This window comes from Henckelia pumila, chromosome 3 (assembly GCF_033568475.1).
Source record: "Henckelia pumila isolate YLH828 chromosome 3, ASM3356847v2, whole genome shotgun sequence".
In the NCBI taxonomy this organism is placed as follows: domain Eukaryota; kingdom Viridiplantae; phylum Streptophyta; class Magnoliopsida; order Lamiales; family Gesneriaceae; genus Henckelia; species Henckelia pumila.
The window spans coordinates 112,968,788-113,040,876 of NC_133122.1; the positions used below are offsets into that span (position 1 = coordinate 112,968,788).

The 72,089-nt window shown below is 39.4% G+C and overlaps 1 protein-coding gene across 1 annotated transcript; it reads left to right on the top strand.

The window, feature by feature from the left end:
* Window positions 1–8,122: 8,122 nt before the first annotated feature.
* Window positions 8,123–52,909, top strand: LOC140889316 (uncharacterized). Its single transcript, XM_073297034.1, has 6 exons — window positions 8,123–8,568; window positions 8,662–9,079; window positions 9,230–9,495; window positions 10,332–10,335; window positions 10,584–10,766; window positions 52,904–52,909. The coding sequence occupies exons 1-6, from the start codon at window positions 8,123–8,125 to the stop codon at window positions 52,907–52,909; spliced, it is 1,323 nt and encodes a 440-aa protein (XP_073153135.1).
* Window positions 52,910–72,089: the final 19,180 nt, after the last annotated feature.

The following is a 72,089-nucleotide window of genomic DNA, read 5'->3' on the forward strand; positions in this document are numbered from 1 at the left end:
AACCACTATCGTTGCACAACTTGGAGAGATCATCTCTCATCTCAACCGTGGTGATGTCAAAAAGGGGAAAGTATCCAGAAAATCAGTTGACACCGTACGACAAAGGAAAGATGTCTCACAACAAAAGAAATAATGATATCAGGTATATTTATTTCCACAACGTAGGTGTAATAGGATTTTATTGCGATTTGTCAAATGATTTCTTGTAACATGCTTTGTATAAATGCAATTCATTTGCAATGAATTCATCCTATAAACTTTCTTCATAAATGATTTTTTGGCGCCTAGGTTTTGTCATCACCAAAAAGGGGGAAATTGTTGAATCCTAACTTTTGGTGATAACAAAACAATACTTCGTTGTTTTAGTTCAGCCGCCGCTTTCGTGTAAAACAGGAGCTCTAAAGAAGTCTACTGACAGCTGACCAAGAGATTTCTACTGGAATGAACGGTATCAGTTGATCTTAGCACGTCAACCGTTATCTATCAACCGAGCTAAGAACATCAACCGACATATGCTTAACTGATCTGGGTTATCAAAGCAAGGATATCTACTGAATTTACAAGTGGATGGGATGTACGGGATGTCTATCGTACTCAAGAAGCCTCGAATTCCCAGTTTCTCGAAAGGTTGACAAGACAACTTGAATGAAAAGGACGAAGCATTTAAGGAGCCGTTTGATAAAGTAAGAAAAGCCATAAATAGCATTTAATGTGAACGACACATTGAATAGACAATTTAAGGCGCTCCTAGTACAGATATTCAAAAGTTATTATCGCATATCGCAAATCAAAGACTGATATCTGACACTCTAGACATTTTCCTACTGTTGTCAAAAGGAAGGAGACGTTGAACAAAGCCTCTATAAATATCAGAGTCTACTCAGATAAACAACACGCTTACAAAGATTTGCATACTTGAGCACTTGAAAAACACTTCTTGAATACATGACCGATCTCTCAACCCTTAGCTAAAAAGCTTATCCGATCTACGAAGAGATCTTTTCAAGGGTTACTCAAACCAACCATTGTTTGAAGAACACTATCTGTTATAAGGATTTGAGATTCTAAGCCTTCAAGAAGCTTAGAGCACCACCATCATCAACTGAAGAAAAGTTTGATAAGAACTTAGAATCTTATCTGGGTGAATCTAGGAGTTCCATCTTGGGCATTTGATAATTCCTAACTTGGATCGGGTGTATTGCATGTCGTTGTAATAAACAAAGTCTTCTAGTGTATCCTTCCCATGAGGAAGAAGGGGTGACATAGGAGATTGAGCTTCGAACATCCATAAACATATCATTGCTTAGTTACGCCACTGCATTACACGATTCCATCATTATCATCTAGTATTGAAAGATTTGTTTCCGCAATATTTTCAGTAGCTCTTATATCTCTAGAAATTTAAAGGAAAATCGGTTGAGAGAACTAACATTTGCTCAACCATATTGCATTTAGAGTCAAATATTTTTAGAGTGTGTATTCATCCCCCCCCCCTCTACACACACACGATTCCCAACAAAGTATTTAAGATCTGGTATCATGATTAAGAAATATATCTAGTTTTGAGATATGATGTTACAAGTGACAGTCCAATCTTTAGAGATTTGACTTAGGATTTGAGTATCAAATTTAAAATAATTCCAGTTATGTTGACCAGTGTTTTGGAGCAGTGGGATGTCACTGCGAGGAAATGATCATGTTTCTTGTGCTTGTTGCAAACAGTGATGATCTAGAATCAGTGATATCTATTGAGATATATGATAAACATATTATTGATTATGGAATCTAGTAGGATTTCATCATGATATGTCGATATTTTTCTATGTTTATTTGGATTAATTTGTGATGATAGGTGCATTTTGATTGATTAAATTCATTTTATAGTTCCTAATCATTGTTTGTGATTTGATATAGGAAAAGAGAAGAAATGGTGCTAAAGAATGGAAGGAAAGAGCCGAGATAAGAGAAGAAGTGCGAGGCAGAAAAATTCCCGATCGATCGGTAACTTTATACGGATCGAGCGAGAGGAAGAAAATGTTGGACAGAAGAGTTCCCGATCGATCGGTAACTTTTTACCGATCGAGCAGGAGAAAAGATGGAAAAATGATGCGGATCAGACTTATAAGTCTCGATCGGTAGTTTTTTACCGATCGAGCGAGACGAAAATTCGGCGAATTATATTTTAAAAAGGAAACTTTCTTGGGAAGGACTCTATACTTTAAATATCATCTAGAACCCAAATTTAATCATCTTTGGACGGCTGATGTAAAACCCTGAAAATATTTAATTTTAATCCGAGAATATTTAATTTGAGAATTTTGGAGTTTGGATTTAAATTCTAATATTCTTAAATTATTTAGGATTAAAATTGAATTAAAAGAATTGCTCGAAGACTGTTTTGCAATTTCTGAAGTTTCAAGGGCCAAATTGCAAATTCTTGAATTGTAGTGGGACACTTGGCTTTTAATTGTGTAGGAACGTGTTTATACATGTTTTATCATCAAATATCTTGAGAATTCAGCAGCATCAATCGAGACTTCAGCTCTAAGCCATTTTTTTTTCATTCATCAAATGTTGATATCTCACGATCCATTAAACCGAATGCAATTCCGAGTATAGTTCCGCGATCCTCGAAAGAAGAGCTTCGATTTGATGTAAGTTTTCTTAGGAACCAGCATGTTTTGAAATTATATAATTGGGAGGAAATCGGAAATGATTATGTATTATTATTTCTGAAGTTATCTATATTGCATAATCGAATTCCGATCAAAGATTGGATACCGTTTGAATTTGATACGAATTTCCAGCCAATATTTCGAAATTCTTACCTTAGGAATTGCTGATATTTGTGTGGTATAATCTGATATGAAGTGTATATGTGTTGGATATAATTATTAGATTTGATAGTTAAGAGTTTCGGTTACCGGTTATGCTACCGTCACGCCGTCGGTTTGAAAATGATCAAGATTGAATCCATTTGTGTGAGTTGAGATTGTATAGAGTTTGAATGTTAATCTTGAGCTTCCTAAGTTCTGGTTTTCAGAATTGTAGTTGAAAAGACTAAGTACCTCTAATAAATTATTTAATTTAATAAATTTAATACAGAATTTTTTGAAAAATTTTGCCATGACTTGTTTATAACTATTAAAAAGCCAACTAGTCACAAACAGCAGATCAAACAAAAAAAAACAGACACCTGATAAAATCTGAATCAGATACCCACGAAATAAAAGTAAGTTAACCCTGCTCAAACGTGGTACATCGAGTGAATAAGTTTACATGCCAAAGGATCATAAGCAGGGAAGACTCATCCTGCGAGTAACTGAAAATGTTAAAAATGCTAAGATTAATTATTACAAATGATCGGAGTTTTGCGTAACTAAAAGCAGCGACGGTCAAGGGCCTGCACCACCGGCGACCTAGCCCTGGGGATCCTGCCCCTCAATCTTAGTGTAATACTCCTCACCTGAAAAAAATAAGTGTGGTGAGTCTAAAGGAATCAGCAAGAATATGGGGGGAATAACGAGTACTACATAAATACAAGCACATGCAGATTTAAAATAGTTGATACTAAAAGTACTATTATGCCCTTAACTTTAAATGAAAGATTTCTGACAATAATGTGTTCATGTCATAACGTATGCATGGCTAAGTCAAATATAATCAACGTAAAAGAATAAATATACTGAAACATAAACATATAAGTTTTTGGTGAACTTAGATCCTTGAATTGTGACCCGGAGATTTCGATCATGATCATTGCTGCAGTGCACTATGCTGCAAGGAAGTCAGGATATCTCACAACCCGCCTTGCCCTATGGGTGGTAAGAGAAGCCAAGATTTCTCCCTGCCCCACGCATTGCACATGAATAGTTGGTAAGGGAAGCTAAACATCTCCAACCCCACACATTACACATGAATAGTTGGTAAGGGAAGCTAAACGTCTCCAGCCCCACACATTACACATGAATAAATGTAGTCACAATCATCTCACTTCGTTCAAAATATTTTCTTTCCTTCTTGAATATGGGAGTTAGCATGCATATGTAAATATGATGTACATGTAAATGTTAATCAATAATCATGTATATGACTCACACATGGATGATCGGAATGGTGATTTAGGAAGCAATACCAAGGATGTGGATCTAAACCATAATTTTAGCGCTTAGGCCACTGGAGCGGTTCGCCCTAAAAACTTATAATTTGCTCAACACTTATTCAAAAGAAATTCCGCTTGAAAGCACGACTCCATGACACTTAGAACTAAGTAGATAAATCATACTCGGAGTTTATTTCCTAAACAACCATTTTACAAAAAATCCATTTCCGGACAGCCCCCTCCTATAACTTCAAAATTCTGCACACCTTCCTTTATATGTCTAGAACTAGACCGAATATTAACCGAATCAATTCTTGCTTGAACCGAAATATTCCCAACATCCTAGAACATTCTTAAACCCGAACCCTTAACCCAAAACCCGATTTTAAACCCTGGTTCAAAACAGCTTCCGGACAGCCCACTCAACTTCAAAATTCTGTTGTAGTTACAATTTCAAACTCAACCCATGAATTTTGCTATATTTCTACCAATCTCCCAAGACTCTAATCCTAGGACCAAGGCCCATGTTCAACCTCATTTCCAGCCCTTGCAACTCAACTTGAATCGTCTTAAATTCAGCTCAAAGGCAGCACCTAACAACTTATCAAAAACCGCCCCTTACCTCTCGAATTTCGAATGCCTCCTCCAAACCAATACTAAGCACAACTCCATGTCCTCCTAAAAGCTACCACTTGAACTACATATCAACCGCGGTAGCTCCTCAATCACCATCCAAATGATAACAACACAATAAAAGAAAACATCACAGTTTCGTACCGATCATGCTAGCAAACTTCAAAAATTTTGAAACCTCAAAGCATAATAATCTGAAAATTTTCGAAGAAGCATGTCTTCAATGCATTCACAATCCAATCTCAAATATATTTCAAACTCATCGAATAACATGGTTTCTCAAGCACAAATGCGGAAAAAAAAATCTTGGCTAAATGGGAGAAATCGAACAGGGCATAAAAACATATACATTTCGAAAGTTTCATGGTATGCAACACATAATACATAATAAACTACATGGGAAAACAATAAATCCATATCCTTGCCTAATGCTAAAAAATCGAAGAACAAGAGCTCCTAAGAGCTATGGCCGATTGCAAGTATGGAGAAGAAGAGCTGGAAGAAGCTAAAATCGAGCTTGAGAATCGTCACCAACTATCCTAGGATCGATTTACTTGCAGAGGAAAAGAATATGGAAGCTCTTGTGAAGAAGGCTGGCGGATCGAAGAAGAAGGAGAAGAGAAGGGATTTCTCCCCTGTTCGTGTGGTGTGTGTGTGTGTGTTTTGGGTTTTGGGAGTGGGTGAGTTTGTGTTTAGGATTAGATATTTGAGTCCAAGTGTTAGAATATGTAACCCTAGAAAAAATAAGAGAGTAGGAATTCCATGAAAAAATGAAACATACTTTTAAAAAGTGCTAAACCCCACTAACAATTAGGACTAGAAATTAAATAGCACTAAATAAAAAAAATACAAGCTTAAATATCCTAATTAAAAATATTAAATTTGATTTTACTAATCGGGAAATAAAAATACTAATTTTCGCAAAAGTTAAAAATAATTAATTCTAATGCGCGGGAAAAATATAATATTTAGCCAATTATCACTGAAAAATAAAATAATAAAAATCATAAATATTTAAGACTGATTTAGGCATGAAACTGAAATTAATAAATTCTAGGCGTCACAGTAATGAATTTGACGAGCTCGACATTGCAGCCTTCGAACCGAAGAAGAAGTTAAGCAAGGTTTGAAGTTATTCCTTTGAAGATTGAATAAGGATGTTGAGCAGATTTTTTATATGTGTTCTTGATGATATATTTTCAGATTTGAAGCATTCAAGAACTGAGAAATAAGAAGGTATAAGATGACATCGATAGAAAGGGATTGGATACTCGAGATAGAGGATTCTCGAGTTGTCCCGTGAAATCACATACTTGTTTACTTATACGTTCTTGTTTTTAGAATTTGATTTGTTGATCCATCACAGTTAGTAGATCTTTAAATTATAACTGAATTTATATTGATATCTTATCGGATAGAAATTATCGAAAATTGATCCATCCAAGATCAGATATGATTCTTGAGGCCTGGAGTAGCTATAAATCTCCGTACCAAGATTAGATACGAGTCTTGAGGCCTGGAGTGGCTTTAAATCTCAATACCAAGATTTTATTCGAATCTTGAGGCCTGAACGGATTTAAATCTCAATGAACGAAGTTCATTTACTAATTATGCAATTTATTCTTTATATCTTGAAGTTGATATATGTTGATCTTGCATGTATATGTCTTTTATACTGAGAATCCTATTCTCACCGGATGTTTCCGGCTATTGTCTTGTTTTGTATGTGTGCATGACAACAGATGAGGCAGGAGCTATTCAAAGACAACATTGATAGCTCGAGAGAGAGTCTTAGCATGTGGTGACTCGGGTTTACCAGAAGTTGTATGTTCATAGAGGTTGGAAACATGCTAGAATCCAAAGAGTGTTTGAACTTGTTGAAGAATACTTGTGTATAGCTTAGTTCTTTCCTGTTTGAAATGATGATGTGAATGTAAGAATACATAAGATCATGACTGAGACTTGATGTAGATGTGGAAACGCATGTTTAGATTGATATTTGTGTATGTTAACTTCATTTGTATGCATTTGGAGTTGTTATAGATTAAAATACACCAGAAATCATCTATTTGATAGCAAAAGCAGATTTTCGGGAGTTCAGACAGAACTCAGCTCGCTCGAGCGCCAGTTGGGCTCGCTCAAGGGTTGAACCCGATCCCTTCTCGCTCGAGCGCACCATGTGCTCGCTCGAGCAAGCCATGTTTAAAAAAAATTGTCTTGATTTGATTATCTTTTAATTCTTATGTTATAGGTTAATTGTTCCATAAAATGAGTTAGCACCCGAGGTCCCCACAGCTGAAGAGAGGAGAATAGGTCTTGGCGGCTTGGTTATCATCTCTTGTTCTTAGATTTAATTTATTTCTTCAATTTTCGTAGGAATTCATAAATTTTAGTGGCTAAGTTTTAATTCTTGGTTGACAAAGACAAACCCTTGAAGTTTTATTTATCTTGTGAGATTTTGATTGTCTTTGTTTAATTTTTATTTGAGTATCAAGAGTTGTTTGGAATTAATTGATATGCTTTTGTGTTTAATTATTAGCTTGATCACCTAATAATTTTCTCATACAATCTAGAGCTAAATTATATATCAAATCCGTAATTGTTTGATTCTAATAATTTTTGAATCAACTATGATTAATATGTTCTGCTTGTGAATTTGTTAATTCGTAGGAACAACAATTGACTAGACTAAATACAACCGCTTGTGTTTGTATTGTTTAGCTTTATCAATTTCAGTAGTTTGAATGCTACCTTGGGTTTAAACCTTAGTCGCTTGTATTTAGGTTAATTCATTGGTAAGGGTTAATTTAGAACGCTTGTGTCTAATTAACTAAAATTAATGTGAGATATGAATTAAATTTCCAATAATGAATATTCAATGAAAATTAATTATTTTTAGAGAATCGATGATCGAGTGAATAACTTCAAGGGTATAGTCGAATGATACCAAAGCTTGTAAATTTATAGATTTCTCATACTCTTAATCTTGCATGCTAGTGGTAAAACACTTTTATTTATTTTCAGTAATTTTAAGAACACAAATAAATTTCACCTTTCTCGTAGGAATGATCCCTACTCTCGCTACTACATGTATAATTATTTAATCTGAGTTAGGTTAATTTGGGCGTGATACGACTAAGTGCTACCAAATTTTGGCGTCGTTGCTGGGTAAGGCGTTTAATTTATTTGTGTTTTTGTTTTTATTTTATTTATATTCTTTTCCCCCAGTGCTTCTCTGGTTTGTTCATGCTTGCAGGTGAATCTTCAAAAGAAGAAGAATTTTTCTACGATCCGGAGATAGAGAGAACGCTCCATAGAAGAAATAAGTAGGCTCGAATAAGATCTAAAGAAGAAAAATACGTTCCCTTTGAAGATCCTAGAGAAGAGATGGCTGCAAACGCAAATCTTAGCTTGAGACAGCTTGGAACCCCCGATCTGAATCTGCAGCCCTTATGCGTTACTTTCCCTAGTTTAGAAGCTAATGCTACTTTTGAGCTAAAATCTAGTATAATACACTTGTTGCCTTCTTTTCATGGTCTTGCAGGTGAGGATCCCCACAAACATCTGATGGAGTTCCATGTGGTATGCATAAGCATGAAACCACAGGGAGTAACAGAGGAGCAGATTCAATTGAGTGCTTTTTCTTTTTCCTTGAAGAATGCTGCAAAGGATTTGCTATATTATCTACCTCCTGGATCTATCACAACCTGGACGGAGATGAAGAGAATCATTCTGGAAAATTATTTCCCAGCTTTGAGAGCGGCGAATATCATAAAGGAAATCCACCGCATCATGCAACATATGGGGGAATCACTTCATGAGTATTGGGAGCGGTTCAAGAAGCTTTGTGCTAGTTGTCCGCAACATCAGATAAGTGAAAACCTTTTGATTCAATATTGTTATGAAGGTTTGTTGCCTCATGATAGGAGCATGGTGGATGCGGCCAGTGTAGGAGTTTTTGTGGACAAAATACCACGAGATGCTAGGAACTTAATCAAGAACATGGCTGCAAATTCTCAACAATTTGTCACCAACAGAATTGATCCAGCACCCAGAAGAAATAACAAGGTAAATGTTTCTTCCCTTGAACCACAACTGATTGGTCTGACGTCTCTTGTGCATCAACTTGCTGTAGGGAATGGACAAAATGTGAAAAAGTGTGGAATTTGTGATGCGATGGGGCATTCAACTGAGATGTGCCCCACTCTTCAAGGGGAAACAGTCGAACAAGTCAATGCAACGGGAGGATTTCCGGGTCCACCACAGCGAAATTATGATCCTTATTTGAACACGTACAATCCAGGTTGGATAGATCATCCACATCTCAGATATGGAAATACTCTGGTAAACCATCCCCCACCTCAAGTGCAACCGAATACTCAAGGCTACAGACCACCATATCCTCCACAATAGCAGCGTCCTCAAATTCCAGCACCTGGTGAGTTTCTAGAAAATATAGTTAAGGATCTTGCAACTAATACTCTGAATTTTCAGCAAGAAACGAGAGCAAGTATCCAAAACTTGAACACTCAGGTGGGGCAGTTGGAAACCGCAATAAAAAAGTTGGAAGCACAACATTCTAAAATTTTACCATCTCAGACAGTGCCAAATCCAAAAGAAAATGTAAGTGCGATCACTTTGAGGAGTCAAAAGGAGTTGAAGGTTCGTGAAAAAATAGTGCAAGCACCAGTAAAGAACGAAGATGACAAGGAATCCAAGGTGGAGGAGGATGAGATCATTCAAAAAGACACACCAAAAGGGTAAGTTTCCTCCACTTTCTGAGTATAAACATGTACCCCCGTTTCCCCTTGCATTGAAGAAGTCTAGGAAGGATGAAGGTATTAAGGAGCTGTATGATACTTTTCGTATATTTGAGGTAAATATTCCTTTGTTAGATGCTATTAAGCAATTACCTCGCTATGCTAAATTTTTGAAAGAATTATGTACTACAAAAATAAGACAAAAATTGAAGGGATGCCAGAAAATAAAAGTAGGAGAACAGTTCTCTGCTGTGATTCAGAGGAATATACCCAAAAAATTCAAGGATCCAGGTATGTTTTCAATTCCTTGTAAGATAGAAGATGTTCAGATTGATGCATCCTTGTTAGATTTAGGAGCATCGATTAATGTCATGTCATATTCTACGTATGCTTCCTTAAAACTCGAGCCCTTGAAAGAAACTGTGATTGTAATTCAAATGGCTGATAGGTCTACTATTTATCCTAGGGGTATGATTGAGGATGTTTTTGTGAGAGTTGATAATTTGGTTTTTTCTGCTGACTTTTATGTGCTTGACATGAAAAATAATGATCTGAATAGTCCAATTTTTCTAGGAAGACCATTTCTAAAAACTTCAAAGTCTATCTTCGATGTTAATAATGGTACTCTCACTATGGAATTTGATGGGGAGATTGTTAAGTTTAATATTTTTGATACCCTGAAATTTCCTAGTGGTGAAAGTGTTGTTAATACTCTTGATATCAATGATCACTTGTCACAAGAAAACAAAAAATTTGGAAATTAGGATAAGTTGAAGAAGGTTATTGCAAGACCTGCTGAGAATTCTAATGCTAAAATTTTTCTTTCTGATTTGCAGGCATGTAAAAAACTTCAAAGTCTATCTTCGATGTTAATAATGGTACTCTCGCTATGGAATTTGATGGGGAGATTGTTAAGTTTAATATTTTTGATACCCTGAAATTTCCTAGTGGTGAAAGTGTTGTTAATACTCTTGATATCAATGATCACTTGTCATAAGAAAACAAAAAAGTTGGAAATGAGGTTGAAGAAGGTTATTGCAAGACCTGCTGAGAATTCTAATGCTAAAATTTTTCTTTCTGATTTGCAGGCATGTAAAATTGAGTCAAAAATTCCTCCAGATCTAGCAAAAGGAATACCAATGGGAAATGGAAGAAATCATCCAGAGATGGGGATATCAAAGAAATCGAAGGAGAGAAAGCATGGACCGAAATTGACTGTGCAAATTCTCAAGTGGGTGAAGGTGGACAAGGGAACTAGATATGAACGACTGGTAGTGCTTAGTCGTATCGCGCCCAAATTAACCCAACTCAACTCAAACAAATAAATATGTAGTAGCGAGAGTAGGGATCATTCCCACGAGGAAGGTGCAATTTATTGTGTTCTTAAAAATACTGAAATTAAATGAAAAGGAAGGTTTTGAATTTGAATTTAAATACCACTAATTAAAGCAATTTAAAATAAATTGTATTGACTAGAATGCAAGAATTAAGATTATAGCAAAGCAATCAATTAAAAACAAGCACTGGTAGAGGTCGACTACACCCTTGAAGTTATTCACTCGATCATCGATACTCTAAAAATAATTAATTCTCATTGAATATTCACCATTGGAAATTTAATTCCTATCTCACCTTATTTTTAGTTAATTAGACACAAGAGTTCTAAATTAACCCTTACCAATAAATCAATCAAGATACAAGCGATCAAGATTTAAATCTACGATAGCATTCATACTAGTGCGATTGATGAACCATGACAACACAAACACAAGCGGTTGTATTTAATCTAGTCAAGAGATGTTCTTAAGAATTAACAAATTCACAAGCGGAAATTATTAATCGCAGTTGCTTCACAAATTAGAGGGATCAAACAATTACGGATTTGATATCTAATTTAGCTTTAGATTGTATGAGAAAATTATTAGATAGTCAGCCAATAATTAAACACACAAGCATATCAATAAATTCCAAACAACTCTTGATACTCAAATAAAAATCAAACAATGAAAATCAAAATCTCACGAAATAAATAAACTTCAAAGGTTTTGTCTTCCTCTACCAAGAATTAAAACTTAGAAGAATTGAAGAAGAAACTGAATCTAAGAACAAGGAAGATAAAACCTAGCCGCCAGATGTCTTCTCATGTCTTCAGCCGTCCAAAGATGATTCCAAACTCTGATGTTTTATCTTCTATTTATATGGCTTGAAAATCCCACAAAATAAATCCCGAAAAGTCAAGGATTTTTATTCCCAAAATTTCCTAATTCTGAGTATGCGCGATGCCTCGCTCGAGCGGCAAAAAGTCTCCACTCGAGCAAGCAACTTTCTGCCAAATATATTTTCTTCCCGCAGCATAGGTCTCGCTCAATCGGTAAAAAATTACGGTTCGAGCGAGAAAGTTTATGTCCAGCGCGCAATGATTTTTAAAAATTCATAACTGGAGTTCTAGCTGTCAGATCGAGTTGAAATTTGGATAGCAGCTTCAAAACATCTTGAATTTATTTTGAACGGTAGATATTGGATTTAAATATCTATAGCATCAAAACTAAGTTTTTGATCATTGCTGCTCCGTAATTCATTCTTGCAGCTCTTCTCCTACTCCAAATTCTTCCTTTTTCTGCGCTTTTCTTTCATCCTTTGCTCCATTTATTCTCTTTACCTTCATCAAATCACATACAATGATTAGGAACTATAAAATGAATTTAATCAATCAAAACGCACCTAATCTTGACAATTTAATCTAAGTAAACGTAGGAAAATGTCGACATATCAACCACCATGAGCAACTGAAGCATACAGTCGGGCCGACGACACTAAATAGAGGCACTTCTTAGGAGGCAACCCATGGGGAGTATTTCTTTAAAATTTTAATTTTAATTTTTGTTTTGCATTTTTTACTTACATTATGGACAATGTAAGATTTTAAGTATGGAGAAGAGGACTTAGCCAGTCAGTTAGAGGAATTAGCCAATTTTTGAGGAAAAAATTATTTTTTATGAGCTCATAGTTAGTGATGAATATGACTATTGAAATTCACTAGCCTATGAGGATATCTAATTGATGACATGCATGCTTTTGAAAATAGATGATTTTCTAACCTTGGAACACTTCGATCTCCAAAGCAAATTAGACATTGATATGGTAGTTGAATATTTTTAAGCACACATGAGTCATGGCTTGTGAATTGTATATGACATAGTGAAGGTCGTGTGAGCCTTATGATAGTCTTAGGAAGTCGCTAGCTTATTGATAAGTGGATTGTGTATGCATTATTTTCTGTCATTTTTATGGTTATTTTGCATTTATTTATTTTATTTCATGTGTTTTATTAGTATTTTATTTATTGTGCATGCATTCTACTCTCCTAGTTGATTTTTGTAGGTTAATGGAGCTTTTAGAAGGAAACTGAGATAAAGACTCGCGCGCAGGCGGACCACCATGTCACACGTGCGCCATAGTAAGTTCCATACCACGAAGATTCAGTTCGCGCGCGGGCGAACCTATTTCTCGCGCGAGCTCCAAAGGAAATTTCAGCAACGTTGAATCTAGTTTGCGCGCGAGCGAGCTCCTATCTCGCATGTGTGCGAGAGGATGTTCCAGACTCTGACTTGAAGACTTGCGCGCGCGAGTTTGGGAAGCTGTTTATTCGTGAATTCCTAGGTTGAAAAGGAATCTAATTGGCTCGGACTCTATAAATAGAAGTATTATCATCTTTTTGGGGACTTTTGGACTTTTTGGATGCGAAAGCTGAAGGCGACTATTGAACAATCTTCAAGCTTTTCTTCTAATCTTGTATTTTCTAGTTTATGGTTTTTATACTTTATTTGATTAATTATTTATATTAGTGAGTATTAGTTTTTCTTCGATCAAGGCCACATGATTGGGCCAGACAATTTATGTAAAAAACTTGATTTGTTTATTCGAGAATTTTAAGACTTGATTTTATTTTATTGATTATCGAATTTATATTTGTCTTGTGAATTTCCTGGCCAGTTATTTGATTGCATGTTAATTGATCCCAATTCGACAGAGGAGGTTTCGATTTTGATCACTTCGATAATTAACATATTGTAAAACCAACAAGAAATAGAATTTAGTTTCATTATGCGGTTTGGGTGTAAACTGAATTTTCACAGTTCGTCGTGCATTCAAATTTGATTAGAATTACGAAAGATTAATCCGTCAATTTTTTAATAGCTTTGATTGTGCTAGAATAGTCCTCTGAATAATCTAGGAAAATTCCCGTAAATTAAGATTAAGTCTGAGTCTTAAATCAACTGCTTGTTACATGAATTGTCTGGTACCTAAGTGTGTCCTTGATCGAATTCTTTCCAATTTGAAGTTTAATATAAAAATTTCTGCTGCGTCTTTATTGAGTTAAAATTTAATTGCAATTTAATTTCTTAGTTAAATTCTAAATAAGTAGAAATAATCATATTCCGGTATTCATAATTATACAATCCCTGTGGGTACGATATCTGATTCTAATCTCTTTACTATTACTTAACCTGGTACGCTTGCCAGTAGAATTTATTCACACCGATTTAAGCGGTCACTTATCAACCTCCCTTTTGAGCTTAATCGAAAAAGAAAAAAAAAAGAAAATAAAGGAGTTAGTAAGGTGAGGGGAGGCATTGGAATGAGGATTGAAATTCTAGTCCTACAAATTCCAAGAGCTGAATATGGAGGAGAATGTATAGAGTTGAGGACAACCGGGTGCAATTACCCGGACATGTGAAAAGAATAAAAAATTTCTCAATAGTTCAACTTGATTTGTTGGTGTGCAACTTGAGCTGTTGTGGGGTTTTGCATTGAATGGATCTGTGGAGTGTGCATGACACTTTTTAATGACCATACACACACACACATTCGGGGCTATATCTCTAGTTGAAATGTCTGGATATTTTAATTTGTTCCCTTGTTAGCATTTTAACGTCTTTCTTGATCATGCATTGAGTTAATTACTGAGGCACACATGTGTAAATCATGGTTATTTTTCATTATGAGATATGAGCTCGAACTTATTTTTGCTTTTGTGTTGCTCGAGGGCGAGCAAAGGTTTAAGTATGGGGGAGTTTGATATGTCGATATTTTCATATGTTTACTTGCATTAAATTGTGATGAGTAGGTGCATTTTGATTGATTAAATTCATTTTATAGTTCCTAATCATTGTATGTGATTTGATATAGGAAAAGAGAAGAAATGGATATAAATAATATAAGGAAAGAGCCGAGATAAGATAAGAAGTGCGAGGCAGAAAAATTCCCGATCGATCGGTAACTTTGTACCGATCGAGCGAGAGGAAGAAAATGTTGGACAGAAGAGTTCCCGATCGATCGGTAACTTTTTACCGATCGAGCGGGAGAAGAGATGGAAAAATGATGCGGATCAAACTTATGTGCGCTCGATCGGTAATTTCTTACCGATCGAGCGAGACAAAAATTCGGCGAATTATATTTTAAAAATGAAACTTTTTTGGGAAGAACTCTATACTTTAAATATCATCTAGAACCCGAATTTAATCATCTTTGGATGGCTGAAGAGTGGAGAATGGGTCTTGGCAGCTAGGTTTTCATCTCTTGTACTTAAATTTAATTTATTTCTTCAATTTTTCTTAGGAATTCATGAATTTTAGTGGCTAAATTTTAATTCTTGGTTGAGGAAGACTAACCCTTGAAGTTTTATTTATCTTTTGAGATTTTGAATGTCATCGTTTAATTTTTATTTGAGTATCAAGAGTTGTTTGGAATTGCTTGATATGCTTGTGTGTTTAATTATTGGCTTGATCACCTAATAATTTTCTTATACAATCTAGAGCTAAATTAGATATCAAATCCGTAATTGTTTGATCCCTCTAATTTGTGAAGCAACTATGATTAATATGTTCCGTTTGTGAATTTGTTAATTCTTAGGTACAACGATTGACTAGACTAAATACAACCGCTTGTGTTTGTATTGTTTAGCTTTATCAATTTCACTAGTTTGAATGCTACCTTGGATTTAAACATTAATATCTTGTATTTGGGTTAATTCATTGGTAAGGGTAAATTTAGAATGATTGTTTCTAATTAACTAAAATTAAGGTGAGATAGGAATTAAATTTTCAATGATGAATATTCAATGAAAATTAATTATTTTTAGAGAATCGATGATCGAGTGAATAACTTCAAGTGTGTAGTCGACCGATACCAAGGTTTGTTAATTTATTGATTTCTCATACTCTTAATCTTGCATGATAGTGGTCAAATTAATTTAATTTGCTTTAATTTATTAGTAGTTTAATTCAAAATAAAAAACCCCCCCTTTTATTTATTTTCAGTAATTTTAAGAACACAAATAAATTTCACATTCCTCGTGGGAATGATCTCTACTCTCGCTACTACATGTTTAATTAGTTAATTTGAGTTGGGTTAATATGGGCGTGATACGACTAAGTGCTACCACATCAAGTGTTTTAGAAATAAGGAAACTGAACAGCCGAGACCTATATATATATCTGGTCTGGTAGGGTGGTTGTTATTATTTCTCCAGGTTGTCTATTGGATGTGTTAGATCATCATATGATTGGATATAAAATTGTTACAAGCAGAGTTAAGAATTTGTAATTATCAAATGACGTTGCTTGTGAATTACGATATCTGGAATCAGTTAGTCAGGATTCAGTGAGAATCTGAAAATTTCAAGAAATCAAGAATTGTGGACAACGACGTTGTCACATGTGTAATGTTAGTCCTTAGTACAAGGATTTGGGTACTCGGTACCGGTAAAGAGAAATGAAACATTTTGTATTAGAATGTTTTATGATGTTAAGTGAGTCAGTAGATTTAGACTGAACATCGACAATCGAGAAATTCGTATCATGGGTATCGATTCTTGAGTGGAAATAGGAATTATCATAATGAATTTGTGAACCAATTGTCAGTATTCTCGAGGAATTATGATACAATTATGGTTGTGATGTACTAACTCACCAAGACAACATATTACTTTTGTGTAATTGAGATGTCACTTTTGACAGTAGTGATTGATTACACATTCGAGAGATCGTGAATTTTCATGGCTTATCTGTAAGCATTTCCAGAGGTGAAAAGTTTAGAATTTGTTCCCAGATTCGGGGGAGTTTCTTGCATGTATTAAGGAATATTGTCACTGAAATAGAGTCGATCATATGGAGGCTGATGATCAGTTTGGATAAAATATCTTTATTTTGATTTTTTGACCAGCTTGGCGGAATCAGGTTTCAATGAGTAGGTAGTAATTAACAAGTTATCATAGTAATAATGGTGAGATACAGATAAGTGCATTTTTTGTGCATTACTTCGTGTTATTTTTAAGTCTATTTTGTGTGCATTCATATTGTTTTATGTGTGTTTTTATGTATTTTATTGCATTTGTGTGCATTTCACACTCCGGGTTTTATTTGTAGAAAAGAAAAGAAAAGAAAGAAGAGAAGAGAAGCTTGAAGCACCATGAAGAAAACAAGTAGAGCAACAACTCTATACAGCAACTCTAGGAGAGAGAAATGAAGAAGAAATAAAGGTAGCGCTATTGCGCTTTGGAGCAGTGCATGAAGGAGAAGGAAACAAAGAAAGCGCTATTGCGCTCGGAAGTTATTCAAGATGCGCTTTTACGCTTGGAATTGCATAGCTGCGCTTGAGGAGCAATGAAAAAGTCTCTTCTGTGCTTGAAGGCCATAGAGTAAGCGCTGTTGCGCTTAAGAGATGCACAGTTGCGCTTTGAAGAAATAAAACCAGCGCAATTGAGCTTTCAAGTAGAGCATCTGTGCATGCGACCTGGATGAAGAAAATCTCAGGCAGAAATCATGTAACGCCCTGAAATTATCTTAATTGAGATTATTATTGATATTCTGAGATTATGAAATTCGAGGGTTGAATTGATATTTGATCAAGGATTGATTTTCAATTTTTGAAGAATTCAAGGGCTAAAGTGCCATTCCCTATTTTGACTTAGTATTATTATTTGTATGGTTGAGTAGGCGTGTAGGTGGCATTCTCTTCTTCATTTCTTCTTCTCCCTTGGCCGATTCCACCATTGAAGCTTCCTCCAAGCTTTTAGTTTTTTGATTCGCTCGATCCGTTCGATAGAATTTCGATCTTAAGATATATTTGCGATCACAGCTGCAAGTGCTTCGTTCTATCATAAGTTTTATTTCGATCCAACATGTTTTGATTTTGCGACGTTTTTAGAATCTGATTTCGATTGGATATGTTGTTGTTGAGCTAGCATAGATGATTTATTCTAAGTCGGATAGGAAAAGAACAACGTTCGGATTTGTTATGATTTTTACAGTGAAATTCGAAAATGGGGGTTTGATATTTTGTTGATATTGAATTTATTTTTATGAATTGTTGATGATATGCGTTTAATTGGAAGATTGTGAGGTTATGGTTGATTTTTCGGTTGGCCGTTTGTTAGCCGTTATTCCGCCGGTTCAAGTTTTGATACCGATTAGTTTGAATTGATTGAGCCGTGTTTTGATTGTGTTTGTTTGAATGATATTGAATTATTATGCATCTCCGTACAGATTAGGTTGAAGGTTGTTGAGCTCGGAGTTGGTAGAATTCGAATCGTCAACGAATTTATCGTGAATTGGTAACAAGTCTACCTTGTTGATTTGAATTGAGTTAGGATGGATTTTTATTATATCTCTTGTTATTGTAGCTTGTCCTTGTTGGAACCGTTGAATCGAGAAAAGTTATAAGCTGACATCGAAGTAGAAAGGGATAAACACTCGAATCCGAATTGATTCTCGAGTTCCATAAATCACACACTTGCATGATTATTTGATATTGATTGAATATGTGCTCTTACATGATTTTTACTGTCTTAATTAGTTAAATTCATTACGATTCATATTTGCATTCATACTGTGCCTGAATGATTGATTTAATTTAAAAGGGCCGAGTCGCCCAGTCTTGAATTAAACTTTTGAGAACTGTATTTGAGTGGCCTGGGATGTTGAGTCATACCTATTGTCTGAATACTCATTATAGTTGCATCAAAGTCTAGAGAATTGAGGTACGTGACACCACCCCGATTGGGAGGATAGGTGAGTTGTCATGATATCTTGTTCTCGGGATCCCAAAAGAAGAAACCAGATTCTTTGATTATCCAATTCGATAATCTTGTTTTAAATACATGCATTTCATATTTATTTATTGTCGAAGAATATTCTTGTTATATCATGATTTTGATATACTATTTGATATTGCATGTTATGTTGTTTTATTGGGAATATTATTCTCACCGGAGTTATCCGGCTGTTGTCTTGTTTTTGTATATGTACTTGGCAACAGCTGAGGCAGGATCAAGTCAGAGGCAGCATGGCTAGATCGGGTTGAGATTGATAGAAGTGGGGACATGGTTTCAGAAGTCGACTTTGTATTCGAACTTGTTTGTTGATAAGTGCATTTTGTATGCATTATTTCGTGATATTTTTATGTCTATTTTGTGAGCATTCATACTGTTTTATGTGTTTTATTGCATTTATGTACATTTCATTCTCCGGGTTTTATTTGTAAGAAAAATAGAAATCAAAAGAGTTTTTAGGGCAAAAGAAAAGAAAAGAAAAAAAAAGAAATATAAAAAAAAAGAGATTGAAGCGCTAAAGAGTAGAGCTGTTAACGAAGAGCTCTAACGAACCGCTCTAAAAGAAGTGTTATCGCTCTAACGAAGGGCCCTAGAAAATGCTATCGCGCTAAGGGAAAAGCGCTTCAAACAAGCGCTGATTAATAGCGCTATCGCGCTAAAGAAGTTCAAACAAGAGCTAAGAATAAGCGCTATCGCGCTAAATAATATGTGCGTCAGCGCATAGGCTTGTGCGATAGTTAAATCGGGGTAGAAAAGCACTCGCTCGAGCGCAAGTTATGCTCGCTCGAGCAAGAAAGACGTGATCAGAAATCCTCGAGGCATAGTAGTGCTCACTCGAGCGCACTTTATTGCCGCTCGAGCGAGACGCACGTACAGAATTTGTAATTTTGGAAGCTCTTGCTCGGGATGGATATTATATTATGGGATTCTTGGACATTTAAATACGGGATTTTCCAGCAGATTGAGGGGTTCGGAATGCAGAGAACGTGCACAACACAGAGAGGCGGCTACATGCTTGGGAGAGAAGATTTCTCTTTTCTTTCTTCCTTTTTCTTCTTCTTTTTATTTTTGAATTATTGTTTCCAATTATTGAGTATATTTCTTCAACCAAGACGGTTTGATTGGGCCGGACAAATTCATGTAGAAAACATGGATATTTATTTGGGATTTTTCAGACTTGATTTTATTTTATTGATTGTTAGATTCATATTTGTCTTGTGGATAGCCTAATCAACTGTTTGCTTGCATGTTAATCGGTTCCAAGTCGACAAAGGAGGGATTGATTTTGATCACTTTAACAATCAACACATGATAAAACCGACTAGAAATAGAATTCGATTTCAATGTGCGGTTTTAGATGAAAACTGAATTTTAACAAATATTTAATGCACTCAAATTTGATTAGAATTACAAAAAATTAATCCGTCGATATTTGAGTAGGTTTGATTGTTCTAGAAATATACCTTTGAACAAGTTAGGAGAATTACCGTAATCTAAGATTAAATCTGAGTCCTGAATCGGCTACATGTTACATGATTTGTTCGGTATCTATTACTTGACCAAGTATACTTGCTAGTAAATACCGAATTAAGCGGTAAAGTTTTTGGCGCCAAAAACTTGATCACTTAATTCGGTATTATAAATAATTACTGGCAAGCGTACCAGGTCAAGTTATAGTAAGTGGACAATGAGTCCAAGTATCAATCTCATAGAGACTGTAGTCAATTATTAAGATTTAATTATTTAGCTTAATATAGGCAGAATAATAAATAAGAGTGCTAAGAATTAAATAAAAATTTGATTATTAAAAATAATAATAATTTAAAATAGGCTAAGAATAAATTCAATTAAATTGAGACAACCAACACACACGTAGGTACCGAACAAATTCTGCAAACACATGGAAAATCTAAGATCCTGATTTAATTTTAAATCACGGCGAATTCTCCTAATTTATTTAATAGTCTATTTATAGAACATTTAAACATATTCAAATATTGACGGATTAATCTTTCATAATTCAAATCAAATTAAAATGCATTGGGAATTATGATAATTCAGTGTTCATCTAAATCCGCATACTCCAACCTAATACTTTTTCTAGTCGGTTTAACCATATGTAAATTATTGGAGCGATCAAAATCAATTCCTAACCTTTCGACTCGGAATCAATTAACATGCAAGTAAATAATTGATCAGGTATTCACAAGAACAAAATATAAATCCAGCAATCAATAATTTGAAGAAAGATCCAAAAATCTAAACATCCAAATATTCAACATAAAATTGTTTGGTCCAATCTCGTGGTATTGGTTGAATAAAAACTACTCAAATAATGAAAATATAATTCAAACAAAAGTTTAATAATAAAAAAAAAATAAGAACTAGAATGGAGCATTCTTCAAATCTTCAATCTCCGACACCCTAGCCGCCTCCTTGAATTCTTGCGTGTAAAGTCCCCTTCTCAAGTCTTTTTAATCTTCTATTTATATGTCTTTAAAAGCCCATAAATAAAACCCAGCAAGTTAAGAATTTTAATTTCCAAAAAATATATTTTTTATAATTCTGCGACATGCACGGACCATGGACATGGGTTCGTGCCCACCTCCGGGTGCTCTTTGCCTCAAATTATTTATTTCTCGTGACATGTCCGGACCTTGTGCCAACTCCGTGCATGGGTCCGTTCATACATATGTTTCAACGCGCAGTTTTCTTGTAAAAATCATATTTCGAATTCTAGCCGTCGGATCGAGCCAAAATTTGGATATATGCTTTAAAACATTTTAAAATTGATTTTGAATAGTGAAGATCGTATTTGGATTTCTTTTGCATTAAAAATAGATTTTTGATCATTGCTGCTCCGTAATTCATTCTTGTGGCACTTCTCTTGCTCCAAAAATCATTATTTCTTCAATATTTCTACAAAAATCAACTCGGAGAGTGAAATACACACACATGAAATAAATCATGAATAAAACTTATAAAACAATATGAATGCATGTAAAATAAATATAAAAAACAACACCAAAATATGCACACAAAATGTACCTTTCAACTCCACCATACTTAAATCTTGCTCGCCCTCGAGCAAGACATACAATGCAACAAACAACAAAGTAGAAAAAATTCATGGGAATTTTTCTCAGATAAGTCACATGCCAACTTAAAATACCCTCGACTCTCCACAATACACTATCGGTTTAGTGTGAACGTGTGTGTGTGAACTTTCATTCCAGTTTCATGCAACTTTTAAAGAATTCGTTTTAAGACTGCTTAGCGACCTATTAACACATCAGTACAAAGGTCACTCGCATGCATCCATTCCTCCCAATTACCTCTAAAAAACACAACTTCTTTGAGATAAATTATTACGCACTGCCGGATTTTGCACCTGACATTTTTAAATCCCAATAATTACCCGCAAACTTAGCTATAACTTTGATAGGATTCGGATTTCAATCCCCTCGTCTATAGCCCGGATGGAGCATCAACCCCATTTCACCCGCAAACTTAGTCAAGAACAAGGTAATTAGGATTTCAATTCCTCATCATTGACCCGGATAGAGATGAATTTTTCAAATATTTTATCAATTTTTAATTTTTTAAAAATTTTGGTGCGCCCAAGATCATAAGTTCAATTGTCAGAAGATCTTTAGAATTCACAGGATACAATTGAGATCACTAAACACCTAGTTTCGTGCAATGGTGATGCGATCATGGATGGCTCGCATGCTGATAAAGTGACTAAGGATCCGTTGGAGATGCCACGAGGACCGGTTACAAGAGGCCGAGCTCAGAAGTTCAAGGAAGCACTTCAATCCTTGATGTTGAAGTCGCAAGAGGGCGTTGGATTTCTCGATATTCAATTCGGAGGTAGTTATCACCTTATTGAGGTCAAAGGAGGTCAAGAAAGTGAAGAAATTGAAGACCTTGTTCGCAGCCCAGGCGCGCCCGCGCCCCAGACTCTCGCGCCCGCACCCTTATTTTGCGAAGAAGAAGCGCGCCCGCGCCCCTTGATCGTGCGCCCGCGCCTTACAATTGAAGAAGAATTGTGCGAGCTCTCGGCGCGCCCATGCCTTACAATTGGCGCGCCCGCGCCTTGCCCTATGCAACAAAGGCGCGCCCGCCCCGATTATTTTACATGCACCGAAGGTGTTTTGTGTGTGTGTTCGGGATTTTTAATATTTTGGCATTATTTTGATTTATTTTGCATTATCTTTCAATATTTTGGGTTGTAATATAAATACTACAACATTCATTATTTTAAGAACAATTAAGATTTTCAGATTATTGAATTATTCAATACAAAATTCTCTCTAGAATTTTATCAAAGCTTTTGCTTTACCCAAAATCAAACTTATCAAAGTTTCATAGCTTTGTGGCGTTTGTCAATCGATTTTCAATTGGGTTGTCAAAGACAGGTTCCTTTGAAGGTCTAATTGAATTTTTGATTGTTTTCTATCGTGAATTCTCTGTTGCTAGTTACAGGTTCAACTAGAGGTGGAGATTCCAAAATTCTGTTACTTGTTTCAAAGTCGGGACAAAACCTTTGAATTCTTTGTTATCAAATTGAGGTGCGATTCATTGAAATCGTGTTGCCTTTCATACAGAAGATTCATATCATTTGGTATCAAAGCAAAGGTTTTGATTCAAGTAAGTCTATCCTTCTTTAATCTATATTCTTTCTTCGTTCTTCGTTCTTCGTTCATCTTTCCTTGTTCTTCGTTCTTCATCTCTCTCATCTCAAATTTTTGTGTCTTTCTTTCAAACTTGTCACCCAAGTCTCGTGTCTTGTGCTAAAAGTTATAAATTCAAAAAAAAAGAGAAAAATCAAAAAAAAAAAATCGGTCAAAAAAAAAATTTTGAAGGACCAAAAAAAAAAAAAAAAAAAGCTTCAAAAAAAAAAATTATAAGAAGCAAGATAACTTGTGGACAATTTTCGTTCTTGTTCATCCTTAGGTGCAAGTCAAAATTCGAGCATCCATAAATTTCTTCTTCTTGTTTTTGTCAATCTTTGAGAGTCGATCTTCGAGCGTCTAAAAGCTGTGAATTTGAGAGTTTGATTCACTTTTACACAAAGCTAAAGCCTACTTAAATTTTTGAGTGGAAAGAAAAAGAGTGTTTGAGTGATTCATTTGGAGTGAACTGTGAGAACTTGTGTGAGGAATTTTATCACTAACCTTTTCTTGCAGGTACCATGAATCCTAATAAAGATGCTAGTGAAAGTGTGAACCAAGGAATTTCCAAGGTTCAAATGGATGCATTGATGGGGCAGTTTACTAGGGTGATGAGGTCGGAGTTGGAACCTCTTCATGAGCGGATGAGTAGATTGGAGGAGAGTAGTGGTAGTGGAAAAAAAAATAAATATAGGAAGGGGAATAATTTTGAAGAAGATGAGGAGAGTTTTGATGAGAATTGGGATGGGGAGAGGAGAGTACATGGGGGTAGACATAGGCGAGAAGCAGTACGAGGAAAATATGCAGAGGGGAGTAAGGAGGATGGAAATATTAGTAGCATTAAGATGAAAATTCCAGCGTTTCATGGGAAATCTGACCCAGAGGCGTATTTGGAGTGGGAGAAGCGCGTGGAGTTTGTGTTTGATTGCCATCACTATTCTGATCTTAAGAAAGTGAGGTTGGCAGTGGTTGAGTTTGTAGACTATGCGTTAATCTGGTGGGATCAATTAGTGACCACTAGAAGAAGGTGTGGGGAGCCTCCTATTGAGACGTGGGAGGAGATGAAGCGTGTCATGAAGAAGCGGTTTGTGCCTAACTATTATTATCGTGACATGTACAGGAGATTACAAACTCTGAAGCAAGGTCCAAGGAGTGTGGAGGATTACTACAAGGAGTTGGAAACCACGATGATCCGGACCAACATTGAGGAGGATAATGAGGCTACAATGGCCAGATTTTTGTGTGGATTGAATAGAGAAATCCAAGATCAAGTGGAGCTTCGCCATTTTTTTGATTTGGATGAGATGGTGCAGATGGCCATGAAGGTGGAGCAGCAGCTCAAGAGGAGAGGAGCTGGTCGACTTCCTACAGGTGGAGGATCGTCGACTTTTTGGCGTCCAAACGTTGCAAAACGGGAGGACAACAAGCCGGTGTCCAAACCAAAATTTGACACCAAATTGGAGGCACCAAAACAAGTGAGTAAAGGTACACCTGAAACTACTAATACTCGTTCTAGGGATATTAAATGTTTTAGATGTCAAGGACTTGGTCATATTGCCAGTCAGTGTCCTAATAAAAAAATTATGATTATGAATGCTGGTGGTGAGATTGAGTCGGAGAGTGAGGAAGAAAATTATGATAATATGCCTGTGTTGGAGGATCCTGATGAGGAGGGATATGATGCGGTGGTTGGAGAATTGTTAGTGACTAGGAGAGTGTTGAATGTGCAACAAAAGGAGGAGGAAGAGACTCAAAGGGAAAATTTATTCCATACTAGATGCTTTGTGAATAACAAAGTATGTAGTGTTATTATTGATAGTGGGAGTTGCACTAATGTGGCGAGTTATGAGCTGGTGGAAAAGTTGAGTTTGCCTGTTATAAAGCATCCTCAACCTTATAAATTGCAGTGGTTTAATGATAGTTCTGAAGTGAGAGTAACTAGGCGAGTTGTGGTACCTTTCTCAATTGGTAAGTATGTAGATGAAGTGTTATGTGATGTGGTGCCTATGCAAGCTTGTTATATTTTGTTGGGTAGGCCGTGGCAATTCGATAGGAAGGTGATACATGACGGTTTTAAAAATCGTTATTCTTTTACCTTGAAAAAGGAGCCTATTGTATTGTTACCGATGTCTCCAAAGCAAGTGTTGGAGGACCATTTGAAAAAGAAAAAGAAAGAAGAGGCCGGAAAAAAGAGTGAACAAAAAAGTGAGATGGCCTTAGAAAAAAAATGAGGAAAAAAAAAAGATGAAAAAAAAATTGAAAGAAAAGAGGCCGATAAAAAAATTTACATGGCCCAAAAGAGTGAGTTGCGAGAGATTCTACATGAGCATACTCCACTTGTGTTGATTTTCTATAAGGAGTTTCTCCTTAACACAAGTGATATAGCCGGAAATCTTCCGAGCAATGTTATTTCTTTTTTTCAGGAATTTGAAGATTTATTTCCGGAGGATTTGCCTCAAGGATTACCACCTTTGAGGGGAATTGAGCATCAAATTGATTTTGTGCCCGGAAGTGCATTGCCGAATCGTCCAGCCTATAGGAGTAATCCGGAGGAAACAAAAGAGCTACAAAGGCAGGTAAGTGAACTTCTTGATAATGGGTTTGTACGTGAGTCTACGTCTCCTTGTGCTGTACCTGTTTTGTTAGTGCCTAAGAAAGACGGTTCATGGAGAATGTGTGTTGATTGTAGAGCCATTAACAATATTACCATCAAGTATAGGCATCCCATTCCTAGACTAGATGATATGTTGGATGAATTGCATGGTTCTAGCATATTTAGTAAAATTGATTTGAAAAGTGGTTATCATCAAATTAGGATGAGAGAAGGCGATGAGTGGAAAACTGCTTTTAAAACCAAGTATGGCTTGTATGAGTGGTTAGTTATGCCCTTTGGATTAACTAATGCACCTAACACTTTTATGAGATTAATGAATCATGTCTTGCGTGCTTATATTGGAAAATTTGTTGTGGTATACTTTGATGATATCTTGGTGTATAGCAAAAATTTGAATGAGCATGTTGAACACTTGGGAATTGTGTTAATCACACTAAAGGCTGAAAATTTGTATGCTAATTTGAAAAAGTGTGTGTTTTGTACAAAAGAACTTGTGTTTCTTGGTTTTGTTATGAGTGCTCAAGGAGTCAAGGTTGATGAGGAAAAGGTAAGTGCAATTAGAGATTGGCCAACGCCTACTTCTATTGGTCAAGTTCGAAGTTTTCATGGTCTTGCAAGTTTCTATAGGAGATTTGTGAAATATTTCAGCGCTTTGGCGGCACCTATGACTGCGGTGATCTGTTGGAGAACGCGGCGATCAGATCAATTAGGATTGATACCCGGTGCAGCGGAAGTTTAAAATGTTTGTATGGAACGATTTCATAATAGGTATCAACCTTACGATTAAATTGTGTGTGTGTAAAAATTAAATAACGATTATAAATTTTTACCTCAATCTCGAATCGAGATTTTGGACACCAACAGATTGCTCTGCTCTTGTTGTATATCCCTGGAACTGATGGACGAACTGTTCTTCAATCAGGTCCACGAACGGAAATTTAATCCCTCTGATAGATTGCACTAGAAAATCTATCAGAAGTTTCTACGAAGAGATTAACGAATTTGATCCGTTAAACCAGACTACAATTCAAAATTCACAGACTGGATTTTGTAAGAGTGGGTGCCCAGTGAGCCAACTGTGTGGCTATGGGCTTTGATGACTCTTTGTATAAACAATCTTTTGTTTAATATTATTTACACTTTTATTAATGGCAATGACTTTATATTACTTCATATTGTTATATTGTGATATACTATTGTTGTTTTGATAAAGACCTTGAATATACTATAGTGTATGTAAGATGTGGTAGAACATGGGGATGTCTATCATGAAATACATCTTATAGTCACTGTATATTCTAAAACCGTTCCTAGTCGATTGAGCCGTCCGATAATAAGGATAAGGATCGCTCGAGTTTGAGACTAGCATTTGCGATGCGGAGTACCACGTTTCATTGGTAGGGAACATGGAGATGTTCGAAGCATGCAAATGGATATTCATAGGATGAATAATCGAACTACCCTATCCGGACTTTCCAAGTGGTTATCACTTATCGAGTGGATAAAAGTCCGCGGTTTTTGGTTGTACACCATTAGTCCTTACGACTTGAAACATCATGGAGACTCTATATGCTAGTGCTGTGCTTTGACTCGTTTACCGACTCTATGGGGGTCATCAGGTGTCGAGATTGGGTACAGTTACGACACATATAGGAGTCAATGCATTGTTGTCAAGGATTCACCACATACTTGCGAGTGTGGATATCCTATGCGATCTGAGGAGATATTAGTGTGACAAATCTCTGGCCAGAGTACTTGATGTGATTTAAGAAATGGTTTCTTAGTAGCACATGCGATGTCACTAATTTGATCTTCAAGATGTATTGCATAGTTATCGAATCTTGAGCGACTCTCGATATACCAATGGTTGTTGATTTGATCGGGATATATGGATGAAGGGACCGTACTGTACGCTAACCAAAATCTACTGGTTCTTGTAGGCACTATCAGTGATACCTAGGGAATCATGGGGCGATGTTGCTAGGCGCTTTACCTTGATTCGTTGGGCAAGTCGGAAAGTGTTGTTCCGAGTCACAAGGAGTTGTGAGCCCACGGTTAGTTGTATCCCTGAACCATTGAGGGTCACACAGTGTAATGGAGTTTTAATCCCCGTTGAGATAGTTAAATTTAAAGAGTTAAATTTAATGAACTAAGGAGTTGGACTTCTTAAATAAGAGTTAGGGAGTAGGATTTCCTAAAATGACATAGGGATGGACATTTTTGGAAACCACTGAATTCGGATTCAGGAAAATTTATTTTGACTTTAAAATGTGCAGAAATGGTTTCTGTGCACATTGGTGAAATTGGTTCATCGATCGGAGTCACGATGAATTTTATATTAATTTCTGAACGTGCGGGCTTTGCTTGTCGGGCCCTAGCTTATGACTAATGGGCCCTAAGGTGTTAGTGGCCTGCATTATAAATAAGTTATTGCAGTACAGAAATTACACACAACAGGTCATTATTTTTGAGACAGAAATTTCGAACCCTCCTCTCTCTCAAAAAGCAATCGGCCGACCCCTCCCTACCTCTGCCCGAGAAATTTCGGTCTGTGATTTTGAATCGCAGTCAGGAATAACGAATCAGATTCGTTTAATCTCTTCGCAGAAAACTTCTGATAGATTTTCTAGTGCAATCTATCAGAGGGATTTAAACCCCATTCGTGGACCTGATTGAAGGAGTTCATCAGTTCCTGGGAGATACAAGAAGCGCAGAGAAATCTGTGTGGTGTCCATTAATCTCGATTCGAGATTGAAGGTAAAATTTAATTAATTGTTATTTGAATTTTACACACACAATAATTTAATCGTTAAACGGTTGATACCCACACTATGGAATTGTTCCATAATAAAATTTTTAAACTTCCGCTGCACCGGGTATCAATCGTGATTGATCTGAACGCCAGTTATTTTCCCAACAGTGGTATCAGAGCCAGGTTGCTCAGATCAAACGATTGAATTAATCGATTGTACAAAATTTTTGAATCTCGGTTTTTGGAAAACAAAATAAATATTTTTAAATAAAAAAATTTTTTTTTCGGGGCAAAACCCGGGCAGCGATTGGATCGCTGCCCGGTGGGGCAGCAATTGTTGCTGCCCCGGGCGGCGCACGGCGCCGCCCAAAGGGGGCGCATGGCGCCGCCCAGCGCAGCGCTGGGCGCTGCGCAGGGCAGCGCTCGGCGCTGCCCAGGGCGGCGCACGGCGCCGCCCAGGGGCGGCGCTCGGCACCGCCCAGGGCGACGCACGGCGCCGCCCAGCGGCGGCGCCAGGCGCCGCCAGGGCAGCAATTGTTGCTGCCCTAAGGGGGCAGCCTGGCTGCCCCCGGCCCGCGCCCCGGGTGCGGGCTGGCCCGGGAGTGTCCCGGGCGGCCCGCGGGAAAAATTCTATTTTTATTAAAAATTAATTTTAATATGTTAAAATTTTATTTTTGGTCCGATCAAAAAATTTGTTTTGATTGGTTCACGAGATTTCGGATCGAATTGTTCGAGTCCGTAAATTTTAAAATTGATTTTGGATAAATTTGAATTTTTGGAAAATTTTAATATTTTATCCGTAAATTGAATTTTGAAATCAATTATTTTGGTACAATTGATGATAAGATATGATCTTATGATATATTGAGTAAAATATGATTTTATTTGTAAAATTGGATTTTATAGATAAAATATGATTTTATTTGATATAGAGATAAAATATGATTTTATATGTGAAATGAGATTTATATATAAAATATGATTTTATCTTGTTTAAATTTGAATTGCCACTGCATGTTATCCAATAAATTAATTTTGAATTAAATGTTATTGGATAAGGATGATCGATTGCCATGACCAATTTTGTAGGTGTATGTTAGGAATTTACATTTTGTTTTTATTGTTGTTGGTTTTATTAATGGGCCTGGTTTATGGCCCGATATGAATGTCATATGTAATAAAAGTGGGCTTGGTTTATAGCCCGTTCCCACCCCTAAAAATGTATCCCCTACTTGTCATTGTTATTTATTGTAAATGCATTAGATTTAGTGGGAGATCAAGATTTGAAGACGGTGGGCCCAGCAGACAATAAAGACTGAAGAAATGTAAATTGGAAGCACATGTAATAGGATTGCATTGCATACTGCATATTACCTAGGATTGGACTAAGACCCGTGATTGGCAACCACGGGTCAATTAGAAATGGAATCGATCATCCTATATAATATTTGATATTATGATTGTATGCATGTTTAGACATAAATTGCGTGAATCCGGCAAGCATGCAATAAAATGAATATGATGAGACAAATATTTTTATAATTAAAAAATCCCTCATTTTAAATATGATTTAAAATTTATATCAAGATAAATAAAGGAAATTTAAATTTGTTTAAATGTTTCCACCTTCCATCAACGGTCAATGTATGTGATGCTACCCGCGGATACGGTCCGCTCATATTATTGGGGGGGCCCGTCCGTCGGAAAGCTGTACATTGGATCGACAAATGTTGTAAGTTGGGTGGAACTCCCATGGGATCGGCTCATATTATTGGGGGATCCACATGGCGACCGTCCATCACAACTTAATATTGATGGGTCATCTTGACATGTCACTTTAAACGGCGTCATATTATTGGGCCCTTATTGGACATGAGGTAAACACATGGGGGTTGCTTTGGAAGCAATTGGGCTCTACCTTTTGAGAATTATGGTTGGCTGATATTATTCGGGACCATAAGTTTGTCAATTGGACTCCATGTTCTCACTAAGGAAAAAGTTTCCCGTTTTCACTAGAGGGTGGTGAAATCGTTAAAATAGTGGGAGTGAGATTCATAAAATTAAATTCGCCTATTTTATGTCTTAGTAAATTGTTAAACAATCATTGATATATGTCTGTTTTTCTTTTCAGTATTTCATACAATGAATTCGCGAAATCCATTATTCTCGATCCTCGAACAAAACAAATTGACTGGCGCCAACTATACGGAATGGTTCCGGAAGTTGAAGATTGTCTTAACTTCGGAGAAAATGCTCTACGTGTTAGAGAAAGCACCTCCGAAGGAAGCACCAGCTGACATAAGTCCGAAGGAATTGGCCAAACTTGATGCATGGTGTGACCATGACATCAAGACCAAATGCTATATGCAAGCCTCGATGTCTGATGAACTCCAGAGGCGATTTGAGGACACGGTGAATGCTGCTGACATTCATGCGCAACTCAAGGAACTTTTTGGGGCTCAGTCGAGGGCTGAAAGGTTCGCTACTGTTAAGGAGTTGATGACGTGCCGCATGCGTGAAGGGACTTCGGTCCGTGATCATGGGGTACGAGTGATTTGGCTCATACAGAAGTTGGCGACCCTAGATTTGGTGTTGGAGCATGAACTCAATGTGGATTTATTGCTTCTGTCTCTTCCTTCTTCATTTGATGGATTTGTGATAAATTTTAATATGAACAAGATAGAGGCCACCCTTGAAGAGATGGTCAATATGCTCGTTACATATGAATCCACACTTAAGAAGGATAAGCCAGCTTTCTTGGTGGGCTCCTCATCTTCTGCGAAGAAGGGGCCAAGTATGAAGGGCAAGAAACGTTCTACCCCACCCAAGAAAGTCGAGCCCGAGAAGAAGCAAAAGACAAAGGCTTCAAACAATGGAAAATCCAAGGATGTTTGCCATTACTGCAAGAAGCCGGGTCATTGGAAGCGCAACTGCAAGGAATATCTTGAGCAGTTGGGAACTGCAAAGGGTATATTCTATATTGAAATAAACATGTCACTTAATACAACTTCTTGGGTATTGGATACCGGATGTGGATCTCACATTTGCAATGATTTGCAGGTGATGACAAGAAGTCGCAGGCTTAGAATGGGTGAGACCCAGCTGAGGCTCGGGAATGGTTCCAGAGTTGAAGCTACGGCCATTGGAGATGTTTGTTTGACTTTGCAGAACGGTTTTAAATTATTGTTAAGAGATGTTTTATTTGTGCCAGATTTAATTAAAAACATTATTTCTATTTCTATGCTTGATAGAGATGGTTATTCTTGCAATTTTGTGAATGGGATTTGCAATATTTACAAGAATGAATGTTTAATTGGAAATGGACAACTTGAAAACGATCTATACAACTTAAAACTAAAAGACGTTCCAGTGAATTATGTTGATAAACCGGCGACAACAAACAAAAGGAAAATCGATAGTCAAAACCCGCAAACCTTTGGCATGCTAGGCTAGGTCATATTTCCTCAAGGAGGATGAACAAGCTAGTGGGAGAGGGCATGTTTGATATGTCTGATATTAATTCTCTACCTACTTGTGAATCCTGCCTAAAAGGAAAAATGACTAAATCTCCTTTTAAGGGGAAACCTGAGCGTAGTCAGAATCTGTTGGATTTGATCCATACAGATGTTTGTGGTCCATTTAGAGTAGGGACTCAACATGGCCACACCTACTTCATTACCTTTACTGATGATTATTCAAGGTATGGGTATTTATATTTAATGAAATATAAGTCTGAAGCATTTGAAAAGTTCAAAGAATTCAGGGCTGAAGTAGAAAACAAGCTAGGTAAAAGTATTAAAGCACTTCGATCGGATCGAGGTGGAGAATACTTGAGTACCGAGTTTTTGGACTATCTGAAAGAGAATGGGATTCTCTCTCAGTGGACTCCTCCTATGACACCACAGCTTAATGGTGTATCGGAGCGTCGTAATCGAACTTTGTTGGACATGGTTCGATCTATGATGAGCTTCACTGAGCTTCCACCTTCGTTTTGGGGCTATGCGCTTGAAACGGCGGTATTGTTGTTGAACAACGTCCACACTAAAGCAGTGGACAAAACACCATACGAGTTATGGAATGGCAAAGCTCCTAAGTATTCGTACTTGAGGATTTGGGGATGTCCTGCTTACGTGAAGCGGACAGTGGGAGATAAGTTGGATAGTCGATCCAGCTTATGTTATTTTGTAGGGTATCCGAAGAATTCAATCGGATATTATTTCTATTATCCTGCTGAAACAAAGGTGTTTGTTTCTAGGAATGCCACCTTCTTGGAGAAGGAGTTCTTATTGGATAAGAAAGGCGAGATGATGGAACTCGAAGAAGTTCGAGAAGAACCCGAAATACAAAATAACGATCCTACACCTCAGGAACCATTGCTGGACACGCCTGCACCTAGAAGATCCGAAAGGACTTCTAGACCTCCAGTTCGATATGGTCTTCTTCTTGAAGGGGATCAAGATGAACCCGACATTGGATGTGATCCAAGAAACTTCAAGGAAGCAATTTCTGATGCGGATTCGAATTTATGGCTTGAAGCTATGCAGTCAGAATTGGATTCGATGCATACAAACCAAGTTTGGTCTTTAGTAGATCCTCCCGATGGAATTGTTCCAATAGGGTGTAAATGGATCTACAAGAGAAAGCTTGGGCCTGATGGTAAGGTATTGACCTACAAGGCGCGATTGGTGGCGAAAGGTTATACTCAAAGGCAAGGAGTTGACTATGATGAAACCTTTTCACCAGTTGCAATGTTCAAGTCCATAAGAATCCTGATTGCCATAGCTGCATGGTATGACTATGAGATATGGCAAATGGATGTGAAGACTGCTTTTCTTAATGGAGACATTAATGAAGAAATCTATATGAAGCAGCCTGAGGGGTACACATCCATGGGAAGCGAGCATAAGGTATGCAAGCTTCAGAGATCAATTTATGGTCTAAAACAAGCATCAAGAAGTTGGAACCAGAAATTTGATGAAACAATAAAAGATTTTGGTTTCATCAAGAACCCGGAGGAACCTTGCGTGTACAAGAAAGTAGTTAAGGATGCGGTGACATTCTTAGTACTTTATGTTGATGACATCCTACTCATTGGGAATGATGTAGGGATGTTGCAGTCAACAAAGATATGGTTATCAGGTAGATTTTCGATGAAGGATTTGGGAGAGGCATCCTACATTCTTGGGATACAGATCTATAGAGATAGGTCTAAGAGAATGATAGGACTCACTCAATCAACCTACATCGATACCATATTGAAACGGTTTTCAATGGATGGGTCCAAAAGAGGACATCTACCCATGTGTCATGGAGTTTCTCTATCCAAGTCTATGTGTCCCAAGACTGATGCAGAGATAGAGAATATGACACATGTACCATATGCGTCAGCTATAGGTAGTATCATGTATGGGATGATATCTACCAGACTGGATGTAGCATTTGCTCTGAGTGTCACGAGCAGATATCAGTCTAATCCTAGTCAAATGCATTGGAAAGCCGTGAAGGACATTCTTAAGTACTTGCGAAGGACTAAGAATATGTTCATGGTGTATGGAGGACGAGATCTCAAATTGGAAGGCTATACCGACTCTAGCTTCCAAAGTGATGTGGATGACTCGAAGTCAACCTCTGGATTTGTGTTCATGCTCAATGGCAGTGCTGTCTCTTGGAAGAGTTCCAAGCAGGACACCACAGCGGATTCCACCACTGAGGCTGAATACATTGCAGCATCAGCTGCTGCTAAAGAGGCCGTTTGGATGAGGAAGTTCGTCCAAGAGTTGGGCGTTATTCCTGAATTTGTTGGTCCAGTCCCGGTGTACTGTGACAACACGGGTGCCGTTGCTCAAGCAAAGGAACCAAGGTCTCATCAAAGATCCAAACACGTACTGAGGAAATACCACATAATCCGGGAGATTGTGGAAAGAGGAGACATCATTGTCGAACGAGTGGCCTCTGCAGACAATATCGCTGATCCGCTTACTAAGCCCTTGCCAGGACCATTGTTTGACAAACATCGCGAAGCAATGGGTCTACGTAGTATGACTAGTTGGCTATAGGGCAAGTGGGAGATTGTAAGAGTGGGTGCCCAGTGAGCCAACTGTGTGGCTATGGGCTTTGATGACTCTTTGTATAAACAATCTTTTGTTTAATATTATTTACACTTTTATTAATGGCAATGACTTTATATTACTTCATATTGTTATATTGTGATATACTATTGTTGTTTTGATAAAGACCTTGAATATACTATAGTGTATGTAAGATGTGGTAGAACATGGGGATGTCTATCATGAAATACATCTTATAGTCACTGTATATTCTAAAACCGTTCCTAGTCGATTGAGCCGTCCGATAATAAGGATAAGGATCGCTCGAGTTTGAGACTAGCATTTGCGATGCGGAGTACCACGTTTCATTGGTAGGGAACATGGAGATGTTCGAAGCATGCAAATGGATATTCATAGGATGAATAATCGAACTACCCTATCCGGACTTTCCAAGTGGTTATCACTTATCGAGTGGATAAAGTCCGCGGTTTTGGTTGTACACCATTAGTCCTTACGACTTGAAACATCATGGAGACTCTATATGCTAGTGCTGTGCTTTGACTCGTTTACCGACTCTATGGGGGTCATCAGGTGTCGAGATTGGGTACAGTTACGACACATATAGGAGTCAATGCATTGTTGTCAAGGATTCACCACATACTTGCGAGTGTGGATATCCTATGCGATCTGAGGAGATATTAGTGTGACAAATCTCTGGCCAGAGTACTTGATGTGATTTAAGAAATGGTTTCTTAGTAGCACATGCGATGTCACTAATTTGATCTTCAAGATGTATTGCATAGTTATCGAATCTTGAGCGACTCTCGATATACCAATGGTTGTTGATTCGATCGGGATATATGGATGAAGGGACCGTACTGTACGCTAACCAAAATCTACTGGTTCTTGTAGGCACTATCAGTGATACCTAGGGAATCATGGGGCGATGTTGCTAGGCGCTTTACCTTGATTCCGTTGGGCAAGTCGGAAAGTGTTGTTCCGAGTCACAAGGAGTTGTGAGCCCACGGCTAGCTGTATCCCTGAACCATTGAGGGTCACACAGTGTAATGGAGTTTTAATCCCCGTTGAGATAGTTAAATTTAAAGAGTTAAATTTAATGAACTAAGGAGTTGGACTTCTTAAATAAGAGTTAGGGAGTAGGATTTCCTAAAATGACATAGGGATGGACATTTTTGGAAACCACTGAATTCGGATTCAGGAAAATTTATTTTGACTTTAAAATGTGCAGAAATGGTTTCTGTGCACATTGGTGAAATTGGTTCATCGATCGGAGTCACGATGAATTTTATATTAATTTCTGAACGTGCGGGCTTTGCTTGTCGGGCCCTAGCTTATGACTAATGGGCCCTAAGGTGTTAGTGGCCTGCATTATAAATAAGTTATTGCAGTACAGAAATTACACACAACAGGTCATTATTTTTGAGACAGAAATTTCGAACCCTCCTCTCTCTCAAAAAGCAATCGGCCGACCCCTCCCTACCTCTGCCCGAGAAATTTCGGTCTGTGATTTTGAATCGCAGTCAGGAATAACGAATCAGATTCGTTTAATCTCTTCGCAGAAAACTTCTGATAGATTTTCTAGTGCAATCTATCAGAGGGATTTAAACCCCATTCGTGGACCTGATTGAAGGAGTTCATCAGTTCCTGGGAGATACAAGAAGCGCAGAGAAATCTGTGTGGTGTCCATTAATCTCGATTCGAGATTGAAGGTAAAATTTAATTAATTGTTATTTGAATTTTACACACACAATAATTTAATCGTTAAACGGTTGATACCCACACTATGGAATTGTTCCATAATAAAATTTTTAAACTTCCGCTGCACCGGGTATCAATCGTGATTGATCTGAACGCCAGTTATTTTCCCAACAGATTTTACCGAGCAGAGGGGAGAGGGGGTCGGCCACTTCAGAGAGAAAAATAGGGTTTTTTTTGAAAATTGTGACCTTATTGTGTGTAATTTCTGTACTGCAATAACTTATTTATAATGTAGGCCACTAACAGCTTAGGCCCATTAGTCATAAGTTCAAGCCCGACAAGCAAAGCCCGCATGTTCAGAAATTAATATAAAATTCATCGTGACTCCGATTGATAAACCGATTTTACCAATGTGCACAGAAACCATTTCTGCACCTTTTAAAGTCAAGATAAAATTTTCTGAATCCGAATTCAGTGGTTTCCAAAAATGTCCATCCCTATGTCATTTTAGGAAATCTTACTCCTCTACTCATAATTAAGAAGTCCAACTTCTTTGTTCATTAAATTTAACTCTTTAAATTTAACTATCTCAACGGGGATTAAAAATCCATTACACTGTGTGACCCTCAATGGTTCAGGGATACAGCTAGCCGTGGGCTCACAACTCCTTGTGACTCGGAACAACCATTTCCGACTTGCCCATCGAATCATGGTAAGAGCTCCTAGAAACATCGCCCCATGATTCCCTAGGTATCACTGATAGTGCCTACAAGAACCAATAGATTTTGGTTAGCGTACAGTACGGTCCCTTCATCCATATATCCCGATCGAATCAACAACCATTGGTATATCGAGAGTCGTTCGAGATTCGATAACTATGCAATACATCTTGAAGATCAAATAGTGACATCGCATGTGCTACTAAGAAACCATTTCTTAAACCACATCATGTACTCTGGCCAGAGATTCGTCACACTAATATCTCCTCAGATCGCATAGGATATCCACACTCGCAAGTATGTGGTGAATCCTTGACAACAAAGCATCAACTCCTATATGTGTTGTAACTGTACCCAATCCCGACACCTGATGACCCCAATAGAGTCGGTAAACGAGTCAAAGCACAGTACTAGCATATAGAGTCTCAATGATGTTTCAAGTAGTAAGGACTAATGGTGTACAACCAAAACCACGGACTATATCCACTCGATAAGTGATAACCACTTGGAAAGTCCGGATAGGGTAGTTCGATCATTCATCATATGAATATCCATTTGCATGCTTCGAACATCTCTATGTTCCTTACCAATGAAACGTGGTACTCCGCATCGCAAATGCTAGTCTCAAACTCGAGCGATCCTTATCCTTATTATCGGACGGCTCAATCGGCTAGGAACAGTTTAGAATATACAGTGACTATAAGATGTGTTTCATGATAGACATCTCCATGTTCTACCACATCTTACATACACTATAGTATATTCAAGGTCTTTATCAAAACAACAATAGTATATCACAATATAACAATATGAAGAAAGATAAAGTCATTGCCATTAATAAAAGTGTAAATAATATTAAACAAAAGATTGTTTATACAAAGAGTCATCAAAGCCCTTAGCCACAAGTTGGCTCACCGGGCACCCACTCTTTCAATCTCCCACTTTCCCTAAAGCCAACTAGTCATACTACGTAGACCCATTGCTTCGCGATGTTTGTCAAATAATGGTCCTGGCAAGGGCTTAGTAAGTGGATCAGCGATATTGTCTGCAGAGGCCACTCTTTCGACAGTGATGTCTCCTCTTTCCACAATCTCCCGGATGATGTGGTATTTCCTCAGTACGTGTTTGGATCTTTGATGAGACCTTGGTTCCTTTGCCTGAGCAACGGCACCCGTGTTGTCACAGTACACCGGGACTGGACCAACAACTTCAGGAATGACGCCCAACTCTTGGACGAAATTTCTCATCCAAACGGCCTCTTTAGCAGCAGCTGATGCTGCAATGTATTCTGCTTCAGTGGTGGAATCCGCTGTGGTATCCTGCTTGGAACTCTTCCAAGAGACAGCACCGCCATTGAGCATGAACACAAATCCAGAGGTTGAATTCGAGTCATCCACGTCACTTTGGAAGCTAGAGTCGGTATAGCCTTCCAATTTTAGTTCTCTTCCTCCATATACCATGAACATATTCTTAGTCCTTCGTAAGTACTTAAGAATGTCCTTCACGGCTTTTCAATGCATTTGACCGGGATTAGCTTGATATCTGCTCATGACACTCAGAGCAAATGCTACATCCGGTCTGGTAGATATCATCCCATACATGATACTACCTATGGCTGACGCATATGGTACATGTGTCATTTTCTCTATCTCTTCATCCGTCTTGGGACACATAGACTTGGATAGAGAAACTCCATGACACATGGGTAGATGTCCTCTCTTGGACCCATCCATTGAAAACCGTTTCAATATGGTGTCGATGTAGGTTGATTGAGTGAGTCCTATCATTCTCTTAGATCTATCTCTATAGATCTGTATCCCTAGAATATAGGATGCCTCACCCAAATCCTTCATCGAGAATCTACCTGATAACCATATCTTTGTTGACTGCAATATCCCTACATCATTCCCAATGAGTAGGATGTCATCAACATAAAGTACTAAGAATGTCACAGCATCCTTAACTACTTTCTTGTACACGCATGGTTCCTCCGGATTCTTGATGAAACCAAAATCTTTTATTGTTTCATCAAATTTCTGGTTCCAACTTCTTGATGCTTGTTTTAGACCATAAATTGATCTCTGATGCTTTCATACCTTATGCTCGCTTCCCATGGATGTGTACCCCTCAGGCTGCTTCATATAGATTTCTTCCTTAATGTCTCCATTAAGAAAAGCAGTCTTCACATCCATTTGCCATATCTCATAGTCATACCATGCAGCTATGGCAATAAGGATTCTTATGGACTTGAACATTGCAACTAGTGAAAAGGTTTCATCATAGTCAACTCCTTGTCTTTGAGTATAACCTTTTGCCACCAATCGCGCCTTGTAGGTCAATACCTTACCATCAGGCCCAAGCTTTCTCTTGTAGATCCATTTACACCCTATTGGAACAATTCCATCGGGAGGATCTACTAAAGACCAAACTTGGTTTGTATGCATCGAATCTATTTCCGACTACATAGCTTCAAGCCATAAATTTGAATCCGCATCAGAAATTGCTTCCTTGAAGTTTCTTGGATCACACCCAACATCGGGTTCATCTTGATCCCCTTCAAGAAGAAGACCATATAGAATAGGAGGTCTAGAAGTCCTCTCGGATCTTCTAGGTACGGGCGTGTCTATCAATGGTTCCTGAGGTGTAGGATCGTTATTTTGTATTTCGGGTTCTTCTCGAATTTCTTCGAGTTCCATCATCTCGCCTTTCTTATCCAATAAGAACTCCTTCTCCAAGAAGGTGGCATTCCTTGAAACAAACACCTTTGTTTCAGCAGGATAATAGAAATAATATCCGATTGAATTCTTCGGATACCCTACAAAATAACATAAGCTCGATCGGCTATCCAACTTATCTCCCACTGTCCGCTTCACGTAAGCAGGACATCCCCAATTCCTCAAGTACGAATACTTAGGAGCTTTGCCATTCCATAACTCGTATGGTGTTTTGTCCACTGCTATAGTGTGGACGTTGTTCAACAACAATACCTCCGTTTCAAGCGCATAGCCCCAAAACGAAGGTGGAAGCTCAGTGAAGCTCATCATGGACCGAACCATGTCCAACAAAGTTTGATTACGACGCTCCGATACACCATTAAGCTGTGGTGTCATAGGAGGAGTCCACTGAGAGAGAATCCCATTCTCTTTTAGATAGTCCAAAAACTCGGTACTTAAGTATTCTCCACCTCGATCCGATCGAAGTGCTTTAATACTTTTACCTAGCTTGTTTTTTACTTCAGCCTTGAATTCTTTGAACTTTTCATGTAGTAGCCCGTGCCCTAATTGAGTAATTAAAGGATTAATGCTAATTAATTGAATTAGGTATCGGACAGATCGGAAGCTCCGAAGGCACGATCGGAAGCTCCGAACAGGATCGGAAGCTCCGATGAGCGATCGGAGGCACCGATGTTATTACGTCAGGCATGACGTGTGGTTGGATCGGAAGCTCCGATCAGGACCGGAAGCTCCGATCACCCCTATCCGGAGTCATCAAGTGATATTTTGACACGTGGCAGATCAGGATCTTCGGAAGCTCCGATGACAGGATCGGACGTTCCGATCGAGGTTCGGACGTTCCGATCAAGGATCGGAAGTTCCGATCGTTGTCTATAAATAGAAGGCCGAGACTTCACTTTCATTTGCCAATTCCGAGTTCTCCTTTCCTTTCTAGTCCTTTTGGAGCTGTTCTAGTCTTCTTAGGCTTGGTCCGGAGGTCGGAGAGGCGTTCGGTAGTCGTAGCGGAGTCGTGCCCAAGTTCTGGAGGCATCGACATCAAAGGGCTAACGACGGACGAAGGTATAGCTTTTGCTCCCTATAAATATTTAGGAGTATGCAATAGCTTAGTTAAGGCTTTTAGAGCACTTTGATGATAGTGGTATCATTTGGCAGTGTAGAGCAGACTATAGGTGTGGACCTAGAGTTGGTAGAGCTTTCACTGTTTTGAGGTACGAAAGTACTGTTCGAGATATCCTGACTGAGTATGCATGTATTATGTGACTGCATGATTTATATGCCATGATATTATGCTGCATTCATTTGCATCTTGCTGTATCTCCTTCGAGATGTCTGTTAGTAGGGTTGTACCCTATCCTGTTAGTGGATGGACTTCCATCGATTTGGGTCCTGCGTATCCACGATTATCTCGGTATGGGAGCCACCTCCTGAAGCGACGGCACAGCGTGCTACATACCAGGGCCCGGTCTGTCTCTGTTATCTGATCCTTGACCTCGAGTCTATAGGGAGTTCACTTTGCATGCATGTATACTCATACTCTCGTACTGAGCATTGTATGCTCACGTCTCGTACTCTGTATTTTCTGGACACCTTCCATGGGACAGGTTTGCGATTGGACGAGGAGGGTGGATCCAGGAGGGGCTAGTCAGTGGTTGGCCAGCTGGAGCTTCGTCTAGGTTTTATTACTGTTATTGGTTTCCGCAGTTTTATTCTGATATCTGTTTAATTAAGTTAATTGCATGCCTAAGTTCTGTTTAGTTGGTGATCCGGGTAAGGGTCACTACATTTATGGTATCAGAGCATGCAAAAGATTTCTTGGGATTTAGTCTCATCTTGAGGTATTTTTTGTAGATGTCAAATCGTGACGACCAGAGTTCTCATGGCAGTGTTGGTGGGCGTTGGGGTGATGCCGACCGGGAGCCTCGTCGAGAACGGCGTCATCGTCATCATGACGACGAGCGTTTCACTGTGCGTCGATTCTTAGCTATGGGTCCCAAGCCCTTAGTTGGAGGTGAGTCTCCGAAGGATGCGGAGAACTGGTTAGACCGCATGGAGACGACTTTTCAGACTTTCCAATGCACCGATGAGCAGAAGATGGAGACCCTTGGCTATCTTCTGGATGGGCGTGCGCGCAGGTGGTGGAGGTTTACTTCTGCACCTTTTGTTGCGGCGAGAGGAGTGGCCACCTAGGCCGAGTTCCGCATAGCTTTCCAAAAGCGGTATTTTCCTCCTGCACTCCGACAGTCGAAGGCAGGCGAGCTACTGAGTCTGCGATAGGGAGCCATGTCTATCGATGAGTATCAGCAGAGGTTCTTTGATCTGTTATCCTATTGCCCCGAGATTGCTGATAGCTCAGAGATGAAGTATAATCTGTTCCTTCAGGGCCTTAACCCTGAGATCCATGACCGTGTGGCGGTTGGCGACGACATGTCCTATGAGGGCTTGGTGAGCCGTTGTCACCAGGCGGAGGACAGCATTCGGCGGAACAGGTCTTTCTCTCAGTCGAGGCCTGCTAGTTCTTTGGGTCACCGTGCCCAAACTTTCAAGAAGTCTGGATCTTCTTCTTCCTCTGGTTCTGGAGGTATTGTCCGTTATGGTAAGAAGGACAAGTGTGATCACTGTGGGAAGAACCATCCATCCGACAAGTGCCGCAGAGCTTCTGGAGCTTGTTTCCGTTGTGGAGAGACTGGTCATATCCGGAGGGATTGTCCACTGTCTGGGGGAGGCGGTTCTGGTTTTGGTTCAGGATCGGGTTCTCAGGCTACCGTACAGCAGAGGTCGCAGGGACAGTCTGCTGGGAGTTCTCATTTGAGGCCACGAGCTTCTGGCCAGGTGTTTGCCCTAAGACATGATCAGGCTGTGGAGGAGAATGAGAAAGTCATCGCAGGTACATTTATGCTTTATGGTATACCTGCTCTTGTACTTATTGACACTGGTGCATCTCATTCCTTCATTTCTGCACGTTTTGTTAAGAGGCATAAGTTACCATGCATTGCACTAGACGTAGTGATGTCTGTTTCTACTCCGACGGGCCAATCTGCTTTGGCTAAGCGTCTAGTGATGGGTTGCCCTTTAGAGTTCGAAGGGAACATTCTGTTAGCGAATCTCATGGTCCTGGCGATGGACGACTTTGATTGCATTCTGGGAATAGATGTGCTGACTACCTATCGAGCTTCAGTGGACTGCTATCAGAGATTAATACGCTTTCATCCGGAAGGGAGTGAGAGCTGGTTTTTCTATGGTGAGGGAGCGCGACCCCCGATGCCTTTGGTATCAGCTTTGAGAGCCTGTCGAGCTTTGGAGTCTGGCGGGGAAGGCTACCTTATCTATGCAGTTGATTTGTCCGCTGAGAGTATTGGGATAGAGAGCATTCCTGTTGTGGATGAATTTCCAGATGTGTTTCCTGATGAGATTCCGGGTTTTCCTCCTGCTAGGGAAGTCGAGTTTGGCATAGAGTTTATGCCGGGTACTTCGCCTATTTCTAGAGCACTGTATCGTCTGGCTCCGTCAGAGATGCGTGAGTTAAAGAATCAGCTACAGGATCTTTTGGACAAGGGGTACATTCGTCCTAGTGTATCTCCTTGGGGAGCTCCTGTTCTCTTCGTAAAGAAGAAGGATGGGTCGATGCGGCTGTGCATTGACTACCGGCAGCTGAATCGAGTGACTGTGAAGAACAAGTATCCGTTGCCTCGTGTTGATGACTTGTTTGACCAGCTGCAGGGCACATCAATTTACTCCAAGATTGACTTGAGATCTGGGTATCATCAGTTGAGAGTCCGTGATCAGGACGTAGCCAAGACAGCATTCCGTACTCGCTATGGGCATTACGAGTTCCTAGTGATGCCATTTGGTTTGACTAATGCGCCGGCTATATTCATGGATCTGATGAACCATGTCTTCAGGGAGTATTTGGACACGTTTGTCGTGGTCTTCATTGACGACATCCTGGTTTATTCGCGTAATACGGAAGAGCATGTTTCTCACTTGCGGTTGGTACTGCAGACTCTTCGAGATGAGCAATTGTACGCCAAGCTGAGCAAGTGTGAGTTCTGGATGGATAGAGTGGTTTTTCTTGGCCATATCATATCCAGGGAGGGGATTTCTGTTGATCCAAGCAAGATTGAAGCGGTACTTAATTGGTCGCGTCCGACGACAGTTGCTGAGATCCGTAGTTTTCTGGGTCTAGCAGGGTATTATCGTCGCTTCATTCTGAACTTCTCTCAGTTAGCTCGACCGTTGACGCAGCTTACCCGCAAGGGTGTGGATTTTGAGTGGTCCTCCGAGTGTGAGGAGAATTTCCGTGAGCTTCGACGACAATTGACTTCTGCGCCGGTGTTAGCATTACCGTCAGGATCTGGAGGGTATGTAGTTTACACGGATGCTTCTCTTCAGGGGTTAGGTTGTGTCCTGACTCAGAATGGGCATGTGATCGCATACGCTTCTAGACAGCTGAAGCTTCACGAGGACAACTACCCAGTCCATGATTTGGAATTGGCAGCCATTGTGTTCGCTTTAAAGATCTGGCGTCATTATCTTTATGGCGAGAAATTTGAGATCTTCACCGACCATAAGAGTCTCAAGTATTTGTTCACTCAGGCATAATTGAAAATGAGACAGAGACGTTGGATGGACTTGCTTAAGGACTATGATTGCAAGATTAAGTACCATCCGGGAGCTGCTAATCTCACCGCTGATGCTTTGAGTCGCAAGGTGCGACTATCCGCACTTCAGACTTGTTCGATGTCTAGTGCGATCTCTGACTGTTGTACTTCAGGTTTTACCTTCAAGCATAAGAAAGGTATGCAGAGTATCCAGATGTTTGCGATATTATCTGAGCCAGCCTTGTATTCGCGGATCCGAGATGCTCAGATGTCTGATTCAAAGACCCAGCATTTAGCTCGTCTAGCTAACGAGGGTAGCTCGTCTGGATTTCATTATCAGTCAGATGGCTTTCTGTGTTTGTCTGGTAGGCTTGTGATTCCACAGGATGAAGAGTTGCGAGAGGAGATTTTATCTCAGGCACATCGCACTAAGTTGAGTATTCATCCAGGGAGCAACAAGATGTACAAGGATCTACGTACTCGTTTCTGGTGGAAGGGAATGAAACGCAGTGTTTATCAGTTTTTTTTGAGATGTTTGGTGTGTCAACGGGTCAAGGCAGAGCACCGACGACCTGGAGGATTGCTTCACAGTCTGCCTATTCCTGAATGGAAATGGGAGTTTATCACTATGGACTTTGTGACCCATTTGCCGGTATCCCCGAGGAACTGTGATGCTATCTGGGTTGTGGTAGACCGACTCACCAAGTCAGCGCATTTCATTGCCTATAGCCGAGAGTACTCTGTGGATCGCATGGCACGGATGTACATTCAGGAGATCGTCCGACTTCATGGAGTGCCTGTGAGCATTGTCAGTGATCGGGACCCCAGGTTTACTTCTAGATTTTGGGGGAGTGTTCAGCGTGCGATGGGTACTACTCTCAGTTTGACTACAGCCTATCATCCAGAGACTGATGGTCAGTCAGAGCGCACTATCCGTACGTTAGAGGATATGCTTAGAGCGTGCGTCATGGATTTTGGTTCAGCCTGGCAGGATCATTTGTCGTTGATCGAGTTCGCTTACAACAACAGCTATCACACTAGTATTGGGATGGTACCTTTTGAAGCGTTGTATGGGCGTCGTTGTCGTACTCCACTCTTCTGGGAAGAAGTGGGGGAGAGACAGGCTGAAGGACCGGAGTTTATCCAGCAGGCGATAGACATTGTTGATCAGATCAAGAAACGGATTAAGACTGCACAGGATCGTCAGGCCAGCTATGCTAATATCAGGCGTAGGCCCTTGCAGTTCGAGGTCGGGGAGAAAGTATTTCTGAGAGTGTCACCTTTCCGCAAGATTCTCAGATTTGGCCTTAAGGGCAAGTTGTCTCCCAGATTTATCGGTCCGTTTGAGATCTTGGAGAGTATTGGCGATTTGGCTTATCGACTAGCATTGCCACCGCATCTATCCAGCATTCACGACGTGTTCCACGTATCTCTGTTGCGACGGTATGTGGCGGATGAATCTCATATTCTGCAGCGATCTGAGGTTTAGGTAGACAAGGATTTGACTTATGTTGAGAAACCTCTTCGCATCCTTGATTATAAGGATAAGGTTTTACGGAACAAAGTCATTCCTTTGGTTTTAGTTCAGTGGCAGCGCCGAGGCACTGAGGAAGCTACTTGGGAGCTTGAGGACAGGATGCGTAAAGACCATCCTGAGTTGTTTTGATTTCATTCTTTAAGTTGTATTCAGTTGCAAACTCTGTAAAAGTTTGATTTGAATAAAGAATGTTCTGATTTCTGTATTTGCATTCGGTACTTAAGATCTGATTTCGGGGACGAAATATCTTAAGTGGGGGAGAATGTAGTAGCCCGTGCCCTAATTGAGTAATTAAAGGATTAATGCTAATTAATTGAATTAGGTATCGGACGGATCGGAAACTCCGAAGGCACGATCGGAAGCTCCGAACAGGATCGGAAGCTCCGATGAGCGATCGGATGCACCGATGTTATTACGTCAGGCATGACGTGTGGTTGGATCGGAAGCTCCGATCAGGACTGGAAGCTCCGATCACCCCTATCCGGAGTCATCAAGTGATATTTTGACATGTGGCAGTTCAGGATCTTCGGAAGCTCCGAGGACAGGATCGGACGTTCCGATCGAGGTTCGGACGTTCCGATCAAGGATCGGAAGTTCCGATCGTTGTCTATAAATAGAAGGCCGAGACTTCACTTTCATTTGCCAATTCCGAGTTCTCCTTTCCTTTCTAGTCCTTTTGGAGATGTTCTAGTCTTCTTAGGCTTGGTCCGGAGGTCGAAGAGGCGTTCGGTAGTCGTAGCGGAGTCGTGCCCAAGTTCTGGAGGCATCGACATCAAAGGGCTAACGACGGACGAAGGTATAGCTTTTGCTCCCTATAAATATTTAGGAGTATGCAATAGCTTAGTTAAGGCTTTTAGAGCACTTTGATGATAGTGGTATCATTTGGCAGTGTAGAGCAGACTATAGGCGTGGACCTAGAGTTGGTAGAGCTTTCACTGTTTTGAGGTACGAAAGTACTGTTCGAGATATCCTGACTGAGTATGCATGTATTATGTGACTGCATGATTTATATGCCATGATATTATGCTGCATTCATTTGCATCTTGCTGTATCTCCTTCAAGATGTCTGTTAGTAGGGTTGTACCCTATCCTGTTAGTGGATGGACTTCCATCGATTTGGGTCCGGCGTATCCACGATTATCTCGGTATGGGAGCCACCTCCTGAAGCGACGGCACAGCGTGCTACATACCAGGGCCCGGTCTGTCTCTGTTATCTGATCCTTGACCTCGAGTCTATAGGGAGTTCACTTTGCATGCATGTATACTCATACTCTCGTACTGAGCGTTGTATGCTCACGTCTCGTACTCTGTATTTTCTGGACACCCTATTCCATGGGACAGGTTTGCGATTGGACGAGGAGGGTGGATCCAGGAGGGGCTAGTCAGTGGTTGGCCAGCTGGAGCTTCGTCTAGGTTTTATTACTGTTATTGGTTTCCGCAGTTTTATTCTGATATCTATTTAATTAAGTTAATTTCATGCCTAAGTTCTGTTTAGTAGGTGATCCGGGTAAGGGTCACTACATTTCAAATGCTTCAGACTTATACTTCATTAAATATAAATACCCATACCTCGAATAATCATCAGTAAAGGTAATGAAGTAGGTGTGGTCATATTGAGTACCAACTCTAAATGGACCACAAACATCTGTATGGATCAAATCCAACAGATTTTGACTACGCTCAGGTTTCCCCTTAAAAGGAGATTTAGTCATTTTTCCTTTCAGGCAGGATTCACAAGTAGGTAGAGAGTTAATATCAGACATATCAAACATGCCCACTCCCACTAGCTTGTTCATCCTCCTTGAGGAAATATGACCTAGCCTAGAGTGCCAAAGGTTTGCCGGGTTTTGGCTATCGATTTTCCTTTTGTTTGTTGTTGCCGGTTTATCAACATAATTTATTGGAACGTCTTTTAGTTTTAAGTTGTATAGATCGTTTTCAAGTTGTCCATTTCCAATTAAATATTCATTCTTGTAAATATTGCAAATCCCATTCACAAAATTTTAAGAATAACCATCTCTATCAAGCATAAAAACAGAAATAATGTTTTTAATCAAATCCGGAACAAATAAAACATCTCTTAAAAGTAACTTAAAACCGTTCTGCAAAATTAAATAAACATCTCCCACGTCTTTAGCTTCAACTCTGGAACCATTTCCGAGCCTCAGCTGGGTCTCACCCATTCTAAGCCTGCGACTTCTTGTCATCACCTGCAAATCATTGCAAATGTGAGATCCACGTCCGGTATCCAATACCCAAGAAGTAGTATTAAGTGAAACATTTATTTCAATATAGAACATACCCTTCGCAGTTCGCAACTGCTCTAGATATTCCTTGTAGTTACGCTTCCAATGACCGGGCTTCTTGCAGTAATGGCAAACATCCTTGGATTTTTCCATGTTTGAAGCCTTTGTCTTGTACTTCTTCTCGGGTTCGATTTTCTTGGGTGGGGCAGAACGTTTCTTACCCTTTGTACTTGGCCCCTTCTTAGCAGAAGAAGAGGAGCCCACCAAGAAAGCCGGTTTATCCTTCTTTAATGTGGATTCATATGTCACAAGCATATTGACCATCTCTTCAAGGGAGGCCTCTATCTTGTTCATATTGAAATTCACCACAAATCCGTCAAACGAAGAAGGAAGAGACAGAAGTAGTAAGTCCACGTTGAGTTCATGCTCCAACACCAAATCAAGGGTTACCAACTTCTGTATGAGCCAAATCACTCGTACCCCATGATCACGGACCGAAGTCCCTTCACGCATGCGACACGTCATTAGCTCCTTTACAGTAGCGAACCTTTCAGCCCTCGATTGAGCCCCAAAAAGTTCCTTGAGTTGTACGTGAATGTCAGCAGCATTCACGGTGTCCTCAAATCGCCTCTGGAGTTCATCAGACATCGAGGCTTGCATATAGCATTTGGTCTTGATATCATGGTCCCACCATGTATCAAGTTTGGCTAACTCTTCCGGACTTACGTCAGCTGGTGCTTCCTTCGGAGGTGATTTTTCTAACACGTAGAGCATCTTCTCCGAAGTCAAGACAATCTTCAACTTACGGAACCATTCCGTATAGTTTGCGCCAGTCAACTTATTTTGTTCGAGGATCGAGAAAAGTGGATTACGCGAATTCATCTTATGAAATACTGAAAAGAAACAGACAAATATCAGTGATTGTTTAAGCAATTTACTAAGACATAAAATAGGCGAAATTTATTTTATGAATCTCACTCCCACTATTTTAACGATTTCACTACCCTCTAGTGAAAACGGGAAACTGTTTTCCTTAGTGAGAACATGGAGTCCAATTGACAAACTATGGTCCCGAATAATATCAGCCAACCATAATTTTCAAAAGGTAGAGCCCAATTGCTTCCAAAGCAACCTCCATGTTTTTACCTCATGTCCAATAAGGGCCCAATAATATGACGCCGTTTATTGTGACATGTCAAGATGACCCATCAATATTAAGTTGTGATGGACGGTCGCCATGTGGATCCCCCAATAATATGAGCCGATCCCATGGGAGTTCCACCCAACTTACAACATGTGTCGATCCAATGTACAGCTTTCCGACGAACGGGCCCCCCCAATAATATGAGCCGGACCGTATCCGCGGGTAGCATCTCATACATTGATCGTTGATGGAAGGTAGGAACATTTAAACAAATTTAAATTTCCTTTATTTATCTTGATATCAATTTTAAATCATATTTAAAATGAGGGATTTTAATTATAAAAATTTGTCTCATCATTTTTAAAATTTTGTATGCTTGTCGGATTCACACAATTTTGTCTAAAACATGCATACAACTATAATATCACATATTATATAGGATGATCGATTCCATTTCTAATCGACCCGTGGTTGCCAATCACGAGTCTTAGTCCAATCCTAGGTAATATGCAGTATGCAATGCAATCCTATTACATTGAGCTTCCAATTTACATTTCTTCTGTCTTTATTGTCTGCTGGGCCCACCACCGTCTTCAAATCTTGATCTCCCACTAAATCTAATGTATTTACAATAAATAACAATGACAAGTAGGGGATACATTTTTAAGGGGTGGGAACGGGCCATAAACCAAGCCCACTTTTATTACATATGACAATTCATATTGGGTCATAAACCAGGCCCATTAATAAAACCAACAACAATAAAAACAAATGTAAATTCCTAACATACACCTACAAAATTTGTCATGGCAATCGATCATACTTATCCAATAACATTCAATTCAAAATTAATTTATTGGATAACATGCAATGGTAATTTGAATTTAAAAGGATAAAATCATATTTCATACATAAAATCTTATTTTATATACAAAATCATATTTTATCTTTTTATCAAATAAAATCATATTTTATCTATAAAATCCAATTTTATACATAAAATCATATTTTACTCAATATATCCATAAGATCATATCTTATCATCAATTGTACCAAAAATAATTAATTTCAAAATTCAATTTAACGGATAAAATATTTAATTTTTCCAAAAATTCAAATTTATCCAAAAAACAATTTTAAAATTTTCGGACTCGAACAATTCGATCCGACGCCTCGTGGACCAATCAAAAACAATTTTCGATCGGACCAAAAATAGAATTTTAACATATTAAAATTTAATTTAAAAATTAAAAAATTAATTTTTCCCGCGGGCCGCCCGGGACATTCCCGGGCTGCCCGCGCCCTAATGGGTTCGGGCCGGGCAGCGACGATCGCTGCCCTGGGCAGCGCCGAGCGCTGCCTGGGCGCTGCGCTGGGCAGCGACCTTCGCTGAGGGTTTTTGCCCGAAAAAAAAAAAAATTTATTTTTAAAATATTTATTTTGTTCAAAAACCGAGGCCTAAAAAATTTTTGTACAATCGATTAATTTAATCGCTTGATCTGAGAAACCTGGCTTTGATACCACTTTTGGAGAACGCGGCGATCAGATCAATTAGGATTGATACCCGGTGCAGCGGAAGTTTAAAATGTTTGTATGGAACGATTCCATAATAGGTATCAACCTTACGATTAAATTGTGTGTGTGTAAAAATTAAATAACGATTATAAATTTTTACCTCAATCTCGAATCGAGATTTTGGACACCAACAGATTGCTCTGCTCTTGTTGTATATCCCTGGAACTGATGGACGAACTGTTCTTCAATCAGGTCCACGAACGGATATTTAATCCCTCTGATAGATTGCACTAGAAAATCTATCAGAAGTTTCTACGAAGAGATTAACGAATTTGATCCGTTAAACCAGACTGCAATTCAAAATTCACAGACTGGATTTTACCGAGTAGAGGGGAGAGGGGGTCGGCCACTTCAGAGAGAAAAATAGGGTTTTTTTCGAAAATTGTGACCTTATTGTGTGTAATTTCTGTACTGCAATAACTTATTTATAATGTAGGCCACTAACAGCTTAGGGCCCATTAGTCATAAGTTCAAGCCCGACAAGCAAAGCCCGCATGTTCAGAAATTAATATAAAATTCATCGTGACTCCGATTGATAAACCGATTTCACCAATGTGCACAGAAACCATTTCTGCACCTTTTAAAGTCAAGATAAATTTTTCTGAATCCGAATTCAGTGGTTTCCAAAAATGTCCATCCCTATGCCATTTTAGGAAATCTTACTCCTCTACTCATAATTAAGAAGTCCAACTTCTTTGTTCATTAAATTTAACTCTTTAAATTTAACTATCTCAACGGGGATTAAAAATCCATTACACTGTGTGACCCTCAATGGTTCAGGGATACAGCTAGCCGTGGGCTCACAACTCCTTGTGACTCGGAACAACCATTTCCGACTTGCCCATCGAATCATGGTAAGAGCGCCTAGCAACATCGCCCCATGATTCCCTAGGTATCACTGATAGTGCCTACAAGAACCAATAGATTTTGGTTAGCGTACAGTACGGTCCCTTCATCCATATATCCCGATCGAATCAACAACCATTGGTATATCAAGAGTCGTTCGAGATTCGATAACTATGCAATACATCTTGAAGATCAAATAGTGACATCGCATGTGCTACTAAGAAATCATTTCTTAAACCACATCATGTACTTTGGCCAGAGATTCGTCACACTAATATCTCCTCAGATCGCATAGGATATCCACACTCGCAAGTATGTGGTGAATCCTTGACAACAAAGCATCGACTCCTATATGTGTTGTAACTGTACCCAATCCCGACACCTGATGACCCCAATAGAGTCGGTAAACAAGTCAAAGCACAGTACTAGCATATAGAGTCTCAATGATGTTTCAAGTAGTAAGGACTAATGGTGTACAACCAAAACCGCGGACTATATCCACTCGATAAGTGATAACCACTTGGAAAGTCCGGATAGGGTAGTTCGATCATTCATCATATGAATATCCATTTGCATGCTTCGAACATCTCTATGTTCCTTACTAATGAAACGTGGTACTCCGCATCGCAAATGCTAATCTCAAACTCGAGCGATCCTTATCCTTATTATCGGACGGCTCAATCGACTAGGAACAGTTTAGAATATACAGTGACTATAAGATGTGTTTCATGATAGACATCTCCATGTTCTACCACATCTTACATACACTATAGTATATTCAAGGTCTTTATCAAAACAACAATAGTATATCACAATATAACAATATGAAGAAAGATAAAGTCATTTCCATTAATAAAAGTGTAAATAATATTAAACAAAAGATTGTTTATACAAAGATTCATCAAAGCCCTTAGCCACAAGTTGGCTCACCGGGCACCCACTCTTTCAGATCAAGAAGAACGTTCCATTCCACTGGGGCGAGGAGCAAGAGAAGTCTTTTGATATTATTAAGCAAAAATTAATTAATGCTCCTTTACTTGTTTTACCTGATTTTTCTAATACCTTTGATATTGAATGTGATGCATCAGGTATAGGGATTGGAGGCGTCTTGATGCAGGGTGGGCGAGCAGTTGCATACTTCAGTGAAAAGCTAAGTGGAGCAGCATGGAATTATCTTACCTACGATAAGGAATTCTATGCCTTGGTTTGTGTGCTTGAGACTTGGCAGCACTATTTGAGGCCAAAAGAATTTGTGATTCATACGGATCATGAGTCTTTGAAGCATCTCAAAGGACAACAAAAGCTGAATAAGAGACATGCCAAGTGGGTGGCGTTTGTAGAAACTTTTCCCTATGTTATCAAGTATAAGCAAGGGAAGGAAAATGTGGTAGCGGATGCTCTATCACGAATGTATGTACTTTTATCTACTCTAGATTCTAAATTCTTAGGATTTGAGTATGTGAAAGAGTTATATCCTAGTGATCTTGATTTTGGTGAGATGTACGCGTCATGTTTGCATGGTCCAAAAGATAAATTCTTCATACATGATGGGTATTTGTTTAAGGAGGATAAGTTGTGTGTTTCTAAGTCATCTATTCGTGAATTACTTGTTAAGGAATCACATGGGGGTGGTTTAATGGGGCATTTTGGAGTGGCTAAAACTTATGGAGTTTTGCATGAACATTTTTATTGGCCACATATGAAGCATGATGTTGAGAGAATTTGCGAAAGATGTGTGACTTGTAGGAAAGCGAAGTCTAGACAACAACCACATGGTTTGTATACTCCACTTCCTGTTCCTAGTGAACCGTGGGTAGATATCTCTATGGACTTTGTTTTAGGACTACCAAGGTCTAAGAAGGGGAGGGATTCAATTTTTGTAGTGGTTGATAGATTTTCTAAAATGTCTCATTTTATTGCGTGTCATAAATCTGATGATGCATCTCATGTTGTGGACTTGTTCTTTAATGAAATTGTTAGATTGCATGGCATGCCTCGGAGTATTGTGTCTGATAGAGATACTCGTTTCTTGAGCTACTTTTGGAAAACGTTATGGTGCAAACTTGGTACTAAATTACTTTTTTCGACTACATGTCATCCCCAAACGGATGGTCAAACTAAAGTTGTTAATAGAACGTTAGGAACTTTGTTGCGTACTATAATTAAAAAGAATTTGAAGAATTGGGAGGAATGTTTGCCATTTGTTGAGTTTGCATATAATCGTAGTGTGCATTCTACTACAAATTTTTCATCTTTTGAAATTGTGTATGGTTTTAATCCTTTAACCCCGTTGGATTTGATGTCTTTACCTATGAGTGAAAGGGTTAACATGGATGGTAAGAAAAAGGCGTAATTTGTGAGAAATTTACATGAAAAAGTGAAGGCGAACATTGAGAAAAAGAATTTGCAGTATACAAAGCAAGCAAATAAGGGAAAGAAGAGAGTTGTGTTTGAACCAGGAGATTGGGTGTGGTTGCATTTGAGGAAAGAGCGGTTTCCTGAAAAACGGCGCTCCAAGCTTCTACCTAGAGGCGATGGACCGTTTCAAGTATTAGAGCGCATCAACGACAACGCCTACAAATTAGATTTTCCAGGTAAGTATAATGTCAGTGCTACTTTCAATGTTTCTGACTTATCTCCGTTTGATGTATGTGATGAACAAGATTTGAGGACAAATCCTTTTCAAGAAGGGGAGGATGATGCGATCATGGATGGCTCGCATGCTGATAAAGTGACTAAGGATCTGTTGGAGATGCCACGAGGACCGGTTACGAGAGGCCGAGCTCAAAAGTTCTAGGAAGCACTTCAATCCTTGATGTTGAAGTCGCAAGAGGTAGTTATCACCTTATTGAGGTCAGAGGAGGTCAAGAAAGTGAAGAAATTGAAGACCTTGTTCGCAGCCCAGGCGCGCCCGTGCCCCAGACTCGCGCGCCCGCGCCCTTATTTTGCGAAGAAGAAGCGCGCCCGCGCCCCTTGATCGCGCGCCCGCGCTTACGGATGCCAAATTGACGAAGAATTGTGCGAGCTCTCGGCGCGCCCGCGCCTTGCCCTGCGCAACAAAGGCGCGCCCGCGCCTAGCCCTAGCGCGCCCACCCCAATTATTTTACATGCACCGAAGGTGTTTTGTGTGTGTGTTCGGGATTTTTAATATTTTGGCATTATTTTGCTTATTTTAGGTGTTTTATATCTTTTTGATGTATTTTGCATTATCTTTCGATATTTTAGGTTGTAATATAAATACTACAACATTCATTATTTTAATAACAATTAAGATTTTCAGATTATTGAATTATTCAATACAAAATTCTCTCTAGAATTTTATCAAAGCTTTTGCTTTACCCAAAATCAAACTTATCAAATTTTCATAGCTTTGTGGCGTTTGTCAATCGGTTTTCAATTGGGTTGTCAAAGACAGGTTCCTTTGAAGGTCTAATTGAATCTTTGATTGTTTTCTGTCGTGAATTCTCTGTTGCTAGTTACAGGTTCAACTAGAGGTGGAGATTCCAAAATTCTGTTACTTGTTTCAAAGTCGGGACAAAACCTTTGAATTCTTTTGTTATCGAATTGAGGTGCGATTCATTGAAATCGTGTTGCCTTTCATACAGAAGATTCATATCAAATGGTCAAACAAACAAAAACATCATCAATTTTTTCCTACAATTCACTGGTCTAACATGAGAGCTTAAAAAAATTCACGATTCAACCTACAGTTTCTCATGTCAATTCAAGAGGAAAAACAATTTTTTAAAAAAAAATCCTAACTTCATATCATCATCGGCTCCTATTCATTATCCTACATAACACACATGCAAACAAACACTAAAACGAACGAGACACAAACACCACGAAACGAACTATGTGCAAACAATCTAAAACATTATGAATGCAACACAAACACACACATAATGAAATAAACTAGTTTACCCCCCATACTTATCCAAATAATTGCCCTCAATGCTTTAGAAACAATGAACAAAATGAAAAATGAACAAATGAAAAGAAAACAAAAATAACACTCCCCTGGTTATATATACGTCCTCTTTCTCCTTGGTAGTATCAGTTGGGGCAATAACCACAGACTGGGTATAGCAGCAGGCATGGAAAACTGGCATGAGAAATAAGAAAAAATCAAATAAAAAATAAACATAAACATAAACATAAACATAAACAAAAAATAAAATAAAATAAAATAAAAGAAATGAAATGAAAAGAACACTGGGTTGCCTCCCAGTCAGCGCTAAAGTTATATTCTATAGCCCGACTATACAGAAGCAACCATCAAAGAGCGGTTGCCGCCCATAGTAATAATCATACGACTCTACGTATGGGTTTTTATTTTCTACGCCCTCAAGCTTGGCGTGATATTTACAGGGGAAGCTCGTCGGTTCAATAATACTCTTCATAAACTGATTATTTTGGAAGGAGACTCCGAATATAGGCTGAATCATCGAGGATGCAATACTGTGGAGTTGGCGTCAATGGCAAGAACGAATCTTCTAATGGTGTGCATGTGAAGACCATTGAAGAGGTAAAATCTTTCGCCTTGTATATTTACTCCTCCTCCACTGTCACGTTTGACTCCTCTTAAATTAAAAATTCTTCAAAAATTATTTCTTCATGATTTTGCGCAATTACTTCATTCTCTGGATAGATCTCAGAAAGTGGTTCTATAAAACTCTCAATCTGCTCATCTAAGAAACTCAAAAAGTTGATGTTGCTTTCAAAGAACTTATTTATCTATGTCTGTTGTCTCACGATGTTCTCCAACTGAGCCACATGGTCCTCAGAATGCCCTATGTACTCTTCTTGATGCTCAGGTGGTTGGTTTGGAAAATTTTTGGAGTTAATATCTGGAGGATATTGGTGACTCCAACCCTGCAGTGAAGGATCACAATGCCAATGGTAGTCGAATTCCACCATATCCTTTAACAAGTGCATAAAAAAGTGGTACTCTCTGTGAAACAAGTGACTGCCAGTGGCCAAAGCTCCATAATCTATCCAATGTCTTGTTGGCGCATCCAAACCACCATAAAAAATCTGAGTTAGCAAATAGTTTGAAAAATCATGGTACCGAAATATGTCTGCCAAATAATTGAATCTCCCCCAAAAAACATAGAATGGCTCCGAGTATTGCTGGCCAAAACTCGTGAATACCCGTCGATTATCCATCTCCAAGTACCTCACAAGCAAAAGATAATAAAATCAAAATTAAAAATTAAGCAAAGGAACGAAAAGATAGAAAAAAAATGTCTAGTCTCAAGCAAATAATCTATCCTAATATTAACCAAACAGTCCCCGGCAATGGCGCCAAAAACTTGACTGCTTAATTTGGTATTAAAAATAATTACTGACAAGCGTACCAGGTCAAGTTATAGTAAGTGGACAATGAGTCCAAGTATCGATCTCACAGAGACTATAGTCAATTCTTAAGATTTAATTATTTAGCTTAATCTCGAAAGAAAAATAAATAGGAGTGCTAAGAATTAAATAAAAATTTGATTATTAAAAATAATAAGAATTTAAAATAGGCAAAGAATACATTCAATTAAATTGAGACAACCAAGACACACACAGGTACCGAACAAATTATGAAAACACATGGAAAAATCTAAGATCCAGATTTAATCTTAAATCATGGTGAATTCTCCTAATTTATTTAACAGTCTATTTTTAAAACAGTTAAACCTATTCAAATATTTACGAATTAATCTTTCATAATTCAATTCAAATTCAAATGCATTGGGAATTATGATAATTCAGTTTTCTCCAAAAGCCGCATACTGAAACCGAATACTATTTCTAGTCGATTTAACCATATGTCAATTATTGGAGCGATCAAAATCAATTCCTAACCTTTCGACTCAGAATTAATTAACATGCAAGTAAATAATTGATCAGGTTATTCACAATAACAAAATATAAATCCAACAATCAATAATTTGAAGAAATATCCAAAAGTCTAAACATCCATATATTCAACATAAAATTGTTTGGTCCAATATCGTGGTATTGGTTGAATAAAAACTATTCAAATAATTAAAATATAATTCAAACAAAAGTTTAATAATCAAAAGAAGAAAGAAAATAATAACTAGAATGGAGCGTTCTTCAAATCTTCAATCTCCGACGCCCTAGCCGCCTCCTTGAATTCTTGCGTGTAAAGTCCCCTTCTCACGTCTTTTTAATCTTGTATTTATATGTCTTTAAATGTAGTAGCCCATAACCAAAATCAGTAATTAAGGAATTAATCATATTTCTTGGGTAGAGTTCGGAAGCTCCGAAGGTGAGTTCGGAAGCTCCGATCAGGATCGGAAGCTCCGAACAGGATCGAAAGCTCCGATCGATATTACGTCAGGCATGACGTGTGGCAAGATCGGAAGCTCCGATCAGGACCGGAAGCTCCGATCACCCCTATCCGGAGTCAACAAGTGATATTTTGACACGTGGCAGATCAGGATCTTCGGAAGCTCCGATGGTAGGATCGGACGTTTTGATCGAGGTTCGGACGTTCCGATCAAGGATCGGAAGTTCCGATCGTTGTCTATAAATAGAAGGCCGAGGCTTACTTTCATTTGCCAATTCCGAGTTCTCCTTTCCATTCTAGTCCTTTTGGAGCTGTTCTAGTCTTCTTAGGCTTGGTCCGAAGGTCGGCGAGGCGTTCGGTAGTCGTAGCGGAGTTGTGCCCAAGTTCTGGAGGCATCGACATCAAAGGGCTAACGACGGACGAAGGTATAGCTTTTGCTTCCTATAAATATTTAGGAGTATGCAATAGCTTAGTTAGGCTTTTAGAGCACTTTAATGATGGTAGTATCATTTGGCAGTGTAGAGCAGACTATAGGCATGGACCTAGAGTTGGTAGAGCTTGCACTGTATTGAGGTACGAAAGTACTTTTCGAGATATCCTGACTGAGTATACATGTATTATGTGACTGCATGATTTATATGTCATTGATTTATGCCGCATTCATTTGCATCTTGCTGTATCTCTTTCGAGATGTCTGTTAGTAGGGTTGTACCCTATCCTGTTAGTGGATGGACTTCCATCGATTTGGGTCCGGCGTATCCACGGTTATCTCGGTATGGGAGCCACCTCCTGAAGCGACGGCACAGCGTGCTACATACCAGGGCCCGGTCTGTCTCTGTTATCTGATCCTTGACCTCGAGTCTATAGGGAGTTCACTTTGCATGCATGTATACTCATACTCTCGCACTGAGCGTTTTATGCTCACGTCTCGTACTCTGTATTTTCTGGACACCCTATTCCATGGGGCAGGTTTGCGATTGGACGAGGAGGGTGGATCCAGGAGGGGCTAGTCAGTGGTTGGCCAGCTGGAGCTTCGCTTAGGTTTTTATTACTGTTGTTTGGGTTTATACAGCTATTCGATTTGGTTGTATATTATTGGATAAATTACAGATTCCTTTATTTGGGATTGTATATTTTGTTTATGGATTCCGCAATTTTATTCTGATATCTATTTAATTAAGTTAATTGCATGCCTAAGTTCTGTTTAGTAGGTGATCCGGGTAAGGGTCACTACATTTATGGTATCAGAGCATGCAAAAGAATTCTTGGGATTTAGTCTCATCTTGAGGTATTTTTGTAGATGTCAAATCGTGACGACCAGAGTTCTCATGGCAGTGTTGGTGGGCGTTGGGGTGATGCCGACCGGGAGCCTCGTCGAGAACGGCGTCATCGTCACCATGACGACGAGCGTTTCACTGTGCGTCAATTCTTAGCTATGGGTCCTAAGCCCTTAGTTGGAGGTGAGTCTCCGGAGGATGCGGAGAACTGGTTAGACCGCATGGAGATGACTTTTCAGACTTTCCAATGCACCGAGGAGCAGAAGGTGGAAACCCTTGGCTATCTTCTGGATGGGCGTGCGCACAGGTGGTGGAGGTTTACTTCTGCACCTTTTGTTGCGGCGAGAGGAGTGCCCACCTGGGCCGAGTTCCGCACAGCTTTCCAAAAGCGGTATTTTCCTCCTGCACTCTGTCAGTCAAAGGCAGGCGAGCTACTGAGTCTGCGACAGGGAGCCATGTCTATCGATGAGTATCAGCAGAGGTTCTTTGATCTGCTATCCTACTGCCCCGAGATTGCTGATAGCTCAGAGATGAAGTATAATATGTTCCTTCAGGGCCTTAACCCTGAGATCCATGACCGTGTGGCGGTTGGCGACGACATGTCCTACGAGGGTTTGGTGAGCCGTTGTCACCAGGCGGAGGACAACATTCGACGGAACAAGTCTTTCTCTCAGTCAAGACCTGCTAGTTCTTTGGGTCCTCGTGCCCAAACTTTCAAGAAGTCTGGATCTTCTTCTTCCTCTGGTTCTGGAGGTGTTGTCCGTTACGGTAAGAAGGACAAGTGTGATCAATGTGGGAAGAACCATCCATCCGACAAGTGCCGCAGAGCTTCTGGAGCTTGTTTCCATTGTGGAGAGACTAGTCATATCCGGAGAGATTGTCCACTGTCTAGGGGAGTCGGTTCTGGTTCTGGTTCAGGATCGGGTTCTCAGGCCACCGTTCAGCAGAGGTCGCAGGGACAGTCTGCTGGGAGTTCTCATTTGAGGCCACGAGCTTCTGGCCAGGTGTTTGCCCTAAGACATGATCAGGCTGTGGAGGAGAATGAGAAAGTCATCGTAGGTACATTTCTGCTTTTTGGTATACCTGCTCTTGTACTTATTGACACTTGTGCATCCCATTCCTTCATTTCTGCACGTTTTGTTAAGAGACATAAGTTACCATGCATTGCACTAGACGTAGTGATGTCTGTTTCTACTCCGACGGGCCAATCTGCTTTGGCTAAGCATCTAGTGATAGGTTGCCCTTTAGAGTTCGAAGGGAACATTCTGTTAGCGAATCTCATGGTCCTGGCGATGGACGACTTTGATTGCATTCTGGGAATAGATTTGTTGACTACCTATCGAGCTTCAGTGGACTGCTATCAGAGATTAGTACGCTTTCATCCGGAAGGGAGCGAGAGCTGGTTTTTCTATGGTGAGGGAGCGCGACCCCCGATGCCTTTGGTATCAGCTTTGAGAGCCTGTCGAGCTCTGGAGTCTGGCGGGGAAGGCTACCTTATCTATGCAGTTGATTTGTCCGCTGAGAGTATTGGGATAGAGAGCATTCCTATTGTGGATGAATTTCCAGATGTTTTTCCTGATGAGATTTCGGGTTTTCCTCTTGCTAGGGAAGTCGAGTTTGGCATAGAGTTGATGCCAGGTACTTCACCTATTTCTAGAGCACCGTATCGTCTGGCTCCGTCAGAGATGCGTGAGTTGAAAAATTAGCTACAGGATCTTTTGGACAAGGGGTACATTCGTCCTAGTGTATCTCCATGGGGAGCTCCTGTTCTCTTTGTGAAGAAGAAGGATGGGTCGATGCGGCTGTGCATTGACTATCGGCAGCTGAATCGAGTCACTGTGAAGAACAAGTATCCGCTGCCTCGTATTGATGACTTGTTTGACCAGCTGCAAGGCACGTCAGTTTACTCCAAGATTGACTTGAGATCTGGGTATCATCAGTTGAGAGTCCGTGATCATGACGTAGCCAAGACTGCATTCCGTACTCGCTATGGGCATTACGAGTTCCTAGTGATGCCATTTGGTTTGACTAATGCACCGGCTATATTCATGGATTTGATGAACCGTGTCTTCAGGGAGTACTTGGACAAGTTTGTCGTGGTCTTCATTGACGACATATTGGTGTATTCACGTAATACGGAAGAGCATGTTTCTCACTTGCGGTTAGTACTGCAGACTCTTTGAGATGAGCAGTTGTACGCCAAGCTGAGCAAGTGTGAGTTCTGGATGGATAGAGTGGTTTTTCTTGGCCATATCATATCCAGGGAGGGGATTTCTGTTGATCCAAGCAAGATTGAAGCGGTACTTAATTGGTCGCGTCCGACGACAGTTGCTAAGATCCGTAGTTTTCTGGGTCTAGCAGGGTATTATCGTCGCTTCATTCTGAACTTCTCTCAGTTAGCTCGACCGTTGACGCAGCTTACCCGCAAGGGTGTGGATTTTGAGTGGTCCTCCGAGTGTGAGGAGAATTTCCGTGAGCTTCGACGGCGGTTGACTTCTGCTCCGGTGTTGGCATTATCGTCAGGATCTGGGGGGGTATGTGGTATACACGGATGCTTCTCTTCAGGGGTTAGGTTCTGTCCTAACTCAGAATGGGCATGTGATCGCATACGCTTCTAGACAGCTGAAGCTTCACGAGGACAACTACCCAGTTCATGATTTGGAATTGGCAGCCATTGTGTTCGCTTTGAAGATCTGGCGTCATTATCTGTATGGCGAGAAATTTGAGATCTTCACCGACCATAAGAGTCTCAAGTATTTGTTCACTCAGGCGGAGTTGAACATGAGGCAGAGACGTTAGAGGATATGCTTAGAGCGTGTGTCATGGATTTTGGTTCAGCCTGGCAGGATCATTTGCCGTTGATCAAGTTCGCTTACAACAACAGCTATCACACTAGTATTGGTATGGCACCTTTTGAGGCGTTGTATGGGCGACGTTGTCGTACTCCACTCTTCTGGGAAGAAGTGGGGGAGAGACAGGCTGAGGGACCGGAGATTATCCAGCAGGGGATAGATATTGTTGATCAAATCAAGGAACGGATTAAGAATGCACAGGATCGTCAGGCCAGCTATGCTAATATCAAGCGTAGGCCTTTGCAGTTCGAGGTCGGGGAGAAAGTGTTTCTGAGAGTGTCACCTTTCCGCAAGATTCTTAGATTTGGCCTTAAGGGCAAGTTGTCTCCCAGATTTATCGGTCCGTTTGAGATCTTGGAGAGCATTGGCGATTTGTCTTATCGACTAGTTTTGCCACCGCATCTATCCAGTATTCACGACGTATTCCACGTATCTCTGTTGCGACGGTATGTGGCGGATGAATCTCATATTCTGCAGCGGTCTGAGGTTCAGATAGACAAGGATTTGACTTATGTTGAGAAACCTCTTCGTATCCTGGATTATAAGGATAAGGTTTTACGGAACAAAGTCATTCCTTTGGTTTTAGTTCAGTGGCAGCGCCGAGGCACTGAGGAAGCTACTTGGGAGCTCGAGGACAGGATGCGTAAAGACCATCCTGAGTTGTTTTGATTTCATTCTTTAAGTTGTATTCAATTGCAAACCCTGTAAACGTTTGATTTGAATAAAGAATGTTTCTGATTTCTGTCTTTTGCATTCGGTACTTAAGATCTGATTTCGAGGACGAAATATCTTAAGTGGGGGAGAATGTAGTAGCCCATAACCAAAATCAGTAATTAAGGAATTAATCATAATTTCTTGGGTAGAGTTCGGAAGCTCCGAAGGTGAGTTCGGAAGCTCCGATCAGGATCGGAAGCTCCGAACAGGATCGGAAGCTCCGATCGATATTACGTCAGGCATGACGTGTGGCAAGATCGGAAGCTCCGATCAGGACCGGAAGCTCCGATCACCCCTATCCGGAGTCAACAAGTGATATTTTGACACGTGGCAGATCAGGATCTTCGGAAGCTCCGATGGCAGGATCGGACGTTCCGATCGAGGTTCGGACGTTCCGATCAAGGATCGGAAGTTCCAATCGTTGTCTATAAATAGAAGGCCGAGGCTTCACTTTCATTTGCCAATTCCGAGTTCTCCTTTCCATTCTAGTCCTTTTGGAGCTGTTCTAGTCTTCTTAGGCTTGGTCCGGAGGTCGGCGAGGCGTTCGGTAGTCGTAGCGGAGTTGTGCCCAAGTTCTGGAGGCATCGACATCAAAGGGCTAACGACGGACGAAGGTATAGCTTTTGCTTCCTATAAATATTTAGGAGTATGCAATAGCTTAGTTAGGCTTTTAGAGCACTTTAATGATGGTAGTATCATTTGGCAGTGTAGAGCAGACTATAGGCGTGGACCTAGAGTTGGTAGAGCTTGCACTGTATTGAGGTACGAAAGTACTGTTCGAGATATCCTGACTGAGTATACATGTATTATGTGACTGCATGATTTATATGTCATTGATTTATGCTGCATTCATTTGCATCTTGCTGTATCTCTTTCGAGATGTCTGTTAGTAGGGTTGTACCCTATCCTGTTAGTGGATGGACTTCCATCGATTTGGGTCCGGCGTATCCACGGTTATCTCGGTATGGGAGCCACCTCCTGAAGCGACGGCACAGCGTGCTACATACCAGGGCCCGGTCTGTCTCTGTTATCTGATCCTTGACCTCGAGTCTATAGGGAGTTTACTTTGCATGCATGTATACTCATACTCTCGCACTGAGCATTTTATGCTCACGTCTCGTACTCTGTATTTTTTGGACACCCTATTCCATGGGGCAGGTTTGCGATTGGACGAGGAGGGTGGATCCAGGAGGGGCTAGTCAGTGGTTGGCCAGCTGGAGCTTCGCTTAGGTTTTTATTACTGTTGTTTGGGTTTATACAGCTATTCGATTTGGTTGTATATTATTGGATAAATTACAGATTCCTTTATTTGGGATTGTATATTTTGTTTATGGATTCCGCAGTTTTATTCTGATATCTGTTTAATTAAGTTAATTGCATGCCTAAGTTCTGTTTAGTAGGTGATCCGGGTAAGGGTCACTACATTAAAAGCCCATAAAAAAAAACCCGACAAGTTAAGAATTTTAATTTCCAAAAATTCTACTTTTTTTGATTCTGCGTCATGCACGGACCCTGGACATAGGTCCGTGCCCACCTCCAGGTGCTCTCTACCTCAAATTATTTTCTTCTCGTGACATGTCCAGACCCCGTGCCACCTCCGTGCATGGGTCCGTTCATACATATGTGCCAGCACGCAGTTTTCTTGAAAACAAATCATATCTTGAGTTCTAGCCGTCGGATCGAGCCGAAATTTGGACAGCAACTTCAAAACATCTTGAATTTATTTTGAACAGTGGATATCGGATTTGGATATCTCTAGAATTAAAAATAGATTTTTGACCATTGCTGTTCCGTAATTCATTCTTGCGGCTTTTATATTGCTCCAAAAATCATGATTTCTTCAATATTTTTACAAAAATCAACCCGCAGAGTGAAATACACACACATGCAATAAATCATGAATAAAACTTGTAAAACACTATGAATTCATGTAAAATAAATATAAAAAATAACACCAAAATATGCACACAAAATGCACTTATCATTTTTATTTTGATGTAACTAGACTCGAACCGATGCATGTTCTACCCTTTCGAGTATTTGAACAACTTTTGATATAGCATGTATTGTAGATTATGAGATGAATGTATTATTACATGTTGAGATTGAGATTTTTAGTTGTTAGTGGAGTTTTCAAATCTGCTTCCTTAGTTTATTTTTCTGAGTTTTAGCAAGGCACGGACCCCATGTCTACGTCCGTGCCAGGGTCCGTGTACCCTCGCATTTGTTATTATTCTGATTTTGTTCATGCACGTACCCCGGACATGCATCTGTGCATGGGTCTGTGTTAGTCTTCTGATGAGACAGTAAGATGAGATTTCTGAAATGCTGTGCACGGACCCGAGCATGGAGGGAGCACGGAGTCCGTGCAGAAAATAGAGAGTTGAGTTTTACTGCATTTTTGTGCACGGACCTATGCACGGAGGCGTGCATGGGGTCCGTGTACCATGTAGTCTCCGATACTTTGGCTACAGAGTAGTGCACGGACCCAAGCACGGAGGTGTGCACGGGGGGCCGTGCATGCTTTTAAATAAAAATTGCTTTACTTTTTTTCTTGACTCTCTGTCGATTCTTGAATGATTTACTCTCGATTAGATTTTTAGAAACGAGGTCATCACAAATCATTTCGCTCAAGCGCAACTTCTTGCGCTCGAGCAAGCTTGGAGGAGCGTGAAAAGAAAAGAGACATAACATGTCTCGCTCGAGCGCAACTTTATGCACTCGAGCGAGAGATCGCAAATCAAAATTTTCCGAAATTAAAACTCTTATTTTGCGGGCTTTATTTCTCGGGCTTTATAAGACATATAAATACGAAATTGAAGAGGAGAAAAAGGGGGATTCACATAGAAAGAAGGAGGCGGCTAGGCGGATGCTGGAGATTGAAAAACGCTTCATTCTAGTTTTTTTTTTCTTCTCTTTTGATTATTAAACTTGTTTATTGAATTATTGTTTTAATTATTGTGTAGTTTTTTTCAACCAAGACGGTGAAATTGGGCCGAACAATTTTATGTTGAATATTTGGATGTTTATTTGGTATTTTTGGATTTTTATCTAGATTATTGATTTTTGGATTTATATTTTGTTCTTTCGAATAATCTGATCAATTTTTTACTTGCATGTTAATCGATTTCAAGTTGACAAAGAAGGAATTGATTTTGATCACTTCATAAATTAACACAAGGTTAAATCGACTAGAATTAGTATTCGATTTCATTGTGCGATTTTAGGTGCAAACTGAATTCTCACGATTCTCAATGCATTCGAATTTGATTTGAATTATGAAAGATTGATACGTCAATATTTGAGTAGGTTTAATTGTTCTACAAATATTCTTTAAACAAGTTAGGAGAATTTACCGTAATTTAAGATTTAAATCTGGGTCCTAGATTTGCCACTTGTTTGCATAATTTGTTTGCTACCTTCGTGTGTCTTGGTTATCTCATTTTAATTAAATTTTTCTTCAGCTATTTTAATTTGTATTTCTTAAGCAGTTCTTATTTTTAATTCTTATTTTTATTCAATTTAAACGCTCTTTATTATTTTTTTCTAGATTAAGCTAAATAATTAATTCTTGAGAATTGCCTACAGTCCCTGTTAGATCGATATTTGGACTCATTGTCCACTTGCTATTACTTGACCTAGTGCACTTGCTAGTTGATACCGAGTTTAGCGATCAAGTTTTTGGTGCCGTTTCCGGGGACTGTTTAGTTAATATTAGGATAGATTATTTTCTTGAGACTAGACTTTTTTTTTCTTCTTGCATTTGTTTAATTTTTAATTTTAATTTTAATTTTTCTTACTTGTGAGGTACTTGGAGATGGATCATCGACAAGCGTTCACAAGGTTTGTCCAACAATAATCAGAACCATTCTTTTCTGCTTGAGAGAGATTCAATGATTTGGCAGACAGATTTCGGTGCCATGAGTTTTCAAACTACACTCTAGTTCAGATTTTTTATGGTAGTTTGGATGCGCCAACAAGAATTTGGGTGGATTATGGAGCTTTGGCAACTGACAGTCACTTGTTCAGAAGAGATTATGACAGTGCGATGCACTTGTTAAATGATATGGCAGATTTCGACTACTATTTACATTGTGATCCTTCATTGCAGGATTGGAGTCACCAATATCCTCCAGAATTCAACTCTAAAAAATTTGCGAACCAACCACATGTAGCTTAGTTGCAGGACATTGTTAATAAACAGTCAGAGATCAACCAGAAATTTTCAGAAACTCACATCAAATCTTTGAGTTTCTTGGATGAGCAGATTGAGCTTCTTATGAAATCAGATCCTGACAACAACCAAAAGAATGAATCGATTTGTGTTGATCAATTTGCATGGGAATGTGATTCTGCAACAATAATTGAGCCAGATCAAGAGGAAATATTATTTGAGGAATTTTCTTGTGAAGATGAGCCAAAAGTGAAATTGGAGGAGGAAGAAACGTACAAGAAAAAAGATTTGACCTCGTCAATGGTCTTTACATGTACACCACTATAAGATCCATTCTTTCCATTGACGTCAACTCCACAGTACTACCTCCTCTATGACATTCAGCTTAGATTCAGAGTTTCCTTCCAAAAGAAAAATTTCATGCCGAGTATCGCTGGACCGACGAGCTTTCCATGTCAATATCACTCCAAGCTTGAGGGCGTAGAAAATCAAGACTCATACGTAGAGTCGTATGATTCTTACTATGGGCGGCAGCCTCTCTTTGATGGTTGCTAATATATAGTCGGGCTATAGACTATAAATTTAGCGCTGACTGGGAGGCAATCCAGTGTTCTCTTTTTATTATTTTTTTATTATTATTTTTCTTTTTATTATCTTTTGCTAATCCACCACCTTACCCATCGCTTTTCATGTTCAAAAGGTTTCCCCGATAAGAAAAGTTGCTTTGGAATTTTGCAGATGGAGGAAGAGGACGAATCATAGACCAGGGGAGTGTTATTTTTATTTTGTTTCTCGTGTTTTGTTCGTCTTGCATGTGTTTGTTCATTTCTACATTTTGTTCATTGTTTCTACAGCATTGAGGGCAATGTTTTGGATAAGTATGGGGGGTAGACTAGTTTATTGTATTGTTTGTTGTGTTTGTGTTGCTTTCATAATCGTTTAGTTTGTTTGCATATTGTTCGTTTCAGTAGTTGCTTGTATGTGCATTAAGTGGGATGATGAATGAGAGCCGATGATGATATGAAGTTATGATTTGTTTGAAAAAAAAATTTTGTTTTTGCTTTTGACTTGACATGAAAAACTATAGGTTGACTCGTAAATTTTTTTAAGCACTTAAGTTAGACCAGTGAATTGTAGCGAAATATTTGATGAAGTTTCTGTCTGTTTGATCATTGCACGGCAATAAGTGTTTTGTGGAGATTAACTGTGTTCTGTGAATTTTAATGAGTCTTTTATATTGCACTTATGATCTTGGGCGCACCAAAATTTTTGAAAAAATTGAAGAAAAAAATTTATTTTTGAAAAACTCAACTACATTTGAGTCATGGACGAGGAATTGAAATCCTAATTACCACGTCCAAGGCTAAGTCTGCGGATGAAATGGGGTTGATGCTCCATCGGGGCTATAGACAATGGGATTGAAATTCTAATCGTATCACAGTTATATCTAAGTTTGCGGGTAATTAATGGGGCTTAAGAAAGTCGGGTGCAAAATCCGACGGTGCGTAAAAATACTCTCAAGGGAGGTGTGTTTTGTTAAGAGGTCGTTGGAAGAAATGGACACTTGAGAGTGAAACTTGCACTGATATGTCCTAGGTCGCTAAGAAGTCTTGAAACTGATTCTCTCTAAATTGCATGTAACTGGAATGACATCGCACACACAAACGTTCATGCTAAACCGAAGGTGTATTATTAGAACGTGCTAAACCGAAGTTGTATTATGAAAGGTTGAGAGCATTCGTGTTTTTAAGTTGACATAGAACTTCTCTGAGGCTGTTACATTTCATGAATCGTTCGTACTTTTGTTTGTGTTGTGTTTTTGTTGCATTGTTTGTCTTTCTCGAGGGCGAGCAAGGTTTAAGTATGGGGGAGTTGATAAATGCATTTTGTGTGCATTACTTCGCGTTATTTTTATGTCTATTTTGTGTACATTCATATTGTTTTATGTGTGTTTTTATGTATTTTATTGCATTTGTGTACATTTCACTCTCTGGGTTTTATTTGTAGAAAAAAAAAAGAAAAGAAAGAAAGAAAAGAAGCTTGAAGCGCCATGAAGGAAACAAGTAGAGTAGCAGCTCTATACAGCAGCTCTAGGAGAGAGAAATGAAGAAGAAATAAAGGTAGTTCTATTGCGCTTTGGAGCAGCGCATGAAGGAGAAGGAAACAAAGAAATCTCTATTGTGCTCGTAAGCTATTGAAGATGTGCTTCTGCGCTTGGAATTACGCAGCTGCGCTTGAGGAGCAATGAGAAAGGCGCTTCTACTCTTGAAGGCCATAGAGTAAGCGATGTTGCGCTTAAGAGATGTGCAGCTGCGCTTCGAAGAAATAAAACCAGCGCAATTGCGCTTTCAAGTAGCGCATTTTCGCATGCGACCTGCACGAATAAAATCTCGGGCAGAAATCATCTCGCTCGAGCGCAACTTCTTGCGCTCGAGCGATCCTGGAGGAGCATGAAAAGAAAAGATACATAACATGTCTTGCTCGAGCGCATGCGCTCGAGCGAGAGATCGTGAATCAAAATTTATCGAAATTAAAACTCTTATTTTGCGGGCTTTATTTCTTTGGCTTTATAAGACATATAAATACGAGATTGAAGAGGAGAAAAAGGGGGTATTTATGCAGACAGAAGGAGGCGGCTAGGCGGAGGCTTGGAGATTGAAGAACGCTCCATTTTAGTTTCTTCTTTCTTCTCTTTTGACTATTAAACTTGTTTATTGAATTATTGTTTTTAATTATTGAGTAGTTTTTCTTCAACCAAGACGGCGAGATTGGGCCGAACATGTAGTGACCCATATCCAGAATTACTGATTAATGAGTAATTAATCGTGTTATCATGTTTAGATTTAGTAAAACATGATTAATGGGTTTCCAAAAGGGTCTAAGGAGTCCAAAAATGGATCCAGAACACTTGAAAATGGTCGTGAAGGTTTATAGAGTTCGGAGGGTTCGGAGGCTACGAACCATGTTAGGAGGCTCCGAACGGGTTTGAAGGATCTGAACTCGGATCGGAGGCTCCGAAGATCACTGATGGGACTTCGAGGGATCCGAAGTCAGGATCGGAGGCTCCGAACAGGAACGGATGCTCCAAAGTCAGGAATGGAGGGTCTGAAGTTGAGTTCGGAGGCTCCGAACTGTGGCTATAAATAGGGGAGCCAAAATTCATTTTCACTCGCACCTCTCCTCTCTTCTCTCTCGATTCCTAGGCCTTCTAACTCAGATCTAGGGATATCTAAGCGTCCTATGGGGAATCCGAAAGTGGCATAGCGATCCAGGCGTCGTAGCGGAGCTGTGGCCTAGTTTTGAGGCAAGCAACAGCAAAGGGCTAACAACGGACGTAGGTATAGCTTTGGCTTCCTAAAAATATTTAGGATTATAGAATAGTTTAGTTAAGGCTTGTAGAGCTTAATTATTGATGCATGGGTAACTGCATTGTATTAGCAGTAGTGTAGTATCCCGTAACCAAAAAACAAGAGATTAAATAACTAATCGATAGCAAAGGGCTAACAACGGACGATTCGAAGCAAGGATTGGAGGCTCCGAACATGTTCGGAGGCTCCGAAGTGGGGTTCGGACGGCCCGATCAGAGTCAAGTATTACGTCATTGATTACATCAGCAAGATGACGTCACGACTAAAGTATTGATGGGACTTCGGACGCTCCAAAGTTGAGTTCGGGCGGTCCAAACGTGTTCGGAGGCTCTGAAGTGGGGTTCGGACGGCCCAAACTCCGTCTATAAATATAGGTGCCAAGATTAATTTTCAGACGCAGCAATCACCTCTCTTCTCTCGATTCCTTAGCCTTCTAGCTTAGATCTAGGGCATTCTGGGCTTCCTTTGGGGAATCCAAAAGTGGCGTAGCGATCCAGGCGTCGTAACGGAGTTGTGGCCTAGTTTTGAGTCAAGCGACAGCAACGGGCTGACGACGGACGCAAGTATAGATTTTGTTTCCTAAAAATATTTAGGAGTATGCAATAGCTTCGTTAAGGCTTTTAGAGCAATATAATGATATTAGTATCATTTCGCTGTGTAGTGCGGACAATAGGCGTGGAAATAGAGATGGTAGATCTTGCCTAGTAATTGATGTACAAAAGTACTGTTCGAGATATCCTGACTGAGTATTCATGTATTATGTGACTGCATGATTTATATGACATGATTTTATGCTGCATTCATTTGAATATTGAGCTATCTCTTTTGAGATGTCTGGTAGTAGGGTTTTACCCTATCCTATTAGTTGATGGACTTCCATCGATTTGAGTCCGGAGTATCCACTGGTTTTCGGTATGTGAGCCACCTCCTGAAGCGACGGCACAGCGTGCTACATACCAGGGCCCGGTTTGTCTTTGCTATCCGATTCTTGACCTCTAGTCAGTAGGCGGTACACTTGCATTCATGTATACTTATACTCTTGTGCTGAGCGTTTTATTCTCACGTCTCGTACTTTGTGCATCTGGACACCCTATTCCATGGGGCAGGTTTGCATTTGGATGAGGCGGGTGGATCCAAGAGGGGCTAGGCAGTGGTTGGACAGCTGGAGCTTTGCCTAGGGTTTTATTTTATTGTACTGGGTTGATACAGTATTCGATTTGGTTGTATAAATATTTGGGTAATTACAGATTCCTTTTATTGGGATTGTATATTGTTATTGCTTCCGCAGTTTAATTCTTTTTATTTAAGTTAATTGCATGCCTAAGTTTCTGATAAGTAGGTGATCTCGGTAAGGGTCACTACAAGTAGACTGGACTAGTAGGCGTGGGATCTAGACCGGTGGTGCTAGGAATTGCCTGCAATTGTTAGAGGTACGTAAGTACTGACCGAGATAGCCGGCATGATATATCTGCATGTATGTTTCATAAGTATGTGTTATATGTTTTATCATGTTTTACCGCCTTAGCACATGCACGATTTTACTTATGACTGCATCCCGAGAGATGTGAGTTATTGATAGTCTCCA

Excerpts from the sequence above, each read along its gene's own strand:
- LOC140889316 (XM_073297034.1), top strand. The coding sequence starts at position 8,123 with ATGGCTGCAAACGCAAATCTTAGCTTGAGACAGCTTGGAACCCCCGAT. Across the intron at positions 8,569-8,661 it reads CTTCATGAGTATTGGGAGCG|GAGCATGGTGGATGCGGCCA; the intron begins GTTCAAGAAGCT and ends GCCTCATGATAG. Across the intron at positions 9,080-9,229 it reads TCAGATATGGAAATACTCTG|CAAGAAACGAGAGCAAGTAT; the intron begins GTAAACCATCCC and ends CTGAATTTTCAG.